This window comes from Lontra canadensis, unplaced genomic scaffold (assembly GCF_010015895.1).
Source record: "Lontra canadensis isolate GAN:19392208 unplaced genomic scaffold, GSC_riverotter_1.0 scaffold73, whole genome shotgun sequence".
In the NCBI taxonomy this organism is placed as follows: Eukaryota; Metazoa; Chordata; class Mammalia; order Carnivora; family Mustelidae; genus Lontra; species Lontra canadensis.
The window spans coordinates 7,554,925-7,627,013 of NW_022631067.1; the positions used below are offsets into that span (position 1 = coordinate 7,554,925).

At 36.4% G+C, this 72,089-nt stretch overlaps 1 long non-coding RNA gene across 1 annotated transcript; it reads left to right on the forward strand.

Annotated features, from left to right (window-relative positions):
- The first annotated feature begins 29,468 nt into the window (after positions 1–29,468).
- On the forward strand, positions 29,469–37,704 carry LOC116881326. The gene is made up of 4 exons (XR_004385387.1): positions 29,469–29,600; positions 29,828–29,874; positions 35,161–35,217; positions 37,107–37,704. It is a non-coding gene; the product is annotated as an uncharacterized LOC116881326 (long non-coding RNA).
- Positions 37,705–72,089: the final 34,385 nt, after the last annotated feature.

Below are 72,089 nucleotides of genomic sequence, written 5' to 3' on the forward strand. Positions count from 1 at the left end.
CACTTGTTTCAATATATTTTTATATATTTGTTTCAGTAATATTGATAAATCCATGGGGAAAATGCATTTCAAAGTTCACCTTCTCAAAAACAATTTTTTTTTTCAGAAGATTTTGCATGAAAAACAGAGCCAAGAAGACAGCCATGGAGAGAGTAACTGTTTAGCAAAAGTCCTGTCACTCTTCATCCTACTTATCTGTAAATCCAAAATGTCCATAATTAAAATTGTTAGTTTAGAATGATTCAGCAATCTCTCACTAGAAAAACCTAGTATAAATGATAGTATAATGATACTACCTGAAAGTAAAAAGAGATACATTTTCCCATATTTCAATCAATTATAGGATTTTGGTGTTCAGCACAGGAACCCAAACAAGTGTGAGGAACACGTCTGAATAGTAATGGGATCTGTCAAAGACCTAGGAACTCAGGCATGAGGTTAGCTGGATAGAAAGGATTCAAAAAATGGGAGCTTTGGACTGCCATGGGCTGGGTGTTTGAGATTTACTGGCTATCACTAAAATGAAAATTCTTTTATTTTTCAATACAGCCATTGGCTGGCTCTGGTAAGTACTGCGCAGTGTCCCATGGGCATGTTAACCCGGGCAGTTTAAGACTAGCTTTGTACCCTGCACTCACAGAATACTTTAATGAATTAAGATTAGTGAGCCTAGCAACCGCTTTTTCTTGGCAAACATCAGCTATTTTTTAAATGTTTGGAAATTGCAAATCCTTGATTACATACCAAGACCATTCACCCTCCTAATGTTTAAACCCATGCATATTGTAATATGGAATTAATGTTTCATTTCTGATTCATTTAATCTTATCTCATCACAATGTTATAATAACAGTGGTATTTTATAGGCCAAATTGCTGTTGAGCTTTTAAATTAGGCATTTAAAAAAATCCAAAAATAACATTTTAACCAGGTGTAAAAACAATTTGAAATCTACATGGCTTAAGCTAGCTGAAAACATGGATTTCATGATTTCACATGGGCTCCATACCATGCATTCCTCTATAACTACAGGACATAATCTTGCCAATCAACACCAGCAATCTTTCTCAGAGTCTTACATTTACAACTTGTATAATGTCTGTGTACATTACAGTCTCTTTATGATAAAAATTTCACTGTTTAAGTTGCAAATATTTACCCAAATTTTTCCCACAGATAAATTACTGTCTAGGATATAAGGCTCCTTGGGACATCCGTAAAATATTTCAGTGATTTGTGGTATACTTAGTAAAATATTTCACTCCAAGATACACAACTACTCTGGAAAATGGCATACCTTAGTTACTGTTGGGCAGTGCCGTATACATTAGCAGGCATAAGACATGAGTCTATTCTTCAAAAAGTTTGTCAATTAAGTACCCAAAATTATTAATTCTGTATCTTTCCAATCATGGTGGGGGGAATAGAGCAGGTATGAATATCATTAAAAAGTATATTAATGTGGGGTAAAATACATTGTAGAAAGAGTAATTTTGAGCTGATCCCAGATGACGTTACTATCACTGTATACAGGATAATATGTCTTTGTAGGATTTATATAAGGAAAGGAAAGGCCATTGCAAGTAGTGAGAGCTATTTCTAACGCATCTATTCATTACCTATGTGTCACTCATTCAACACTGGGCAGTCAAGAAACATTTATCGATTACCTACAGCACGTTCGTCAATGTGCTTTACAACATTACAACATTACAACTGCATTCTGTGGGAGAGGCACACATATACACAATGAATTAGAACAAATGGTGATAAAATTAGAGAAACACAAATAATAACAAGAGAATGGGTCAGAAAAGTCTTCATAGAAGTTGACATTTTTGCTGAAACTTGTGAAATCTGAGTAGGTTGCCAACAAGGATGTGTGGGGAGAGTATTCCACAATAGGATTAACACCTGCCATGGCTCTGATGGTGACACATACTGGGAGAGAAGGCAAGTGAGCTCCCTGATGAATTCACCAACGTCTATGTCCATGAAATTAACTTCCTCAGTCCTACGTCTGTGATTCTACTCAAGCCATTGCAGTATGGAGGTATTTTGTTAATGAGGAACTTCACAAAGAATGAGGAAATGTCATGTTATAGAACTAGGGTGTCACTGAGGAAGGGTGGAAGTGGGGTTCATATCACACCGGGAGAGGCACTCCTTTATGGTTTGCTCAGAAACACAAAAATTTGGGAGTAGTTCTTATGGTTGCTGTTTCTCCAGAGCACTACACTAGCCTCAGTAAATTCAACACCTCTCACTCCCAAAGATTCTGGGATATTGACCTATATTAGTAAAACTCTAATGAGCAAATATCAGATGCTTTGCATATATAAATCAATAGATGAAGATACACAGATGTAGACACATACAGACACAGACATATATATACATATATATTTTGTAATCACAGTCCAGGAAAATGAAAGCAATTATGGAAAACAAAACTGAAAAAAACCTAGAACTGAAGACATAAAATGCTATTGTATCAGTTAAAAAGTCTTTATGTATACATATACATAATGGTGGAGTATTACAAAAGCAAGTGATAATAAATTTTGCAAAATAGTGTGAGGTTTACAAATTTTACAATAGTCAAAATAATTTCAGAAGTCTATAGAGACTTCCATGAAAGCAAGAACCTAAAGAAATATTAGTGTTTCGAGCAATGCATGAATTCAGTAGTGAAACAGAATATATATGAATATATGATCTGGCGAAAAAATACTTTTCCTTTAATATTTAATAATAAGAAGGCAATCTATTCAAGAAATATGTATATAAACATATATACCTATATATATACACACATATATACACATACACACATACATATAGATATAGATTTATTTGTTTATTTGAGAGAGAGTGTGTGTATGCACAAGTAGGGGGAGGGGTAGAGGGAGAGGGAAAGAATCCCAAGCAGACCACCTGCTGAGCAGGGAGCCCAACACTGGGCTTGATCCCACAACCCGAAGATCATGACCTGAGCCGAAATCAAGAGTCGGATGCCTAAGGGACTGAGCCACACTGGTGTCCCTCAAGAAACACATTTCAATGGATGGAGACCTAAATAAGTGAAGATATTTAGAAAAAAACTTTGATATAGATATGTTTATTTTTAAATAGGAATTAAAAATAGAATATTGTATATGCATTTTAAAATTTAAATATAACTTCTATTCTACTCATTAGAATGGCTGATAGTCTAAATTTAGAGGGGATATCTAGTAACCATATACGTACATGTGCATGGATGTACAGATAGATGACAGGCAGACACATACACACATGGATAGAGATAAATGTGTATATAAATGTTAGTGTGTATATGAGTGCATACAAATATACACATATACGTGGTTTTTATAGTAGGTTTTTTGTTTGATACATGCTCTGAACAATTATCTCTCTTGACTATCCTTTACTGACATGTTATGAGCTCATCCACACCCCTCCCCAAATTCCAGACTTACTCAGATCTCTCACAGTTCCTCTGAATTCTTTTATTCTTTCTTTAGATATGCTAATATATTTAATCCTTTAGAGTTAAATCCTGCTGACCCTGGAGGCTTTCAGTCTCTCTAAATTGAATTTTCTTCTTTACATGTTGATTTTACAGTTTAATCTCCCAGGGCAATTTTATTCCCCTTTTACTGGTGCTTGGATGCTTCCTCATGTCTAACCCTTGTGCCAATTAGAGCATGGTGGCATAAAAATGCATTGTGTGTTTGAGGAATGGTGAGTAGACTCCTGGAATTACAAACCAGAAGTACTAGAGGTGGGGGTGGGGGTAGGGAGAAAGGACTGGAATAATAAATCAAGGATTTATTCAAAAGACCAAGATCAATTGTAATGAACAGTTGGCACTAGTAGATACTGAGCTTGGTCAAGGCAGGGTTTTCCTGTAGTGCACAGCATAAAGACAGTCAAATTTACTGTTTTGCCAAAACTCAAATCCAGCAAACCCAAGGCTTCCCTGCCTTCAGCCTACCAGAAATTCATTATTTCTCATAATATTCTTTTGAAGTTTAAGCTAAAAATTCTGCTTATGTTATATTATTGCAATATTTTTTAGAGCAATAATATTTTATGTACGTTCTTTCCCTCCACTCTTTCGTTTTTAAATATTAGGCACATTCAATATTTCACAATGACAGTGCCTTGAAGACAACACTTGGTGGGACAGAAATAACTTGATGATTACAAAGAATTTGCTTTGTGTTGATTTTCAACATGTAGCTCAGAGAATAACTCAATTAATAATTAATTAAAAATTTAAAATAAGTATATCAAATTAATGGTTGGGAATTCATAAGAGATAGCACTGAGAATCTAAAGTTTTCTCAAAATATACATTGATATTTTTATGGAACACAGCAAAACAAATAAAAGTTAGTATTTTTTTTTTTTAATCAGAGTCAAGATTTTGTATAGACCAAGAACAAGTATTCAAAATAGTCATGAACTTTAAAAGCTAAATATTTACATAAAAATAAAGAGACTGCTTTAGGGGATTCAAATTGACTCAATAAATCCATTGACATTTCTAGCAGATGGAAAGAAAATACAGTACCCTAATTGTTGATGCAAAAATGCTGTATTTTTTTATTGACATGATCAACCTGGTAAGGAACTCTGAAAAAAACTTCAAATATCTGAAAGAGTTTTACTAAAATTCTACTTGAAAAAGTACATGATGCTCAATGTAGAACACACAAATCTACTACCTTGAAAAATAAAGGGCTTGGGGTTGCAATACATATTACCTGCCGTTAGTGTTGAAAACTCCTTTCTGCCAATTCAAGGACTGAAAGAAAGACTCCGAGAGACATACAGAATATCAGTAGAAAGGAAGGGAAAATGGTATTCCTCCAAGTGCGGTTAGAGTCAGAAAGTACTTCAGTGAAAATATGGTGGGGGTCTGTACCTATTCTTTTCAATGACTTTTACAGTAATGTTTTATATAGAAAAATGTGATTTCAATAAGTGCCAGCATTACAGTCTGGGGCTTTAAAAATCAAACTGTTCTTTCTGCTTGTCACATGGGGTCTAATAATAAAGCTTCTTAGGAATTACTTCATTGACAATTTAGTTCATGATGGGCAGGAAGTACGGAATGCGACTCACTCTCCTGTAACTATATTGACTTTATTCTAACAGCAGCAATAACAACTTGTTCTTGTGTAGAGCAAACAGATTTATGACTGAAAATAACACCAATAACAGATATGTTGAGAACAAAAGTGTCAGTTTCATACAGTTTCTTTTCTTCATGAAACTGCACTTATAGTCCATCTGAAACATTTTATTTCTCAGTGATATAAAGAGAAATGTAAGATTCAATAGAGCATCATTGAGCCCTAGCAATAGCAGAATAAAAATAAAACCTCTGTCAAAACTACATAGTTTGGAACTTATTTTCTCTATGTCTTAGTAGCTCCCCAGATTTAAGTTTGTTGCCTCAAAAATAGAAAGAAAAGGAGAGGAGCAAAAAGAATTATTGTTTTTTGGTAGGACTTGAAAAGACATGTCTTTTTTTGATACAGAAGAATTCATCTACATTAATTTGATGTTTTTTTAATTTGAAAATTCAGAGAAAAATTTAGATCTGTTTTGATTATTAAATATGTATAACTTGGAAAAATCTTAATACTTTTCTTTTTTTAATTCAAATTTTAGGTAGTTAACATACAGTACACTGTTGGTTTCAGGAGTATATTCAGTGATTCATCACTTACATACATTGCGAGTGGTCATAATAACAAGTGCCCTCCTAATCCTCATCACCCATCTAGCCCATCCCCCACCACTTCCCTCCATGAACCCTCAGTTTGTTTTCCATCATAAAGAGTCTCTTATGGCTTGTTTCCCTATCTCTTGTTTTTATTTTCCTCCTTCCCATATGTTCATCTGTTTTCTGTCTTTAATTCCACATGAGTAAGATCATATGGTTTCTGTCTTTCTCTGACTGATTTATTTTACTTACCATAATATACTCCAGCTCCAACCACCTCATTGCAAACGGTAAGATTTCATTCCTTTTTTATGGCTGAGTAATATTCCATTGTATATATACACCACATCTTCTTTATCTATTCATCCGACAATGAACATTTGGGCTCTCTCCATAGTTTGGTTATTGTTGATGCCGCTGCTATAAATATTGGGGTCCAGATATCCCGTCAAATATGCATTTTTGTATCCTTTGCATAAATACCCTAGTAGTGCAGTCACTGGGTCATAGGGTAGCTCTATTTTTAACATTTTAAGAAACCTCCATTCTGTTCTCCAGAGTGGCTGTGCTAGTTTTCATTCCCACCAACAGTGCAAGAGGTTTCCCCTTTCTCTGCATCCTTACCAACACCTGTTGTTTCTAATGTTGTTAATTTTAGCCACCCTGACAGGTGTGAGATGGTTTTAATATCTTTCTTAATTCTAAAAAGAGTATATTGATATATATTTGTTATAAAAATAGTTGCCTTTATTTTTCAAATGCTTTATGAAAATCACTGCACTTTGACCTGATTGTTCATGTTATCCTAATTAAAATAGAAATGCATGTCAATATTTATTGGATAAGCCTCATCAAAGAACTACATATAAAGGTGAAAACATAATTTAAATGTCAAATGAATCATAAATTAAATTATGATTAATCCATACAATTCCTGGAATTTATTTTTTTTCTAAATTACAAAACTATCTTTAGAGAAATACATACATTTCTTTTCTCAAATTCCATTAATTGTGTAAATAAAACCTGTCAGTACTCATTCTAAATAGTACTCTGAACTCCAGATGACAGTGACAAAGGCTTCTTGTTTTAACCTCCTTCTCCTCCTTCCAACTTCCTTCTTCTTCTTCCTCCTCTTCCTCTTCTTCTTTGCTGAGATTTCAATCTTTTATAACAACAGTGTTCTTCAAATAAAATAACTTCAACAATTTTACTCAGTAAATACTTAACTGCTAAAATTAGGTTGCCTCTAATAATTCACTCTAACAAACAAAGCTGTAAAGAATGTTAGTCATACGGTTTCACTCATATAGGAACATACGGAATAGTGCAGAGGACCACCGGGAAAGGGAGGGAAAACTGAACGGGAAGAAATCAGAGAGGGAGACAAACTATGAGAGACTCTGGACTCTGGGAACAAACTGAGGGTTACAGAAGGGAGGGGCGTGGGGGGTATGGGGTAGCTGGGTGATGGGTATTAAGGGGGGGCACATGTGGTGATGAGCACTGGGTATTATATACACAACTAATGAACTGTTGAACACTACATCAAAAACCAATGATGTACTATATGTTGGCTAATTGAGCATGATAAAAAAAAGAAGGTCATGTATATGATATATGTGTGGTGTGTATGTATGATGTGTGCATTTGTGTGTGTATGTAGTGTGCACTATTCAACTATTTACTTGAGATAGATCCCTAAATTGGAATTGCTAGGTTAATTGTTTTAGAGATTGTTTTTTTGTTGTTGTTGTTTTAATGTATATCCCCCACTACTTTTTCAGAAAACTCGTACCAACACACTCTACTACCAGGATGTAAGTACAAATCTCTTACTGACTTGCCATTACTGATCCAAAACTTTATATTCACGCCTTCTTAATTTAATCAGAAAACGTCTCATCACTTTGCATATTGTCTTTCAGCTTTGTTTAAGGTGACTTTTGTCACAGCTTTAAACTTTTTATACTGTCAACAGTTTTCTTTCAGTATTTCCATAGTATTTAAAAGTTTTGTACTTTGAAAAATACTTTTAAGGTCTCATACTTTATCATTTCAGATTTTACATGTAAACAATTTCATGTGGAATTTATTTTGACGTAGGGTTTGCATTAGGAATCTAAATATGCTATTTCTAAATGATTAATAGTTTTCACATCATCATTTATTAAACAATCTTCCTTTATTGGCCTACCTGTCTCACTAGAATTATATTTTAAATTCTTAATTATAATTTAGAGAGCTTCTGACCTTTTTTAATGTATAAGAAATATACTTTAGTGGCATTTGATCTCACTAGACCCCAATTTTTTTCTAAGATTTTATTTATTTATTTAAGAGAAAGAAAGAGAGAATGAGCAGTGGGGAGGTACAGAAGGAGAGAGAGACTAGTTGACTCCCTACTGAGTAGGAGGTCCAATGCAGGACTCAATCCCAGGACCCGGAGATCATGAATGAACTAAGCAGAAGGCAGACACTTAACCGACCAAGCCACCCAGGCACCCCCTAATTGTTTTTTTTGTAATGTTCCCTTTACAATCCTGAAATCATCATATTTAATACAGCCAACTTCAAATCTATCATAAAATTATAAAATTATAATATAAATGAAAAAAAGTGTGATTTACATTAAAATTCTACATCTATATCTCAATAGACAGGTTTTTGTTTTGTTTTGTTTTGTTTTTTGTTTTTTGTTTTTTTCCAAGGCTGAGGCACAACTAGCCTCACAGCCAAAATGAAGTGGTTAAAATCTTACATTTACTTGCAACGAAAAACACTGGGTATGATTATGAGTATGAGAAGAGAAGGAACACGATATTTAACTTCATATTGTCAACGTGGTCTTTAAAACACAAACACACACAGTTAATTTTCATTACGTATGGTAGTAATGTTCTATAAAGTGGCTGTAAACACTAAATTAGCAAATACTAAGCTCTTGTTCCCAAGGAAAATATAGAATTAGTTTCCTGTTATTCTCTGGGCACTTTCATCGACTGAAATTCCATTTTTGTGATATAAGTTTGCCAACATCCTTGTTAAAAAAAGAAAAGAAAAGAAAAGAAAATCAGTCTCATCAGTGTAGAAAACCTGTTGTTTCACATAACCCTCTCCTGTAGGATATTTAAAAATTCTTCCACAACTTCCTGATCTGCAGGACCCACCTCTCCTGTAAGTATCATATTTTTCATGCCATACCACCTTATGAAACGTGGGAACCACTCAGCATTAGCTGAGAACAGAGCTTAACATTTTTCTGACTCTGGGTAATGTGTAAATTTCTTTGGCTTTCAGCCTCACAATGATGTTGCCTGCTGTAATTCATTTTTTGTCGGTGGATAGCTCACGAATCCACAAAGTTAGCTGCATTTTCCATCTTTTTCACAGTTTTAGCACTCACTGTAGGAGTTAACTTTAACACTTTGCAGAGCAGTGTCACATAAAGATCAGCAAATCCCCTCTTCATTTCTCGAACGTACTGTATTGTTGATTCATTAGCACTGAACTCACCCTCAAGAATATGAGAACTGCACATATGAACAAAGCTTATCTCACTCATATATTTCCTCCGTAAGTCATATCCCAGCCTTCTTATGCTTAAGAATACTAGAAAGCGCTTTAGCACTATGCTTGGGAGCCATTTTCAGCAGCAAATTCACTAACAAAAAAGCACCAAAATGGAAAAAAAATATCTTAAATGAAGCTGGAAAAGACAACTGGTCTACAATATGAAAGCTGATCTAGGAAAGTACAGTGTTGATGCTTTGCCCACCCTTAGCTTAGAGCATGCATACTCCACAATTCAAATTTTTAACCACTTTTTTTTTTACCCAGCACATGTTCCTGAAAGACCATGCAAGCAGTGGAAACACTGACTTAAGGTCACAAATAAATGCTAGTGATTAGGTAAATTCACAATAAGTGTACAAATAATGAGGACTGACTACACACCCATCCCCCCACACATAAAATCATCATGAATATGGCATCTGAAGTACAGACCAATGCAAGCGTATTCTGTTTGTAACTGGAAAACCATGAGTGGCATTGTCCTAGGTCATAGGATTATCAATAATTGTAACTATGTCTTAGCAATGTCTAAGTAGCTCACAATAGTTGCATTTTTTGAAAATTTATTCTATGCATGCAAAATATTTTCTGTTTATTTATTATCAGGCATCTATAAGGCTGCATAGAAGCCATCAAATCATTGACTTAGTAATCGGCATTTTTTTTTTAGCTCACAGTTCTAGGAATGAACGATTCAGGCTGGGCTTACTTAAATACGTCTTCGGGTCTTGGTGCAGTCACTCACTGGGTTCTGTGTCACCTGATCCAAAATGAGCTGGACCAACAACTTTGACTTTGTTCTGCATATTTATCTGGCACCAAGTTTGCGCAGGTATGTTCTCACCGGCGAGGGAAACGGGCAAGTGTAGGCAGGTCCATTTACAAAGTGCATGTGACACCTGTGTTCCTTCATAAGAAGGAATTATATCCCTGTAGCCCACAGCCAGAGCAAATCAGTGACAAGGGGCTGCAGCGTGACACTGTTAAATGGCATGGATACAAGGGTTTTGAGGACATTCTAGCTAATTTAAGGGAAATATATATATATTAATGTACTACCTGTTTGTAATAACTGAGTTTGTGTTCAGAATGAGTATAATGCCAACCTATATTTTGAAATATTTCCAACATATTTTGCGATTAATATAAGATTTATGAAAAAGAAAAATTAAGATGAGTATCTTGGGCAAGAAAAAGCATTCAAAGAAAAGCAAATTTTATCTTCATCTTAAAACAATTAAATAAAGTAATTATAATGGCTCTGAAAGGCTTGGTGGGTGAACTAGTATTTAACTCTGTTAACCTGGTTAAGCACCTTAACTGTTATGGGTCTTGTCTGAGTGTTTTTGTCATTCTCCTGAAGACATAAGCAGAAAAGGATACATTATTAAATTTTAAGTAATCATTTGGAAATCACCTGGAATAAACAAAATGTGAATGTTATACCAGGTATGTTCCTTTGTCTGTTGACTGGACCAGATTAGCAGGGGGGATGGAGAACTCAGTATCATCCTACAGAGGACATGTAATAGGATTTCTGATTTGGGATTTTGGAGAGGTCAGCATGCTGGAATCCTACCAGGGGTGACTACTGAAGCACTGGGAATAAATGACTTCCCAGTTGCACAAACTCAAAGCATTTTGGGGTGCCTGGGTGGTTCAGTTGGTTAAGTATCTGCCTTAAGCTCAGGGCTCAGGTCATGATCCTCTGGGTCCTGGGATCCAGCAGGGAGTCACTTCTCCCTCTCCCTCTGCCCCTCCCCATTGCTCGTGCTCTCCCTCCCCCCGCCTTCTCACTCTCTTTCAAATAAATAAATAAAATATTTTTCTTTTTTAAATATTTTATTTATTTATTTATTTATTTTTATTTGAGAGAGATAGCACAAGCAATGGGGAGGGGCAGAGAGAGGGGGAGAAGCAGACTCCCCACTGAGCAGGGAGCCCGACACGGGACTCGATCCCAGGACCCTGAGATCATGACCTGAGCCGAAGGCAGACACTCAACTGACTGAGCCATCCAGGCACCCCATAAAATATTTTTCTTAAAAAAAAAGCATTTTGTAGACCTGTGAACTTTGGAGATCCTTAGGTGTTTCAGGCTTAGGTTAGGTCCAGTAGCTGTACTATGCCCTAGGTAACTCAGTTGTTAAGTGTTGACATTGACATTTAAACAGACCAAATATAAGCCTGGTCTCAGAACAACACTGTATTACATCCCATGTTCTACATGTCCTCTGATTTTTGACATTTTAGGGGCTTTTATTGAGTTTTCTTTCTAATGTTAGTATCTTCAGTCACTCTGCAAATGAACATCCTTGTGCATATAAGTATTACAACACCTAAGGTCATTGACATAATTCTCAGATATGAACAATCCTGAGACTTTTCAGGTTTCATCAAATTGATTTCTAAAAACTCTGTACCCTCATTTTTGATTTCCACCAGCAGAGTCTCAGGTGTGAGGGCCATAAATATTTTATATTATGTCTAACTCTTAAGCACAAAGTAGTGAGCTAAATGCTTTGGCCATTACATTTTCTCACTATAATTTAGTATACTTGGCACTAATCTATGTATTTATTTTATTTCCTATTTGGTGAATTGTCTGTAAAGGTATAGCATGTACTAGAAACCTTCTCAATAAATATCATAATACAACATTTTTACAAATTATGACAATTCTGATATATTTCACCTGTTCATTCTATGAATGTTAAAAAGAGAATTTACCAAATTAATTTCTATAGAAAGAAAACAATTATATGATGTTAGGGACAGTCTAACAATAAGTTATTGGAACGTAGATTGAGGAAAGTTTAATCAACAGATTAAAAAAAAACAACAGGAAAGAATAGCTATCAGATAAAGCAGCAACGTGATTAAGAAGTTAATATAACTGAGTAACAGTTCATTAGAGGAAGAAGTTTATAAGCAAATACACTTGAAGTGGAATTTTGGTTTTAGACTCTCTGTAATTTAAACTATAGAGAAATCTCCTCTGAGAATAAGCAAATAAGTGTACATGTTGTTTAAATCTATTTTTACATCAAAATGCAAAAAGTAGCAATAGCTAGGTCAGTCTTTTGAAATGTGTCATACATACTTCATGGGTCATTCAACATAAAAAAAATCATATGCAGAAATGAGGGAATTGTTCAGATAATTGTTACTCAAAAGTATTCATAGTGATGTATCCACCTAACTTAATGCAAGATATGAAGGTTTGATTTTTTTGGTGGAAGAAAGGTCAAGTTGACATTTTGGACTATGGACACTTGATGTTTATGGATTTTGTAGTGGAATTAAAAGAACATTTTTGTTAATAGTTAACGAGTCTCAGAAAATCCATCAGCATTGAATGTGATAAAGCTTGCTGCAATGTATGATAAGATCTTTATGTGCAGGTGGAAACATTTCATTATAGTTCTTTGCTGTCTCAACTCACGGGGAACAAAGCCCATTGGGCATGCTCATTGAACCAACCAAATGGAATCAATCAAAAGACTCACATAGCATCTGCAAACACCAGAGAATACAAACAAAGAGAGTTCAAGAAAATGCATCTCAAGGGCTCTGTTTGTATAGGTCTGGCCTCTCTAAGATCCAGCCAAGCTCAGTGCACTAGCTGGAGAGGCTTTGCTTAATGCACTGCCTAATGGCTTGGCTCTCCACACCCGACACACTCCATTACGGTGCACATGTTAGGCTGCCGGTGTACAGACTACAGGACTGGATTGAAGCAACAATCGCATTCCCAACCCAAACAAACTAAAAAATTAATGCTGCGAAGGGGAGAACGGTATTCTGGATCTTCATGAACTATTATCTGTGCCAAATTAAAGAAATATCAAAGGGGCAATAAAGAGGTATTATAAGGAATAAAAAAGGAAAAGGGGAAAGCCCCTTTGGAGTTGAGCACTTTAATGGAGGGAAGAATACCTTCCACCCAAAGTGCACTCGAAGAAATGCATGGGAGTCACAGGTGTTTGAACATATGCCTTCAACCACTGATTCAATTCCTTGCAAATTATTGACCTTTACAAAACCGAAGGCAGTTCTCATGTCAAGGTGAAGTATAAATAGAACAATACAACACAGTCTCTGATTTCAATGAGTTTCGAAGCTTATAGGGGAATCAAGACACTCATGTTTAGAATTAATGCAAAGCAAAGATCATTAAGAAAGAATTGTTTAGAATAGAAAAAAATATGCTATTTGAGTTTATAAGTGGAAAAATAAGGAAGAAATCTCAAATTGTTTTCTCTGTTATTGTGATAAAGCCCTGATGCATTATTTGTTAGTTGGCATTTTGCCCCAAAATGGAAAAGATAAAATTATGCTTGCACTGTATTTTATGGAGTAAATGACGATATAATTAAGAGACCTGGAAATTTAAGTATCTCTAATAATTATGTGCTTGTTCTTGATGGAAACACACAGCCAGTATTTCCAGTTAAATGGTCCTGATGTGTAAGTGCTACCAGTTCCATATGGTGCTGGTCATACATGTACCATTGTTTTAGTTTTCAGTAAGAAAATGAAAACTAGGTGAGAAATGGGTTGCTCAGTGATACTGTGTTACCAGGTGGGATTTTACATAGTATTCAAAACTTTTCACTGGTTTTTAAAGGTAATTATTACTGTTTTTTCAATTCCGTGGTTCACACATGCAAAAGTACCCAACGGTCAGATGCTCTGTAACCCACGTGATTTACACAAAGTCCTAGTGTTACAAGATTCAAGTGGAAACATTCTGCCTGATGCTACTTGAACAAGCTCTGAAGGTACAAGTCTCCAAAATACCCATTTTCTTTTAAGGGCCTAGTTGAGTCATGGTCCTAGTGCATTTGAACACGTCATGACCTTAGGTTCAACTTTATTTATTTATTTATTTATTTATTTTAATCAGGCATTGTTACAGAATGGAAAGAAGTATGGAAAATATGCATTAAAAGAAACTTCATATACTTTATCCACTAATAATTAGTAAAGTTTAAATACTTGTACTTACCAGTCTTAAGTTTCCTTTTCTCTTTAACAATATAAACCTTTTTAACAATATTAGTGGAAACTTTAGTATTATGCTTTTGCATGGTGTTATCTATTATTACTTAAAATAATATATTTTTGGATTCATGTGATATTCATTCTTCACAATTTATGCTTCTATAGTTATTTTAATTTGAGAGAAAGGATGAAGTAATATCAACAGTCATTAAATTCAGCTACTATATTTTTGCTTAAATCTAGGAAACAGAAAACTCTCAGGCAATGAGCAAATTCTCAAAATTATTATGTATAATTAGGCTAAGATTAACAGGATTTTTTTTGTCTCACTGTAAAAGATTAGTGTTGCTTTAATTAACTTACTGGCATTGAGCTTATAGGAAATCATAAACTTTCAGGAAAGCAGAATCTTTGAAACGATTCCTTTAGAGTAGATTCTCAGCAACGTTAAGCAAGACACACAGTAATCAAGGATCATATGATTTTTTCCCCCTTACTCTGGTGGGTTAGATAAGGAGAGACATGAGGCTGCTCATTGAATATTATTTCTTCCCAGATGGTATTATGCAATGCATTGACTCTTAACACTATATGATAGGTGTCATCGATTCCATTTTGCAGAAGAGACTACTAGAGCTTATGAAAGCAAAGTAACAGGATCAGATTCATACAGAAAAGATGGGAATTAGATCTATGAACATTGTGATTACACCTGTCTTAACAAACCAAAAAAGACTTTGTTAGGGTAATAAAAAATAAGTGGTTATGGGGAAGTGCTTGGCAGAGAACTCATAACCAAGAGGATTACATACAAAGTTGAGGCACCTGTGAAAGAAATGTGTAATTTCTCAGAAATGCAAAGGCAAGGAGGCATCTGGGGATAGAGGAGTTTAGACTATAGCACTTGTTGCTCTCCAGAGTCCCTAAAGTCTGGTGTAGTAGATACAGAAAGCAAATTGTACTCATAAGGGAGATTTTTCTTCTAATAAACAGGAAAATTGACTCATTTCTTCTGGTACCTTCCATAAGCAGAAGAACACATTCAATAATGAGAATTAGATTTCACGTATGTGCCATCTCTGTCCACCTGGTATTAGTCGTTGGGACCATTAGTGGAATAGATTGTAAAGCAAAATACTTAGACGAGCATAAATTCTCCATATGACCTTCAAAAGTGCCAGAGAATAGACACACAGTATGAGTAAACTGATGACGATGACTCTCAAATAATTTTAATATATAAAATATGTAGTTCCATGTATGTTTTTGTCACTTTTAATACAGATATTTGTGCTACTGAGGGCGTCTGGGTGGCTCAGTGGGATAAGCCTCTGCCTTCAGCTCGGGTCATGATCTCAGGGTCCTGGGATAGAGCCCTGCATCGGGCTCTCTGCTCAGCAGGGAGCCTGCTCCCTAGCCCCCCAACCTGTCTCTCTGCCTACTTGCGATCTCTGTCTGTCAAATAAATAAATGAAATATTTAAAAAGGAATAAAAAAAAGATATTTGTGCTATTAAAAGGAGTGTTTCCTGGACTGTATTGTTCATGTGTATCTGCACAGGAGCTTGCTAAAATGATTTCTGAGACTCCATTAATTGAATAAACGTGGTACGGCTCATGAGCCTATATTTTAAAAGGGCTTAGGACATTCCATTGCAGGAGTCAATTAATAAAATAAAAATATTTAAAAACACTGTTTCAGTATTTTTTTTCTTTCTCTCAAAATAAGACAAAATGCACACTACTGCTGACAAAACTCAAGAGCCCATTGTCGACCCCATATCCTCCTGCACCTACTGTCACATTTCTTTGGCCCTCTTCACAGGAATCAAAAATATTCACTGCAGATTTTCTACCAGGCTGTCCCACTTTCTTGCATTCCATTCATTGTTAATTAAATCTGAGTTTGTTCTAATTAAATCTGAGTTGGTTCCAACTTTAGTATTCTATTGAAACTCTTTAGTCAAGACCACCAAAGCCACTTGTTGAATCTCTTGAAACCAACTGACACCATCTTCCACAACCTCTCTCAAGGCTTTTAATAGTTCTGACTACCGTCTCATTTCAGAAACACTTTCCTGTTTGTTTTGGGGAACAATGCTCTGCTTCCCTGTTATTTTCCCATCAAACTATTTATCTCTTGTCTCATTTTTCCTGTTCACTTCCTTTGTTTTATCTATGAATGATACTGTTCTTTTGCTTTCTGAAACTTACATAAATGATACGTCTTTGCAACTACAAAGCATGGGGCTCCATCTCACAACCTTGAGATCATATTCTGAGTCATGCTCAGGAGTCAGACACTTAATTGACTGAGCCACACAGGCACCCTTTGGCAAGGCAGAATTTATTCTTATATTTAATATGTAATATAGAATATAGAAATGTTTATGATAAGTGGTTGCTTGATCCATAAAGCAATGAATATTTTGCATATGTTTACAATAGTTACATAAATATCACATTTGGTTCTAAAGAATTGATTATTTATTACTGTTTTTTAAAGAATCACTAATGTCATGTGGACATGACCCAAATCTTCCACATCCTTTACATATTGCTTAGTACAACTTCATTGTTGTACTTTTGGCTCTCTGAAGGTTCTTCAGTTCATAGATGTCTATGCAATCCTTTCAAAAACAAATATATTGTGGTAAAACAAATTTAAGCTTTCTAGTCAGAGTGACCTCAGTTTTATGCATGCCTCCTCAAATTTCTTGATACATATATCTGGAAAAATAACCTGGCTTCATTGTCTGATTATCACTATTTAAAGATAGAGAACATCAGAGTAACAAGTATGGACATTGTGAAGAATCAAGATACTATGTGTATAAAAAGTATCCAGGAAGCACCTGGGTATTTCCAGTAGGTTAAGTGTTCAACACTTGGTTTTGGTTTAGGGTATGATCTCAGGATCATGAGATCGTGCCCTGGCATTGGCTTTGAATAGAGTCTGCTTAAGATTTTCTCTCCCTTTCCTTCTGCCCCTTCCACTGGTTCTCCCTCTCTCTCACAACAAATAAATAATTAATCTTAAAAAAAAAAATGTATCCAACCCATGTGGTGTCAACAAGCAATCACTGGTAATATAATTAATTATTCATCCCTGGTGTTTAAAGAGTAAAGAAAAGGTTATGTAGCAATTGGCTAGGTCACTAAGTGGCAGGAACAAGATGGTAGCCAGACGTGTGTTCATCCAGTGATCTTTCAAATATACCCCAGGTTCTAAGGCCCTCACAATCTGCCAGGACATTATTATATTATCACTGGGAGTACTATAATAATACCTTCCTTTTCAGTGCCTACTTACAACTCTTCGCTTGCTCTGTCGCCTTGGACATGGAAATAAACCTTCCTGGGTCTCCATTTCCTCATGTATAAAACCGAGCTAATATAATAGTCATATCGTGGTCATATTGTTTCATTATGTAAAGCAGTTAGTATAGTATCTGAGAAATATGTGTGCTCAATAAACTTGAGCTATTACTATCCATGCTCTTATTAGAAGTAAGTGCTGGACTCTATACCAAACACCCAATGTATACTGTCCATTAATTCTCACAGATTTTCTATGGAAAAGTAATTTTTTTCCCATTTCAAGATGAGAAAACTGAGGCATAAAGAGTCTGTTTTACTCGGGGACATATAGCAAATAAATGACAGAGCTGAGGTTTGAAGCAAAGTCTCTTCTTTTTTTCCAAATCTGTACTAATAAACTACCTGGGTAGCTTGCCACTATTATAATGGTCAATATTTGTAAATCTTTAAGCAAAATTTTTAAATGTTGAAATCATGTGTCTTTAAAAAAAAAAAAAATCCATGTGTCCACTTCTGAGGTTTAGGAAATAAAAACACAGCGTCATTATTTCTTGACATTCACACACATCCACAGCTTATGAACCTGGTGCTGTGGTTCCATTTTGTAGATGAGGAACTAAAACAGATGAATTTCATATTTTCCCAAGGGTAGATCATAGTTGTAATGAAAATATTAGTAGAAGCTGCAGTTTAATTTCTTATTGTCACTTTACTAACACTTCCCATACATTAACTCCTATCATACTTCTAAAAGTTTGTTGAAGGATTTACTTTACAGAGGAAGACCAAGGCTCTAAGATATTATGAACCTCACTCAAAATCACACACGAGTTATGTGATAGAATCAAGACTCAAATCTGTCGAATTTCAACATCTTTGATTTTACAGTTTTGTAATAGTGCTTCCTGCTTACGTCTATGAACAAGTGTTCAGTTAAGACCCAGAAAGTCACATAGCCTAGAACAAAGAAGAGCTGATTCTTGCTTGGAAAATTTTAGGGACAGGTATTAACCTTCAGCATCTGGAGTTACAAACTAACTTCAGTGTGGTCTCCATAGAAAGTCTGATTTAAACACCTCTCCTTGTTAATGGGCCTTCCAAGAAGAGTCAATTGTCTATGGCCTGCCAAGTACTTAAATGAATTAACTTGCTGTGTGAAGTTATTTTCTAATGTCAAGGTGTCCTGGAGGAGGAAATGAGGTAGAAAATGACAATGCTTAACCCTTGCATAAAAGCTGTCACAGTAACTTTAGACCCTACCTGAGACCGTGTTTGAAAGATCTGGGTTTAGAGACTAAGTAAAATAGTGCCACTTGCTGTTCTTTCCATGGAAAACTAAGGTGACAGATGTTTTTATGGTCAAGGGAGGAAAATACAAGAAGAGAGAAAAATCACCATGATATTTAAGACTCCCAGGCTGGATTTTTTTTAAAAAAGATGGAACTCCTTAAATTTGAGAACGCCAGCACCAAAAGCCTGGTTGCAATCTGAAGACATTTAGTAAGACCATTAATTTCACATTTCATATGTCCCAATTGACTTATCCATTCTCTTCAGCTAGGCACCATCAATATTTCAAAAAATACTGATGGGCTCTTATTAGTTAAAATGCTCGGGCTGTTGTGGCCTTTCTATAAGTGTTTTCTTTCCTCTTGTGCTAAAAAGAGGTAGTTGTTCAGATAAACATCCAAATGGTGAATTGCAGTCTCTTTTAGAAACCTTTTTTCTAATTTCTCTGTGCATACAGCCTCAATTTCTATTGAATCCAATCCACGTTCTCTAAAGGCAGAGTATGCTAAAAGCACTCAGGGAAGGATCAACTTGTAAAATGAAAGGAACTATTCATTACTTTCAAGTGTAAGTACATATAGCAACGACAGAATGCACTAAATTGGGGGTGAAAAATCCACATGCGCCCAGCTAAGAGCTCATCTTCACATTAGCAAAGAACTTTTCTATTCTTTATCTTTTGGGGGAGGTGGTCATATCTCTTCCCCAAGGATAATGAACCATGTGCATCCAAGTAGACTTTAAAATATGTCCAAGTAAGGCAATCAGAAAATCAACGGGACACATTTTCTTTTTGTTTTAGAACATTTTTATTACCCAACGGAAAACGCTTTATCAATTCTCATTGTTTAAGAATGTTCATCTACGATATTGAGGTAAATAAACAAACGGTAGAAATGTTGAGGAAACTGGAGTGGACGTCAAAACTCAGAGAGGTGTCTCTTTTGAAGTTAACTCATTGTATAGTATAAATACATTACAAAGAATTTGCAAATAGCAATTTTGAGAAGTTTCTTAGGGAAGTGTGAAAGTAGACTTTTTTTAGTACGTTATGAGCACATGGACCATACTCATGTGCCCAAATCCTTAAGAGGTGAAAATGAGAAAAAATCCCCTTGTCCTGCCCATTTTCAATGCTAGTCCTATTTTATGTCTCTGGGATGTACATGCATGATCTATAGTGTATCGTAGTCATTTTCCAGGCTACAGACAAGACAGATGATGTGATCTTCCTGACACTCCAATTTCTCCAGGCTCTAGTATATGCACAATACTGTGCACCAGCTATAACCACAACCCTAGCCCTTCCCTCTCAGAAAAATACAGCAGGATGAAAATGAGCTGATATTTTTGCAGGAATAATCCTAAATATATTGCAATCACTTAAAAGAATTTAATGAGTTTATTAGGAGAAACAAATTATTTATGACACACCAGGAACTAAATGGAACTCAGCCATGTGTCAGGCCACTGAAGGTGTGACGGGGAGCAAATGTAGGGGTATAACCTAATGACGGTTGTCACTGTCTCCTCAATCCCTGGCCATAAATGAAAACTTCAACTCTAGGGGCACCTGGGTGGCTCAGTGGGTTAAGCCTCCACCTTCAGCTCAAGTCATGATCTCAGGGTCCTCAGGTTGAGCCCCACATTGGGCTCTCTGCTCAGCGGGGAGCCTGCTTCCCTCTCTCCCTCTGCCTGCCTCTCTGCCTACTTGTGATCTCTCTCTCTCTCTCTCTCTCTCTATCAAATAAATAAATAAATAAAATCTTAAAAAAAAAAAAGGAAAGAAACTTTAACTCTAGACTTTAATCATGGTGAGTCTCTGAATGATAAGGGGACACTGGCCTTGAGATAGCAACAACTCAGAGATGAAGTTCAAGTTCTCCATAAAATTGGCATGAAGTACAACATGTTAATACTAATTTGAGTTAAGCTTTATAGATCTAAGCCAATGTTCATAAATTACAATAGAAAATCTGTGTGTGTGTGTGTGTGTGCGTGTGTATATATATATATATTTTTTTTTTTTCCCCTAAGCAGAAATTAACTATAGATGTCATGACACCAAAGAGGAAAATATTTCTTCTGGAATCATCTTCCTGCCCTTGTCAAGCCATGTCCCAGAAAAAGGGCCTCTTGTTTCTTTAAGTCACTCCTTACCAGAAAGATAGGTTGCGTCATGGCGTATCCTGGTCACTGGGAAGACAATGAAATGTAAGAGCAAGATGGAGCAGAACACTCCAAGCAACAGCAACATATTTTCTTTTATTCGATGTCTGATGGAAATATTAATTTTATGCACATTAAAAAAAAATCTTATTTATTTGACAGAGAGAGAGAGAGAGCACACAAGCAGCAGGAGCAGCAGCTGAGGGAGAAGCAAAGCAGAGATCCCAAGGCAGGGCTCGATACCAGGACTCTGAAATCATGACCTGAGCTGAAGCTGCTTCACCCACGGAACCACGCAGGCGCCCCTTAAGCAGATTTTTAAAAAGAAAATAATGCAAGTTCAAAGACTTAAGTAGAAAAAAAGTGACTCCTGAACTTCCCAGTACAATTTTTATAATATTCCAGAATGTTTCAAAGATGGTAACAATTTTTGAAATTACTTAAAACAAATTTAATTTTCATTCACTGCCTAAAACTTTTAAAAGTAATCATTCCCATAATATTGCTGGGAAAGAAAGCACATCCCAAATTTAAACAAAGAAAGATTTTTTTTGGGGGTGCCTGGGTGACCCAGTCAGTTAAGCATCTGACTCTTGATTTCGGTGCAGGTCATGGGCTCCATGTTGGACCTGGAGCCTGTTTCACATTCTCCCCTCCTACATCCTGTCCCTGCTCTTGCTCGCTCTCTCTCTCTCTCTCTCAAAAAAAAAAAAAAAAGGTAAAAATAAATAAATAAGTAAGTAAATAATCTTTTTTTTTTTTTTGTAAGTGAATAAGAAGCATAAGAAAATGGCAGTCATTGGCATAAGGAGTCAAGTCTTAAAAGTATTTTAGATATATATATTTTTAAAGGGTCATCATATATTTTATTTGCCTTAAAATATTTATCGTAGGATTATTTTCAGAAGCATATTTTTTACATGCTCTTTGGTAGATAGCAACAATTACAGTTTAGCCCCTAAGGTAACTATTATATGCCTGTTTGTTACATACCAGGGCTGTTATTCACAGCCTTTAAACGTTTAAAGTTTAAAGCTTTTTCTCTACCAGTCCTCAGTATTATAGTAAATAATTGGAAATTCCTTCTTTGGTCCACAGTTTCCTCCTATTTTATAACCTTGTGGCTATGAAGCATTCAAGTATAGAGAGGATTTATTTCTTTAGTAGCTAGTGCACTATTTATGGCCTTTTCATTCACTGTTCAAACCTGAAAATACTGGACTTATGGACAAATCCAGTCGTAAGGCTAGTTTTGACAAGCATGATCGGTATGCTCTGCAAAGAATTTATGTAAGATACAAAATGAGACTTTTGTTGTTATCAGGTTTTTGCTGTTGTGTGTTCGTTTCATTGTGTTTTTAATAGATATTTTTGAAGGAGGTCAGAAAACGTAAAATTTAGAAAAGAAATAAAACAGAGAGAAGTAGATTATTTATAATTTAAAGAATTCAGAATCATCTTTCATGTGGATTATATTTGTTTTAAAAATAAACTGTTTCCTAGTCCATTGTAATTGTTTTTATTTATGGAAGTACTGATTTACAGATAAATTTGGTCACCCAGCACATGTCTTCTTTATCAGAAAAAATATACACATGAGACTGAGGCTAAATATTCTATTAGCTTATCAATTAAAACTACTAGCTATTAAAATGAACATTTCTTAAAAACTTTTGAAATGAAATTTAAAATATTTCTTCCTAATTTGCAGAGGCTAACTTCTCCTGTTCTAATACTGCTTTCAAGACAAATTTTCAACCCCTCTCTTCATTTATTCTCGCTCATTAAGTCCTGGGTCCCAGGATGGTGTTTCCTTCATGCACATCCCTGTTAGAGAGAGATTTCATGCCCTTTAAAGCTGGACAGGTTATATATTTAATTCCTATCCAATGCTTTTTTTATGAATGAATAACTCAAGACACAGAACTGCACTCGTCACTGATTTGTACATAAGACTTGGAATTCTTCAACCTGCGCATTAACCTTTTTTAAAATTTCAGTGTTAACACACAGTTACAGCTCTGTAAGAAGCATGGTGCGGGGAATAAGGCGTTCTTGAGTTGGCAGTTGTGTCTGTGCATGCATGGATGTATAGACTGATGAATGAACAAATGAATGAGAGAAGGTATTCAGATTTAACCAGAAAAGGGAAATGGTATTTGCACAGAGAACAGAAATAATCTTCTAGAAGCCGTCTTTAAAAGGTCCTGACCAGGTTCACTGTGAAATCTCTTAAGCTGAAATCAGATTTCTATCTCAATGACAACTTGTCTTCTTGGCTTACTGTTCTCTGAAATGTCAGATCGAATTTCCCAGAAGGCATTTGTCTGTTTACTCGGACTCCCAGCACTTGTCCTTCGTGCTAAGTTGTCAGCCACCTCAGTTTTGGTGTGTTTCCTAAATTCCAAATATATAAACCTGTAGTCTAATCTCCACTTGTTATCTTAACTGTTAATTGTATTATTGACTTTTGATAAGTATCTTGCCTAAGAATGATTCCACTCTTCAGTGTGACAGAAATAAAGCATTTTCCTGCTAAAACAAAATGATCTGATAGATAATCTTATTTTTAGTTCAGTCTCAACCCAAAACAAAGCTTAACTTGAACTCCATGCTGCTTTCGCATAGAGGTATAAATTAAAGCATAGATTTTTTTTTTTTTAAGTAAAATGACATTCCATAAAAGTTATCCTTTTCATGCTACAATGATTGGAATAAAGTCACTCAAATGCAAATCAGACAAACAAAAAAGTTTAACACTGGTTAAATATATAAGACTTTTGAATCTGAAAAAGCCGGGTTTGAAGCTAGTTTCACTGTCTGTGTGACCTCAATCACACAGACCTTCCTTTCCAGAAGGGCTGTGAAAATCAAGGGAAATAATGGAGCACAATCCCTGTCAGGTGATAGACTGAACGAGAACTCCGAAGACCATACTTACTTATAAGAGGTTAAGGCAAAATTTACCAAAAAACATTGTTAAGACATAAATAGCATATTATGGGAGAGGATAATAAATATACCAACAGTCATGAACAAAGTAAGCTGTGCCTCTTAGCATTTTTGCAGCATAGAAAAGACCCAATGTAGACTCAGGACCATTGATTTTTGATAGTATACACATAAGTCAGGGAAAGTAGGAGAGGCAAAATGGGTTAGTGGATGGTAGGTCTGATCAGGAAACTGCTGTTAAATTAGAGTCTGTAAAGGAGACATGTGGGGACAGCTGTCAGAAACGTCACCAGGACAACAATGGAGTTTAGTGAGGCAGGCTGATCTCGACATCGCTATTCCCTAATATATTCCATTAAAAAGAATTCTAACCGAGGTAAAACTTTGCTAAATAATAAGAAGAGGGAATCTAAGATTATCACTGAGGGTAAAAAAAAAAAAAAAAAGAGGTCCAGATACCCTTGTAGAAACATGATTTTTACAAAAAGGGAACAGATGTCCTATAGAAACATATCTTACCCCATTAAAGACTGACTCTCTTGACTACTTAAGGCCAAATTAGACATTAAATTTAGTAATGGTACTAGGTAGGGCACATTTTAAATATTTTTAAGGGCTAATGTATATTTAAAAATATGATAGCATTTTTTAATCTTTAAGCCTCCTTTAAATACTCCTGTGCTTTTTGTTTTAAGTAGGTGCCCGTAAGATGTATCATGTGAATGATTTGCCGCAAGCGGTTTCAGTTCAGATTGATGCTATATATAAAATGAAGACATTCGTACTTACTAACTGATGGTACAGAAGCACAGAGGACACTTGAAGGAGCATAAGAATTGCTTTTCCTCCTTAGGACAAATTCACTATGACTGTGAAATATTTTTGCTAGGTCAATATCAAATCTGTATCTCAAATGACACTAAACAACCTACATTCCGAAAACACAGGCTTTGTATCAGGTAGGTTTTATGTGTTCGAGTCACTATTTTTTTCAAAGTTGGACCACCACAAATAAGACTTTTATGGACAAAATTCCTTCGGTGCTCCCCACAAAGCCTGTGAAATGAAATCATACCCCTCAGCTGAGAACTCAGTAGCTAACCCAGCATGGTTCTAATCTAGTTTTTCAACTATGTTTACTTCTATTTCTCTAAAGAAAAGATCTAGAATACATTAGTTTTATTCATTTTCTCTTGCAAATGACGGATGCCTTCCTTTGTGAGAACCCCTCTTAATTTTCCCGACCGCCCCAAGTTTCTTGTAATGTTCTTTCTGTCTTTCATTCTTCCCCACATTTTTCTTTCTCTGTCTCTCCCCTCTACCTTCCCATCAAGCATCATTCACTTCTTTTTGATGAAATATTCTGCACATCAAAAAAGTATAAAAAATAATATAATTGGCACATCACTCATCACAAGTTCTAAGAACTAAAACACTACAAATATCACAGTTGCTCTCTGTTTATCCCTCTGACAGTATTTTGCTCCCTCCCTCCTTCACCCAGAAGCTGCTACTATTGTGAATTTATGTCAGAGCTTGCAGAAAAGACCCAGCCCTGGGTTTGCTCTGGTGTCTTGGATGCTGGGAAATGGAGCCCATAGCCCTGCTATGAAGAACTCCTTCCAGCTGCTGTTGGAAACACAGTCAGTGGAGAACCTTCAGCTTCACTCCTTCATGACATCGCTGGACCTCACATGTCTGCCTTGTGTACGTCATAAGGGCGTGGAAGGTTTAAAGGCCTGGCAATTTCTACTTGATGGAGAATAACTTTGAAGGGTCATTCCACCTCCAGAGCTCCTTGTGGGGTTGTCCCGGTGCCTTAGTATGCCTGCCTCATAGACCAGTTTTACCCTCAACCCAATTTCTTAATGTTGGACTGAGTCTCTTTACTACAGCATTGAATAAAAGAACCAGTGAAAAACATTATGTTTCATTCCTTTTATTTCACCCTTTGGTAGGACAGTTGTCAGTTTTTGTTGGAATGCTTTAGAGCTGTGTGATCCAATAGCCACATGTGGTTACTATCGCTTGAAATATGGTCACTCCAAACTTTGATGTGCTCTAAGTGCACCAGAAGTGAAAGAGTATGAAAAAAAAAATGCAAAACAACTCATTGATAGTTTTTGAAAATTTGGAAATTTGCTGAATAATATTTTGTATTGAGTTTAATTAAATATATTAATTTCATCTGTTTCTTTGTTTTGAACATTGGCTACTAGAAAGTTTAATATTGAAGACATTTTTATTCGAATTTATTTTTATGTGAATGAGTGTGGAAATTTCCTCAAATGCTTTTTCTGCATCTGTGTGATAATATTTTGCTTTCTTGCATTAATCAGTTAATGTAGTGAGTTACATTGACAGATTTTTCTAAAGGTCAGCCAGGTCTGCTCTCAAGTGATTTCACCCAACCTTATTAGATGCATATTTTTAAAATTTATTTTTAAAGATTTATTTATTTGAGAGAGAGAAAGAGGGAGAATGAACACGAGTGGGGGGAGAGGCAGAAGAAGAGGAAAAGAATCTCCAGCAGACTGCCCACTGAGTTCAGAGCCTCAGGGTGGGGCTAATCTCATGACCCTAAGATCACAATCTGTGCCAAAATCAAGAGTCGGACACTTAACTGACTGAGCCATCCAGGCATCTTTATATATATATTTTAAAAATAATGCAGGATTTGCCTGCTAATATTTTATTTAGGACTCATGACTCTGTTAATTAATAAGGTTGATGTATAACTTTCCTTTCTGATTCTTTGTCAGGTATTGGTATGAAGGTAACATTAGCCCACTAAAAAGATGAGTGAGTCTGATGAATTTCATGGCTAAGTTTTTGTTCAAGATTAAATTGCTTTAATTTGGTCATAGAACTCTCAATATTCTTCAATTTTACTTGTATTAATTTTGGTAATCTCAACCCTTTATTATTTATTTTTCTACATTCTTTGAGTTAATCTCTTATCCTTTTGAGAACTTCTTAGTCTAAAAACAACTAATTTCTCCTTTTCTAGTGAATGCATTTTTGCTAAAAATTTTCCTCTCATTAACACCTTATATGAATACCAGTTGAATGAAATTTTTCAATTTTTTTGTTTTATTTTATTGACTTGTTTTATTTCAACTTTTTATTATTTTAGCCACACGTTTATACGTAGTATTAGAAAAATCTATTAATTTCTGAAGGTACTAATCCTGATAGTTTTTCCACTGATTTTTATTCATAGCAGTTATTTTTCCTTCATGTATTTATAATTTTGGAGGGAGGCTCTTGCTTGGTGGGTCTTTGTCTCTGGGATTCCTCTGTGCCCTCTACTGAGGTCTTATCACTGGAGAAATATCTGTGTCGGTTTATGTCTGGTGTCCCATGTTAATACATTTTTAAGAGGGATGTTTTATTTCATATCATCTTCTCTACCTAGAGCAGGACAGACAAGTTCCCTGATTTCTCTCTATCCAGTTGCCAGATTTCGTTTTTAGAAACTAGCTCATTATTTTATACCATTAAACATAGCGACCAGTTCAATTTCTGTCCTTTGTGGGCCAAAGACTGTTCCACCAGCTCTCACTCTGAGAACCTTTGAATCTTCAAACATCCTGCCAACAGCCCCACAAAGAGAGCCACTTCTATGCTCTTTTTACAGATTCCTGTCATTTTGTCCCTCGGCAATTTTCTTTATTTTTGTGTCAACTCAGTTAATCCGTTAAAGGGTTGTTACAGGTTAGCCAGCATTTTTAAGTGTTTTGTTATAGTACATAGTCTGCCTTTTGCTCAAACCTTATTTGTTGATTCTCAGTGTACCTACTTTTCTGACTAACCTTTAAAACCACAGCCATGGCACCTGTTTTCTCTACAGGTTTCTAATATGGCTCTTAATTGTATGTTCAGCTTAGCTAGGCAAGATACTTGGTCAAATATGTCTGCGTGTCACTGGAGATATTTTTAGGTGACATTCACTTTAAATCAGTTGACTTTGGGAAAACTTTATCCTCCATGATGTGGGTAGACCTCATCCAATTAGAAGAAGACCTTAAGAAAAATACTGGTATTTCCCTAGCAAGAGACTGTCTTTGGACTCAAACTGCAATATCAGTTTTTCCTGGGCTCTCCAGCTTGATGGTGTACGTACAGATCTGGACTTGCCAGCCTCCAGAAAAATCTAAGCCAATTCCTGAAAATCAATCTCTTCCTTTCCTTCCTTCTTTGTCTGTATCTCTCTCTCTCTCTCTCTCTCTCTCTCTCTATATATATATATATATATATATATACACACACACATATATGCTCTCCAGAGAACCCTAATACAGTTCCACCCTACATTCAGCTTTCCTCTCTTAAATGCATGAAAACACAGTATGAGAGTAGAAGGTACTTATACCTTTCACAACTTTGCTGTTTTAACATTTTTTTGTCTCAGCATACTTCCCCAGGTCATAAAATTCCAGAGCTGATGGTCGAATCAAATGTTTAGTCCAGTTATCTGAATTCTGTCTCCCCAATTCTGAAAAAAAGTTTGTCTATTTTTCAGTCTCCTTCCTCTCTCATTTTGCTGACTTGTTCCATTCTCAACAGTCTAAGTATTTTCAGCTAGATATTTTATTAAAAATTTTTAAAGGCATCAAAAAAGCATGGGGGTGCTCAGTTGTATTTGTTATTCCTAGTGCAGATAGAATTATTCATGTACAAAAATACAGTAAAAAATCTAATTTGGATAAATCTTAGATCAACTATTAAAAAAAATCATAGCATAGCAGTAGTATCCCTCATATAGAAAGAACAACATATTCTGTTTACAAATATGTGTCAGTAAGTGTTGGGTAGTTCCCAGCCCTGTTCTACAGCTGATTTTACTTTCCTTTCTTCAAATATGCTGTAATTTATGCTTAAGGGGAACTGTGTTACTGGTTTTGAGATTAATTGTTAATAGTTACAGATTCCAACACAAATTTACCTGTCCTTATAGTGTCTTTGATTCTTTGACGATAATGGTAACATGTAAATGTTGTAAGGTTTTACAGGTGAGATACACAGGACACCAGGTGAGATAGGCGCAAGGCAAGGTTTACTAAAGGCACCCTCAGGCGAGGTTCTGGGACTCCGGAGAGGAGAGTCAGGGAAGTTGAGCCTGGGAAGCCATTGAGTGAGCTTTTATTGGGCCAAGGCAGGGCAGGGGCTCATATCCATATTTGGTAAGGTTAGAGGTTGGGAGTTGGAAAGTCCCAAAGTGACTGGTTTCTGTTTCTTGCATAAGTTTCAGTTTACTCAAGGTGACGTGTCCTTGACAGATGTCCTTCTGGCAGGAAAGTCCTAGGTAGGGGGAAGATGGCGGCCTGGTGGCCATTTTATTGTTCCTCCTGAATTCCCAGGGCCGCCAACCTAACAAATGTTATTTTAACTTCATTTATTAAGTGCAACTCTATCTTCCATGAAAAAATAGCTATATTATAAGCCACCAAATGTTGGCTCTATTTCTATTCACTGTCTCAGGATGTGTACAGTTTGACAGTGTTTTCACTTCAACTCTCTGAGTGACATCATTAAAGAAAGTAAGTTTTGGTTACTAATTTAACTCTTTTCTTTGCTCTTCCGTGTAGAACTTAAATTCTCACCAGAGACTGTAATGCACCAAATGGTATTTTTAAGGCTTGTGTATTGGTTACCATTAGCAAGCTATACTGATTAACTTTTTTTCCCAGTCCATACTCAGGGGTTAAAATATTCAACTTAGATTAGTCATGATTTAAAGCTAATTAAAAATCTTATTCATTTCCAGCTGGTGACCCAAGGCTGTCTCATCTTCAATGCTGGTTTCTTAAAATGGTAAGTGTTAGAACAGCTTGTGGTTAAATATCTTTTATAATATCTGACAGTTGTTTAGATAAACCAGGTTCTTTCCTTGGCCAAAGTCAAAGTACATTTAGATTGTTTAGGTAACTGAAGTGTAGAGATAAATGTAGAAAAACCTCTAAACAAACCAGTTGTGTCTTTTAAATGTACAGAGAAGAAATCCCAGGCCTCACATATTTGCAAAACCTTCAAATACCGGACAAATATTTTGTTTTCCAACTTTTTTTTTTTTTTTATGTTGCATAAGAATGAATTCTGACTACTGTTCTCACAGAATCAATACATAGTGACCCCTCCAGCTGTTTGCACAAAGATTAAAGACAAAACAAACAAACAAAAATGCACCTCCCTGACTCAATTGCTTTCTTTATGCTTGAAGCACCTCAGTGCTAAAAGTCAGGGCAGTTTATATCAGTGAAACGTGGAGGTAGAATAGCATTTCTCAATCCATATGGTTTAATCCCTTTTTTTTGTGAATCTGCCAAATGTATCAGGGCTTCAGAGTGTAACCAAGAGGAGGGGAAAAGTATCTTATATTTGAAAAGCAATAACAGAACAGTGGGGAGCTCTCTTTTTTTCTCAGTTACTTTGTAACCTGATGAGCTCTAAGAATTTGTCAAGATTTCACTGACTACACAAGCCCTAAATATTCCCTGCTTCTTTTTCTTGAAGGGATTTGGTGAATACTAAATTTTTATTTTGAAATATAATTTGGAGATAGCATGTCATATCTATTTTTTTTAAGATTTTATTTATTTATTTGACAGAGAGAGACACAGCGAGGGAGGGAACACAAGCAGGGTGAATGGGAGAGGGAGAGGCAGGCTTCCTGCTGAACAGAGAGCCCAATGCAGGGCTTGATCCCAGGACCCTGGGATGATGACTAACCAGAGCCCAAGACAGACGCTCAATGACTGAGCCACCCAGGCGCCCCGATGTCATGTCTATTCATTCAAATTTCTCTGTGAGGTGTTTTCCCTGGGACCTTGCTGTGAAAGTCTGCCACATATGATATCTAATCTTGCATACACCTCTTTGGGATCGTATAGAATTGTAGGATTTCAGAGAAGAAAAGGAGCACAGTGAATTAACTCAACTCCTAAAATTACATGAGGAAACTGAGATCCTGACAGTCTGGGTTAGGGACTCAAGGCTAACCAGGGGAAGAGCTGGGGAAACAAGGGAGACCTTCAGAAACAACCACTGAATCAATGAGTAAAAAAATGCATCAGTGAAACTTAATGCACCTGAAAACCAGTGTTCTGGGTTTGTTCTGCTTTCAGGATTCCATGTTGCCTCCTATGGAAATCATGTCCATTTCAACCTTCATTCTTCAGCAGAGTAGGATTTTAAGAAATATTGAATTAAAACCCAGAAGTTAGTTAAATTCATAAATGAAGGTTCTAATGCATTTCATTTCTAATATTGGCCTTTAATATTTTCAGAATTTTATAGCTCCTTGTAAGTGTGTGTTAGAAATGCGGCTATCTTTGGTAGATATACTGGTTTTGATAATCCATATGACCATTTATTTTTAAAGCCCTTCCTTAAAATGCCTTAATTTTTACCATCCTTTCTAATACAAGATAATATAGAAGGGAAATAAGCATACTTTGTGCATTTTTGAAATTGTATATCACTTTTATACATAGTGCAAATATAACAATACCAGCTCATTGGAAGAAAAAAAAAAAACATGGAAGAAAATGCATCTTATTTTGGAAGAAGAAAGAACTAAAGAACTATATTTAGATATAACATGTAACAACAGTTACGGTTTGAGGAGTCTTCTCAAACATTGGTTCGTTAGATCTCATCATCTTCAATTTTTATTTTAAAGGGTCTTCACCTATTAAAGCTCCGATAAAATGCAGGAAAGTGCACTACTCCCATTACTACCTGGTTACACTGCCATGACTAGTACTAATACTACCTGCAGTGTTCCTATCGTCATTTATTGAAATCTTACCATAGCAGGCCCTGCTCAAAGGGCTTTCCATGTAATAACATATTTACTCATCACAGTCATGCTCTGGAGTGTTTTTATCTCGACTCTCCAGATGAAGGAACCAGCCGTCTAAGGCGTTTAGTGATTTTTCCCGGTCACCCAACTGCTAAAACAGGCGAGTTCGGTTCAAACCCTGGCACAGTCTCGTGTTAGTTTCAGCAGCAAAGCAGAACCGCTGTGAGTAACGCTGGACACAGAAGCATTGCGGTGAGTAGCCCCGGTGCCGTCCGACCGCGGGTCAAAGCGTCCACCTAAGGCTGCCGTTCCTGCAACTAGTCTTAGACTTGGAAGGACCAACACCAGGAAGGAAAGTGGAAGGGCAAACCGGCGCCCCCGCCCATCTCGCCCTGGCCTCAGCCCTGAGCACCGTCAGCCGCTGCCCTTCGCTTGAGCTGCAGACACCTGCTCACCCCGGCATGGCAAGACGGAAGGGGGCTGTCCGTCGGATCTCCCCAGAGAATCAGAGCAGGTAGGATAGAGAGAGAGAGAGACGTAAGCGGAGATTCATTAGAGGAATTGACTCGCGTGATTATGGAGGCAGAGAAGTCACCGCATCTGTTGACCTGTGGGCAAGGGGGAGCCCCAGGAATGCCTGTGGCGGGATCCAGGCTGAGTTCGAAGGCCTGAGAGCCAGGGGAGCCAGTGGCGCAGCTCCCAGTCCCAGTGCACAGGCTCAGGCGCTGGGAGGGGTGGGGTCTCGTGTCAGTGGCTGCTGAGTCCGAAGGTTCGAAGGTTCAAGAACCAGGAGCCCCTGTCCGTGCGGGGGGCTGGGAAAGATGCGAGTCCCGTTTCAAGCAAAACAAGCCAGTGCCCCTTCCCTCGGCCTTTCTGTTCGACGGGAGCCCTCGGTGGCGTGGATAAGGCCACTCGCATGGCTGAGGGCAGTCTTCCTTTCTCAGCCTGCAAGTTCAAAGCCCGTCTCTTCCAGAAACACCTGCACAAACACACCTGAAATAACGTGGGACAGGCTGTCGGGCATCCCACAGCCCAGTTCGAGTGGACGCGGAAAATGAACCAGCACAGAGGCTCTCCGGAGGGGGCCAGTGCTGGCCATGGCCAGCTGCGGTGCCATGCTAATTAAGCCACACCTGGGACAGGTAGGAAAGAGGCGGGCCTGATGCGAGGTCCCCACCTCAGAGTTTGAGGCCGGCACGAGGAATGGCGTTCTGGGAAAGACAGCTCAGATTACAATCGGACCAAGTACATGTTTGCCATGTTCCACTGGACTGTACTTCCTCTCACTAAAGTATCATTAATTATGTTTAACTTCTTGTGAATGCAAGCACCAGAAACTTTTTTGGTCTTAGTTAATTTTACAAAGGTCTTGATCAAGAGAGGTGATGCTGTTTGTGCAAGAAAACGAACTGGAAAAGAAAATTAGGTGCCAAAATCAAGAAAAATTATTGAAAAAGTAAAAAAAAAAATTAAAAGGGAAAATTTTCTTTCTATAATATTCCTGAGGCTGGTTCTACCAAGGAAAATATATTTCTCAAATTTCTTTTGTGGGAATTATGAGATCATCTCTTATTTATATACAATTGGATGCTCACCATTTTCTGAAAACAAAATGTAGATATTACATAGAATATTTTTTTTAAAGATATATTCATTTATTTATTTGAGAGAGAGAATGAGAGAGAGCATGAGAGGGGAGAGGTCAGAGGGAGAAACAGACACCCTGCTGAGCAAGGAGCCCGGTGTGGGACTTGATACCTGGGACTCCAGGATCATGAGCCAAAGGCAGTTGCTTACCCTACTGAGCCACCCAGGAGCCCCAAGGAATATTTTATTTAAGCCAATACAGTAGGTAAATACCCAACAAAACCTTCTGGCTGGACACATTAAAAATTCTGGATAAAGCACATAGAAAATTATTTTTTAGTGCAAAAATGATGTGGTATGAAATTGAGGAATATCAGATGCCAAATGATAATTGAAAAAGGAAACCAGAAAAGATGTGCAATGCCACGAAATGGGAAGAAACGAGGAATAAAGTTACCATGGGTGAAATCTAGCAGAAGCGAGTCCTCAAATATGATATGTGCTGGAATTAACAACAATAAAACATGACATTTGAGAATTTAAATGATTAAATCAATGAGAGAAAGGATTAAATATGTGAATCTTGGCCATTTGTTATTCTTTATGATAAATTTAGAAATAAGGCTGTTACACTTCTAGAAATGAAAAATGTAATACCATAATTATGTAAAAATTAGGATAACTTAAGAACATTAAATACTGCTAGATAAAAGTTTATTGAATTGGAAAAGAAAACAAATTATCAATTATAGAAAGTCAAATAGGTAGAAATGATGAAGGCTGGTGAAACTAAGATAAAATCTAAAGAATTCAAAGTATTCTAGAAGGAATGATAGAGAGAACAACCACTATAATCAGTTAGAGGGAAACCAACTAAACATTTTCTATAGCTAATGAAAGATTTCAACCAAGCAAAAGTATTATTATTTCTAGAGAACCAACTGAGGGCTTTGTTAATTTCAATTATTGTTTCTTTTCTGCATTTTGTTAGCCTGCTATTCTCTGAATTGTCTCCTTCCATCTGTATTTCAATAACATTTCAATCCATTCTTTCATCCTCTCTCCTTCATTCTCCATGGGTCACTCTAGCTTCTTGTGAGATGCAGTCTTTCTGAATTTTGTAAAGTATTTCCTTTTTACTCAGAGTAAGTGCTAACGTTCTTATCCTGATCTTCAAAGCCCTGCACAATCCAGTCTTAGCCTGTTGCTTGTTACCTTTTTGACCTGATCCTGTAACCACTATTTTTCCTGGCTTCCTTTCTTAGGCCACACTGGCCAACTCCCAGCTTCTCCACACATGCCTGCCATAGGCTTTGCTCTTACTATTTTTTCTGCCTGGAACCCACTTTTCATATATATATATATATATATATATATATATATATATATATATATAACCTTCTTCACTTCCTTCTGGTCTCCTAACTTGTTTCACTTCATAGCACATATCAACTGCTAACATTACATATTTTCATAGTTGTTAAAAACTATTCCCTCCCTATGGTAAATTATCTCTTCCCATGAATGGGACATTTCTTGTTTTATCCAATGTTGTATTCCGAATGCCTAGGCAATTCTTGGCAAATATTATTCGCTCATATGAATATTTAATTAATGAATACAAGAACAAATGAATATATGGAAATAAAAAGGTCTCAAAGGTTTTTGAACTGAAATTGTGCTGCTAACTGGATTTCTCAAAATTGAAGAGTGCCATTTTCTTCAGTTACATTATGAAATGGCCAGGCAGCAGGGGAACCATGGAGGTGAGCTAATTGCACTGAGTTTTATAATGACCTTTAAGGAAGGCAATGGTAAAAATACAGAATGATACTTTAAGATTACCTTGAAGTTACCATCTGCTTCGAACAATTTCTACATGGTAGTACTTATGCTTTTTTAATATCCCATAAATTATAATTGTGGGGAAGTCTCTCTTTCTCTCCACTGAAACTGAGATAATTGCTGTTCTTCTATTTAATAAGCAGACTGCATCCGGACATTATAGGTGAACTTCATACTTGCTTGACTGTAGGATTCAAGGATATTGATTTTGGCCTATGTAACAGTTAAATCCCTGGTTACTTCAGAGATTACTTACTTACCTTCATGATAGCCACGTTTGGAGAAGGGGGATCAATAGGGCACTCCTGCTCGAGTTGAACTTCTGCCATTTTCCCCAAAGGACACACATATCTGGAACTCATTTCCTCTTCATTACAACAAAGCCAAGGTCCTTGCCCTTTGGGGAACTACTCAATATTAATTTGTTTAGTTAAGCTTTTACCTAACTGATGAGGTGGAAAAGAGTAATTGAATTGGTAGCAAATTGTAATACATACTCATTTTGCTGTACTTCTGAACATATTCTTATATTTCTATCACAGAATTCCATTTTATTAGTTAAATTTAACAGTGATGACTACTCACTATTTCCCTAAAATCTGCTGTGCATTTATTTGCCTTTTCTAAAATTCTATTTTTGAAATATCCTGTACAGATTTAATAAGGAAGAACTACATTCAAACATACATTTGAGTATAACATGGGAATGTTTATCCACTTATTGTCGTTAAGAGTCTGACAGGACAAGATTGTTCTATAAAAAATGGCAGAGCTGCCCCCCCAAACATAGTCATATTTTAGTACTTCACTATATTTAAAAATATAGGAACCAAAGTGATATTATTTCAGTATAAAAAAAACTAAATATGTGACCAAACATGATTTTATTCAAAAATACTTTATTAGACACATAAGGAAAGCACTTTATTACTTGTCTATTACATAAATGGAATTGGAAAAATAAAATTTGTTAAACTTGTAGATTTCACAGATGTAAATGTATTTGAGTGGATTACTGGAATACACAATTTTAGAACCAATGTTAAAAAATGCTGTTTGACTCTGTTTCCATTAAGAAAAAATACTGTAAATGTTTTTTCCATATACTTTACAATAAACGCTTCAAAGTGAATCATGTGCTTTAAACATTTAAATTAATAGGGTGAAAAAATTAATAGGTTGAAGCTTTCAGTTTATCTGATGCAATGGTATTTTATGGATAATGGCGTGTCTCCATACCTTCTGTTTGTTGTAACACAAATGTCCAAAGAGCTGTGCTCCTTCCTTTGCTTTGCTTTAAGATGAATATCAAAGGAGCTGTCTTTCAATAAGGTCTTATTAAATTCAGTTGAAGTAAAAACTAATGATGTCCTGCTCAACTGTAAAACAAACAAAACAAACAAAACAATCCTTGACAGACACGCCATGGCTATAGAGTATTGTCTTCTTTTGCCAACCCTTGACAGAAAAATTATGCCCAGAATTTTGAAAATCTTGCAAGGGGCTTCCTGGGTACCTAAAGAATAATGTCCAAGAACTGGGCAAGCCCAATGGCATACATGACTGAATCATATTTACTTAAACCGGAACATTTCTGCATCCCTTTTCCCCAAGCTGAATAACTCTTACCACACAATGGGCACCAGGGACCCCGGGTCTGCAGTTTAGATGCCATCTGCGAGGCAGCTGAAAGTGGCTGAGCCTTCCTTTGTTGTGCTTATATGATGTTATGCCTTAGTTAATAACTGGGAATTCAGGTTAAAAAGAAAGATGAATCCCTCTGATGTCATTCTCTTTATTGTGTCTGCAGATCTGTGCCCCACCACCCACCAGGCTTTCCCTGACTGACCCGTGTTTACCTTCTGTCGGTGCCACTTCCCACTGGGTTATTGATGTGCTTCTCTGCCCAGGAAGCCAGCTCTCTCAATGTACTTTGTTAAGCTGACACCAGGGCACACACAGGCTTTTGTTGTACTGTGAAGGCGAAGAAGAATGTTTGTGGACGGGGATGCTGAATATCTCAGTTAAACTCTTCTTAGAGAGGCGGGAGAGACAGACAGACATCTGATTACACATTCTCCTTATTCAGATGACACCTGAAAGCCTATTCTGTTCCCAAGGAAGGCAAAGTTCAATTCTTCCCTCTGATTAGGAGCCCTTTTGTTTAATATGTGACTGGTGGCTTAAGACAGCTCCCAAAGTAAAAACAAACCTGTGTTGATTAATCAACAGCAAATGAAAACTTAGATTATGACTTGTTTGTGTTTCCTGACTTTCAGGAACAGTCATCACTGTTAAATTCCTGACTTTCCTGAGAATGTTGCTCTCGGCTTTTTCTAGATTTAGTTGGGGTTTATCCAATTTGCCTAAAATCACTCTTTGTCCCTTTTTGTTTCTTGTAGGAGCAAAAAAAAAAAAAAAAAAAAAAAAAAAAAAAAAAAAAAAAAAAAAAATCAAATATCATCATGGAAATTGGTTACATATTTTAGAAAAATTTAGAAAGTGTTACTGACTACATGAAAATGTTCTTTCCCAAAATATGAGTATTCATTTCTGTCATTTTCACTATTTTATACTCCCCACACAAAGCCTAGATTTAAAGAAAACAAAAATATCTTCATCATGGAGTTGCTCAGTTTTTTAAAAAATTCTATGTAAAAAAGTCTTTACTATAACCGGTTAACATTTGACTAGGTTTATTAATATTATGCATTATGTAGCAAATATGAACACAAAATGGAAGATGCTTACACAAAATATAGGGGAATAAACACTATGGTTTGTAAAAATCTAAACATGACACTAAGTCTTCTGACCAAATATAGATGTATTCTCTTTCATGTTCAATTTCTTTATCTATAAAATCATTGGATTTAATAATATTGACTGTAATGCATTGCTTAGCTGTAAAACATGCAACAAAATACAACAGACAGTATTTATAAATCAGAAAATAAAAGTAAAAATTATTATTCGCAGTCTAAACATGGTTCATCATTTCTCTTGTTATTGATATTCTGGTTTTCAGAAATGTTGTGCTAATCATCCATCAATCTACTTGTTTGCAGTCACAAGGTAATGTGTTTCGGACTGCAGAGTTTCTATGATTTGTGCATGTTGCTTCTGTAGTTCATTGAGAATACTTATACTTTAAGACATACAGTGTACTTATTTTGAAGTTTATGTTTTTATACCTTTGGTTAACTCAGACTCGGCCTAAAGATACAAAGTGGATAACTGAGTTGTTCCCCTCCTATATGAAACTGAATGGTGGTGTTAGACATAACACCTAATTGGGATTGTGAATTATTTGATGACTGCCTTGATTCCCTTATTTCCATGTGGAGTTGTGCTAATGAGTAGTTAAATTTTAAATCATAAAAGACTCAGGGAGTATGTATAACTTCTATGTAATGTGTAAAGTTGTAATCTCTGTCCAAGAAGACTTAGAAGTGCTTGGCTATTCATGAAAGCAATCTAAAGGTTCTCCATTTGGTTCTTTAGGATTCCATGTAGATGTTCATGGGGAGGGGGAATTGAAGTAAAGTACCATAGTACAGGTTCCTTAGAAAACAAAACATTAAATTTTTACCAAAGTCTATTCCATCTGCCTTTGTCTACTGAAGTCCTTGGCACTGAGTTATAGATGTATCCTATACAAGTATGTGTATATATATGTGTGTGTGTGTATATATATATATATATATATACATATATATATATATATTTCCTGATGTGGGAAACAAGGGCAGAAGAAAAACTATTAAATTTCCTTACTACCTACAGCCCACTGACAAGTCCTTGAAACAGGCAGAGTTACATTCCTCTAGGGACTCAACTGCCTTGATGCTAGTACTTTGCTAAGGGCAAAAGGCAACCTTAGCCTGACCCCAGGATCCTGTAAGTCTAATTTAACATATAAAAATTCCTTTAGAAATTTCCTTTATCTCTAAACCACCCAAGATATGTGTTGGCGGTCATCTCCCAAGCATATGGCCCACCGATATATATCTGAAGGGTTTCATGACTAAGGTTTTATTAGACAGTAATAAACGACCTTTTCCCAACAATAGTTAGCCTCCTCAAGGTCCTGGAAGCCTTGCTTCCCAAATTCCTTAGAGACTTACGTTATCCCTAGCCCCCTCCCAACTTGAAAGTATGTAAATGGACACTCCTCTTGATCCCAGTGGAGGTCTTTCTGCCATGGGTTCTATCCCCATCTATTAATAAAACCACCTCCCTGCACCAAAGACGTCTTAATAATTCTTTCTTAGCCAGTGGCTTTGAAACCCAATGTTCTTTCCTACATCATTTCCTATTTCTGTAAGAGACATAATCTAATAAGAACAGAGTTTTCTAAGCAAAATATTATTTTGTTACAAATAATAACTTAGTAAAGACATTTTTCTTTATGAGGACATTTTTCTTTGTAAATACATCCATATCAGAATGATTTTTTTCATTTATCTTCAGATGGAAAAGAGCAAACAGTGATAAAAGTGTTGTTAAAGAAATGGTTGAGGGTACTTTGCAAATATGTAGAATATTTCCTAATGGAATTGTTCATAGAAAGTGAAACTAAATTACATTAATGGATATGAGGATCGGGGGTAATAAACAATATGGAAATTAGCTTCTTTAGAAAATATGCTTTTTATGATTTGTCATTACAGATTAAAATTTGAATTTTTCACTTTAACTTTGTTTTGTTAATTAGGCTTCTAGCACCATATATGTAGCTTATATATGCATACATATTAAGCTATTTATATATAAACTATTTTATATATATTTGTAAACTATTTTTATATAATTACATGTAGTTTAAATCATCTGCTTGATTAGATATAATTTTTATAATTTTGAGTAACTAAATGAAAATTATCTTCACAACTCAGAGTTTTGCCATCTGGAGATTAATATTAATTATTATCCTACCATTTGCAATTTATGTGTGTTTGAGAAGTTTCACTTCCTTTTCAATAATGTGCTGAATTCTAAAGCAGAATTTTTGCAGAAAATTGAAGCCAGAAAAAGAAGGTAGAAGAGAAAACTTCAAGTTATATTCAAAACCTTTCGAGCTAGAGCCATAAGGCAACAAAATAAGGTGCCGCTTCCCCTGTCTGCATTGTTTGGATGAAATAAATTGTTTTCTTGAACTGACCTCAGACCATTCTCTTGTTTCTCCAATTTCTCTTCTTGTGCGATGATGGCCTCCCTGTTGCTTAGATGAGAATGGAAATAATTGTATCATCCAAATTTTGAAGGGTTATTATCGGTACCACCTTATAACTATTAGTTAAAATTTATTTTACCACTGATGAGATACAATGTTTACAAATCCTCTAAGGACAAATATGTTATTTGTAGTATAGTCAAAACTGCCTTATTAGTGTAGTAGCTTGAACTTAATTATGATGGATAATAAGACCTTAGAAATAACTCATTTTTGTTTGTTTAATAACTTGTGTCCTCTTAACAGATTAGATTAGATTGAACAAAAATACCCCCCAAATAATTCCTATTGGTAAAGGAGTGTTTCTAGACAAAGAGAGCATCTCTAAACTTTCAGAACATTTAATAAATGCCAATAGATAAAACATCCTCACAACCGTATTGTCCTAAAAATATACTTTCAACTAAGTATACGTTTCCAATCCTAAATAATAGAAACTTACACACAAAGAGACCAAACTTCATGGTCAATCCATGTATCTCAATACATGCATGGATTACTTTTTACAAAGATGTTGGAATGAACAGTTTTGTTCCGACATTGGTATGTACTTCCCAAAACATAGAAAAAGTCCCGTTCAGGGGAATTAAAATAGCTTGAACTTTGGAATAATAAGCCAACTGATTTCCAGATGAGTTTCTGCCCCAAAAAAGTAAATGTCCATCTCACTGTTTTCCAAGAGTACAAGATACGTCTGCAAATGACATGCTGCAGGATGTCATCCCAGTGAAGCTTCAGACTCAGAGCTGGGCCCTATCAATGTTCATCTTATTATATTTCAACGTAAATGAATATATTTTCTATGTAGAATCAAAAAGTAAGGTTCAAATATACCACAAGTTACGAAAAGAGAGATATTTTAAATGTGACCATTATGGAAAATATGACTAATCCAGTGCATTTCCATTTGAAAGAGAAATGACTAATAATTGATTGGCCTGAATCCAAAGTCACAGTGGGGTTCAAAAAGCTGGTAAGTGGCCTCATAAAAATAGAAGCTGTATCAACCAATTGAATTTAATTATATATGAAGGTGATGATGGCGCTAAACGGCCTGTAATTGGAGTCCAATTACTCAGCTGGCCTTCCATAAAATTAATTCATCTGAAAGTTTGCCATTGTCCTGTGCTCCAGGTCTGCCGCTGGTCTAATTAGTTAACACTGAGGAATCTTGAAACAGTAAATTATTTTGTCTTTATTGCCAATTACTGGTTAACGAAAATTGTATATAAAATATTAACATCTGCTACCAGTACAAAGAGGAAAGGGCAGAGTGAAGACCCTTTTTTGGTTTTGTTTTGTTTTCCACGTAGAAGTTGCTGGAACAGAGGAGGGTAAGCCTTCCCATGCACTTAGACTTCTGTAAGAGAAATTTGAACTTATCAGCTATTAAATATGCTGCCACGGCTTATACTATTCCATGGGCACTGATTTTATAAATCTGATGCTTGAGGACCCTCATGGTGTACACATGTAAAAATTAAGTTTAACATCAATGGGGGAAAAAATCATAGGTAGAGAACATTCCTGAAGCAATTCCCTTTCAGGGCTTTAAATTACTTTGAGCAATATTTGATAATGCGTTAGCATAATTTAAAAATGATATTGGCTGACTCATGAGGTTTGATAAAATACTCTATATTAGATTTTTCACAATTACCTGATTGCACATTAGGTTAATCGTTGAGCAGTTGAAACTATTGAAAAAATTGATCAAATGGCTTAAAAACCCATGCCTCATTATTGTTCTTAATGTGACAAAATGAAATACATCATCAATTGTGCTGAAAAATATGGACACCCTTCCAAAGCTGTTATGTATTGATAATACATAGATACAGCTCATTTCCACTTAATAGACTGCATCACATTGTACCTTCACTTAGGAAGAATCACAGTTCACAATACTGTTTAATTCCATGAGCAGTAACTAATTCAAAATGAAATGTAAGTGGAAATATGTAATAATTAAAAAAAAGTATATTATAAAATGTTGACCTAAGAGGTATCACAAGAGAATTGGTCTGATTAGGCCAAAAATAAAATAATCTCTTTAAAAGTTGTAGTGGAGCAAACATTACAGTTCTCTGTACATAAACCCCTCCTTATGTAGGAAAATGAAAAATTCGATTGCATAAAGGTGAAAAACATATTTTATATATCTTCTTTCTGAGAATATAGAAGTATTTAGGGCAAGATAAGGTTGTGATTAATTATAACACTGCCAATTGTAAGACATAATTTTAAGTGTGGAAACAGACCTCCAATAACTTTTGCGTAGTCTCACTCAGTAGATGTGTCTCTTCAGAGTTATAACATTTACAATAAATAATTCTCTTACTACGTTGTGCAATTAATGTAAGAATTGTCGTTACATTTTTTCTATATTTCTTCCAAAAATAACACTGCAAGAACCAATTACCTTTTAAAACCCTTGCGTTTGATCCAAAACGTCAAGATGAAACTAAACTTTTGCGGGAAAACTGAAGTCAATCATTTTTAAAAAAAGAAATGCGCCTTAGTTCAGGAGAAGCATGATACAAAATGATCCTGAAAATATTGTTACTCTTTGTAAGATTCCTCTAAAGCTCTAAAAGGAAAAACTTTATTTAACAGAGGAGTAATTAAAAGCCAAGTTAGCTAGATTTTATCAACTTGATAGAATGTTGGCAATTTCTTTATATAGTTCGGTTGTTCTATTTTATCCTATGCTATTTCAATTTACATCTATATATTTTGAGAGAATCCAGGTTTGCCAAATACTATTACCATGGTTAACATATGCATTTAACCACATCTATAATGGTCGTTTTAAAATAATTTAACAAATATGCCTCCAAAACCAAAGACGGCAGAAATTCCTTCATTTCAATTTTAAAATAGAGATATTTGCCAAAATATTTGTTTTAAAGACATCCATAGATAAGAAAAGGCTGGAAAGAGTCTTAAGTTTTTCTTCGTTGTACTGTTTTTAGGAAGCTTTGCACACCATGTGGTTGCTAAGTATTACTGGAGAGAAAGCAATATTGAAGGGCTCCCCATTGAGCACAGTGGCAGGATATGGGCTCCGAAATGCCACTGAGCACCACTGGGAGGAAATGTGAGTGCTAATGCACGCTCTTTTGTTAAGGCTTTGAGTGCTCTCTATTAAAAGAAGTAAACACACTCTATGCAAAAAGTGGAGATTTTCTCACTTTACACAAATAACACATTTAAGAGGAAATAACCCGTAATGAGAAAGAGGTGCCACTAGTCTCCTGTTTTGTCAGTAGCTTTTCTCAACGCGATAGCTCGCTGATTACAATATGCATCCAGCTAAAAAATAACTGTATAAGGTTCTCATTTTTTTCTAACTTGCTGAAATAAATTATGAAAAAGAGAAGGCTCCTGTATATTTGAAGGTATGTTATGTACGCCTCTAAGTTTATTTAAATAATTGTCTGCCTTATACCTTATTTCACTGAGACTCAGTCCCCCAAAAGGGAACTGCATTTTCTTTCTGCCATATGCCTCAGATCTATTGGATTCCTCCACCCCTAGGCATGCACACGCACATACACATGCATACGTGTGCACACACGAACAGTCTGACGACCAAGAAAACGACATTTGTCCTAGAGACAGGACGGACTTCCTCCTTCTTTCCCAAAGTTCCCAAGAGTCCTATACATTTACTAGAGGATGGGCGAAATATTCTCAAGGAAGTCATAAATGCACAAATAAATGTGCCTTTATGATGGAGATATAAGCTGTTCACTATTTATAAGTGTTAGATAGAATCTTCTTTTCCTCTCTGTTGAATTTTCAGGCAGTGGCACCCCGGCTCTGCAGAGGATATTAAGAAATGCAACCTTGATCAGGAAAAGTAATAGTAGCCGTGGGGAATGAACTAAACACTGCTGGAGAGCCAAAAATCACTAGAGAATTTCAAGAGCTTTGATTTTTTTTTTTTTTCTCGTGAAGAAAAAATAGCATCTTTTTTTCTCCCTAGTCTTACGTTATATTACTACACAGAAGAGGGGAACAAAATGTTGGTTCTGTCCTGACAAGCCTCTGCTTCTGAACAGTGGGATTTTTTTTCACATCAAATCCAAAGTAGCCTAAGACTTGCGTGTCCTGGGGTACCCAATCTACAGAACCTCGACTTGAGAAAGTCAGAACTAGAAACAGACTTGTTGGAATGGCGGTGACTGGCTGCTCAGCTCCTGAAATAAATTTTCAAGGTTCTGCAGGAACATAACTGCAAATTGATTTCCTTTCTTCATCGGCTTGCAGTCATTGCACAGAGGGCTCCTTACCCATGGCCCAGGGACATCACCTTCATGCCTCACTTCTGAAATTTGCATGGATGTTTTACCTTTACCAAAATAAATATAGATCGAGTCTACAACAGATATACATTCATAATGAAAGTTTATTAAATGAAAAGGTAAGTAAGAAGTTTCAGCAAGAAAATGTGTTTAATTTTTTCTGCCATGTTTCTGACATTTGGAGGTGACTTTCATTTTATTCAGCTGGACGTGCATAACCAGTAAAGACAGTTTATTATTTCCAGTTAACTAGTGCTTGTGATAGGAGTAACTGACACTAGGTAGTCTTGGGCAATTAGGCTAAATATCTAGGTGATGAATTTATCATCAGGTGGGAATCAGATTATTTCCAAAAACAATTCATTCACTTGTAGATTCATTTCTTCATTCAACAAAGGTTTTGGACACCCGTTATCACCCATCTGGCAGTGAACCTGACATTTTGCCCTTTAATTACAGAGTACTATGAATTGATTGTAGGTCACGTACCAGCATTTAAATTCATACATGTGTCCCATATATATTGATTGATCACCTATCATGCAGGTACAAATCTAGTGTCTTATGTTAGTTAACAACCCCAAACAAACCTTGGCAGAATTTCTATTCTATTCTATTCTATTCTATTCTATTCTATTCTATTCTATTCTTTACAGAATGGTTACTGATAGGGCTCAGAGTGTTAAGCCTCTGCCTTCAGCTCAGGTCATGGTCTTAGGATCCTGGGATCAAGACCCGCATCGGGCTCTCTGCTCAGTGGGGAGCCTGCTTTCCCCCCTCTCTGCCTGCCTCTCTACCTACTTGTGATCTCTCTCTGTCAAATAAATAAATAAAACATTAAAAAAAAAGAATGGTTACTGATAAACATAATAAATAAAGACATAATGATAATCTTCTATAAGGTGATGATGACCAGGAAAAACATGTAGCAATTCAGTGGACGGGGTAGGGAGGAAATATAGTGTGAGGAGCACAAGCCACCTAATAACTAGAAAAGAAAATGTCATCTTTTGTATCGTCTGACCAGAAGTACTGATGCTCTCTCTCCCCCAACCCCCATCCTTGTGAAGATGGAGGAATGACAGAAACTCACAAGGAACTATCAGTGAGTTAGAATCCAGGAAGAAATGCCAACCACTACAAAGCCTAACAGAGCTGGATTAAAATATAAATTTAGGCCTTTATCTATAAAATATAAATTTTATGCCCGTGTGCTACGGAAAGCAGAGCAAATTCCTGGTGAGCATGGAGCCCGATGCAGGATTCAATCTCACAACCTGGAGGTTCAACTTTTTTGAATGATAATGCTGGTGGAATGACAATAGGAAGGTGTATCTTGCATTTTGTGGGCATAAGTGCATTTCATATTTTTGGAAAGTAACTTAGGAACATTGGACAAGACCTCGAAGCAGCTATTTCATATTCCACAGTGAATTTTTAGAGTCCACAGAAAGAGTTAGAATCATTACAGCACAAAGACTTTTACAACTTGATTTGTCAGATGTAAAACAACCTTAAACAACTGCAAACAACTGCAACCTTAAATGTGCAGTAATAGGAAAATGCTTAAGTAAATTAGGATGAAGTCAAACACAGACTATTGAAGAACTCAAACGGCACTATTTAGTTCTATGAGAATATTTATTAGGCCCTAAGTCAAAAAATAATGCAGTAGCAGTTGCACTGTGAACTCAAAATATATGAAGATTATTAAGAATAAAGAACCCTAACACTAATCAATAAAATGTTGAATTTTTTTTGAATGAAAGATTTATGACCAACTAATTTGTTTATTTATTTATTTATTTTTCTCTACTTTGTAAATACTCACTAGTGAATAGATAATACACTTATGGCTAAATGTAAAAGGAAACTTTGTATTCTGAAAATTGCCACTCAGGGTAAGGTTTAGTTAAAAACGTTATTCTTTTGCTGTGCAAAAGCTTTTGATCTTGATGAAATCCCAGTAGTTCATTTTTGCCCTTGCTTCCCTTGCCTTTGGTGATGTTCCTAGGAAGATGTTGCTGGGAAACAGTTAACAAAACCAAAAGACAAGTGACAGAATGGGAGAAGATATTTGCAAATAACATATCAGATAAAGGGCTAGTGTCCAAAATCTATAAAGAAATTAGCAAACTCAACACCCAAAGAACAATAATCCAATCAAGAAATGGACAGAAGACATGAACAGATATTTGTGCAAAGAAGGCATCCAGATGGCCAACAGACACATGAAAAAGTGCTCCATATCACTCGGTATCAGGGAAATACAAATCAAAACCACAATGAGATATCACCTCACACCAGTCAGAATGGCTAAAATTAATAAGTCAGGAAATGACAGATGCTGGCGAGGATGCGGAGAAAGGGGAACCCTCCTACACTGTAGGTGGGAATGCAAGCTGGTGCAACCACTCTGGAAAACAGCATGGAGGTTCCTCAAAATGTTGAAAAGAGAGCTACCCTATGACCCAGCAATTGCACTACTGGGTATTTACCCTAAAGATACAAATGTAGTGATCCAAAGGGGCACATGCACCCGAATGTTTATAGCAGCAATGTCTACAATAGCCAAACTATGGAAAGAACCTAGATGTCCATCAACAGATGAATGGATAAAGAAGATGTGGTATATATACACAATGGAATACTATGCAGCCATCAAAAGAAATGAAATCTTGCCATTTGCGACGACGTGGATGGAACTAGAGGGTATCATGCTTAGTGAAATAAGTCAATTGGAGAAAGACAATTACCATATGATCTCCCTGATATGAGGAAGTGGAGATGCAACATGGGGGGTTAAGGAGGTAAGAGAAAAATAAATGAAACAAGATGGGATTGGGAGGGAGACAAACCATAAGTGACTCTTAATCTCACAAAACAAACTGAGGGTTGCTGGGGGGAGGGGGATTGGGAGGGGTGGGTGGGGTTATGGACATTGGGGAGGGTATGTGCTAAGGTGAGTGCTGTGAAGTGTGTAAACGTGGCAATTCACAGACCTGTACCCCTGGGGATAAAAATATATTATATGTTTATAAAAATAAATAAATAAATTATAAAAAACAAACAAAAAAAACCCCCGTTATTCCTCACTTCATGATTGCTAACATAATTAAGGATCAAAATATGGTGTCTTAGAGAAGAAGGTTATTTTCTTTAATTTCTTTAAAGAAGATCCCACGACTCTGTTATTAGAGGCTGATGGAGTCCTTGTATTTTTTTGTTTCATTTTAGGTTTTTACATACTTTGCTGAAAAGAAAGTCTCTTATCTTCAATCTCCCCTCCCTTTCCCTGGGCTGTGTAGTTCCTCATTTCATGTTTTTTTAGCGATGTCCAAGGAAAGAAAAGAGGCAAACTCAAACAAAGCTGAGCACCTTGAACTTAAGGTATTTTTTGTAACATAGGCACTAGAACAATTTGATACTTGCTGAAGAATTATGGTGCTTCAGTACTGTGGGTCCCATTAAGTTATAACTACAAAAAGAAAGATTGTTTTCTTTACTCTTCCCAAATACTCCATGTGGCAGACAGACCCTAGGGTGGTCAATAATTCACCCCAGTGTCCAGACTTCTGTGAAACCCTCTGTTCTAGAGTGTGGGTGGGACTGTGATTTGCTTCTAATAGAACATGGAAAAGGTGATGGGACATCCCCCGTTGACATTCTGTAGCAATAGTGAAGAGAGTTGCCTTTCATGATACGCTCTCTTAGACTCTAGATTTAGGACTAGAATGAGAGACTCCCATGTTGACCTAGAGAGCAAGCTGCCATTGTGGGATTACCTGTGGGCCACCCACATGGTCAAGAAGTGTGTGGTCAGGCAGCCTCTGGGAGCTGAGGGCCTCAGTCCTCCAGCCGCTGCCAAGAACTGAATTCTGCCAAAAGCCCCTGAGCTTGGAAGAGGACATGAGTGGGAGAAGAAAATACTTTGACTGCAGTCTTGGGAGACCCTGCACAGAGCATGTAGCTAAGCCATGCCCAGAGTCCCTATCCACTGGAACTAGGGAATAATAACTGTGAGATGTTTTAGTTCTTGACTTTCTGATAAATTATTTTATACCAATTGAAAACAGTAGACCGCATCATAACTACTTCCACAATTTTTTTCAAAAGACACTTTGGAAACTACTTCTGTTACCATGGAGCCTAAGGTCGGTGGGTTTTTGGGTCAGCTCACTCCTGCCTTTCTTAAGTCAGGGGATCAAACACATTTTGATCCTCTTTTCTATTGGAGACTTGGCAGTGAGAATATGCATTTTCAAATGAAAAGCTCAAACTTATTGAAATACCGGACTGATTATTATATACCACCAAAACATATTTTAAACATACAAGAAAATTTTGTCATAATTATGCAGAATAAATCCCTCATGCTGCTATAAATGCTTTTCTTTGTAACATTGATTACTGCCTGAAATGATATATTCTACTTGTTCATTATCACTCATCAGAATTTCAGGCCCATCAGGACAGGATTTCATCTGACACGTTCACTGCTGTTTCTTGGTTTCTCAGTGACTGGCACACAATAAACATTGAATATGTAATTATCAAATAATCATAAACATAGTCATTTTGTATAGAAACTACCTGAAGCTTCTAAGGCCACAGAAGAAATCAAGTTAGAAAGTAAGGGATCCACTCAACAAATTTGCTGTTTTGAGACAAAGATGTGTCAGTTGATTTTCATCCTTGCCTAGACATCATGAAGGAATGAGAAGAGTGAGATCAGGTTGGCAAAGACAGAGAAACCTGGAGGTCAGAGGCAACGTGCATAGAGCCTGTTAGGAGCTTCCCTCCTACTCCACTTCTAACTGACCTTCCTGCCCATAGCATCCTCAGTACATGTCCAGTAATAAAAGGAGCCCTGCCAGCAACACCAGCATGAACAAGGACATTGTAGGAAGAGGCAGTATTTTTGTCAGTGATGCTGGCATAGATATCATGAGAAGCAAATCAAAGAGCAAGTTTCTTAACAGCCAGATAATAGGCGAGGCTGTCTCGTTATACCAAATCCCCCAACCACGTTTTCCTTAGAACAAGTTGAGTGTGCCTTTCTTCTTTCTATCCAAAAACCTCTGAAGCACTAGGCTTCCTGTGAATAGCTTGCCTTCTCTGCCATTCATGTTTCTGTGGAGATGGAAGCCAGACAATTTCTAGAGATTCAGAAATGTCTAGAAATTTAAGATAAAGAAGGGGAGACACTATAATAGGAAGATGATTCAGAAATGTCTAGAAATTTAAGATAAAGAAGGAGAGACATTAAAATAGGAAGATGATCGTGGTTTCTGTGTTCTTGGCACTGTGCCTTCCTGACAGTTAAATCTACAGTGTAGATTTAAACATGTGTAGTCAGCAAAAGGCTGACATATTCCTACTGGGGTAGTGGGAAGCTTGCCCTTTCTCTACCCATGACCCTCAGAAAACTATCAAGGATGTCTGTCCCAGGCTTTCTAGGAGTAAATTGAAGTTAAATGTGAATCTCTCTGGAGACAAGATGGTGATGGTCATAATTTTTCTCACACTGCATATGATTGCATACCATTTGTGCTCCTTAAAATTACATATAATGGAAAACCTTTTAGTTATACAGTCCTCTGTAGGGTGCTCAGAGGAAAATGCAGACAAGACAGATGATAAATGCATAGATAATCAAATAGTGGGAAACTGTTTCTTGTCCTTTCTTTCCTACACAGCCATGATGTTTAGAGCTTTGTAAAGCTACCAATTTTCACTTTCCATGAATTCACTTGCAAACTTGGGTTTTGCAATGATTTGAAGATTTAATCCAACACATAATGTTTCTGTCAGTGAAGAGATCAAACAGTGACTACAAGTCGGTGCTTTCATGAGCTCTCACTAACATTGCTAACAGAATACAGTAGATACACTCCTGAATATTTTTTTTTAAACTAAGAAACAAATTCTTTTTTTTTTTTTTTTTAATTTATTTGACAGACAGAAATCACAAGTAGGCAGAGAAGCAGGCAAAGAGAGAGAGGAGGAAGCAGGCTCCCTGCTGAGCAGAGAGCCTGATGCGGGGCTCGATCCCAGGACCCTGGGATCATGACCTGAGCTGAAGGCAGAGGCTTAACCCACTGAGCCACCCAGATGCCCCCACTCCTGAATATTTAAATCAATCAATTATTTGAGATGAAGTCACCCTTCAAATGTTTTTGGGATCAAGCTACTAAAGGATTTTTATTGTCAATCGAGTCATCAAATCTCGATTTTCTATATATTCACTAACCTTGCATAGGTATCCATGCATATCTTGTTACATGTATCACCTTACACATACATATATGGAGTTTCCTAACTCTGTACGTAATTCTCCTTTCTCCTTTTATTTTCTCTATGGTTGCAAAGAGAAGAACGAGTCTCTATTCTTGGTGTTCTCTGGTATGATTAAAATTAGATCCATGTGCCCATTTCCCTGTGAGAGGCAATAAGAAGTCTCGGTGTGGGGTCTAGGGAGGATGGAAAGATGCATTATCCTGAACCATTCCCTGGACACTGCTTTTCAGTGGTGTGCTTCCTCACACACCCTTGTCTTGAATGATGGGACGTTGTGTACCTTTTTGGGAATCATGTATTGTGTGGTATTAGAGCAAAGAAAAGGGAATGAGTTGCTCAGAGTAAAACTCTGGATTTATCTATGACAATTTCAGTCACCTATCTGTATTAGAATGTATTCTAATAAAATATTAGATAGATAGGTAGATACATAGATAGGCAGATAGACACATAGATGGATATTTCAGGCACCACCTACATTAAAACGTTCTAATAGCTAAAGAAACTTATTTAAGATAAAAAATCTTATTAGCAGTCTTCTCTGCTAACCCTACTTGCCACCATCATATTTAATCCATGCTACCAAAGTTTCTAATAAGACTTCCATTTCCCCTTTGTCTCCATTCAATTTGCACTGATTTTCAATAATATTTATTATCTTAAAATCTAAATCAAACCATTGAATCACTCCCCTCATAACCCAGTTGTAAAAATGAGATGGGAAGTTACGAGACAGTGCTTTGTAAACCACTATATATATACATACATACATATATATATACACATACATATACATACATATGTATGTATATATATATATATATTTTGTAAACCACAATATTATGCAAATATTTTAGTACTTTGTTTTCAGAAGAAACCAACTTTATGTCACAGAAGCTTCAGGAAGATTTTTTTCCATACCACATTTTGAAATGTGTTTACACTTGCTTGTTAAAATCGTCGATTTTATCCAAATCATTTTCATCATGTAAAATAAGAACAACAACAACAACAACAAAAATATTTAGTTACTTTGCTTACAAAAAAAAAAACTGTCAAAGAGTAAGGATTGTACTCTATGGACAATATCATGTGGTTTTGCAGATTTTATATATATATATATATATATATATATATATTTAAATATTTGGGGTAGTATTAATGTTATAATAAAGAAAAAGCAAACCAACATCATTAAATTTGATTTTTTAAAAAGATTTTATTTATTTGACAGAGATCACAAGTAGGCAGAGAGGCAGGCAGAGAGAGAGAGGGAGGGGGAAGCAGGCTCCCCTCTGAGCAGAGAGCCCGATGCAGGGCTTTTTCCCAGGACGCTGGGATCATGACCTGAGCTGAAGGCATAGGCTTTAACCCACTGAGCCACCCAGGTGTCCCTTAAATTTGATTTTTTAAGAAAGAATGATTAATTCTTGTGAGAACACAGTGTCATCGCTGGATTTCTGAAGGATCAAAGTCCTCTTGCATCTGAAGGTTTCTGAATTCTGTGCTTCCTTCAATCTGTGAGACATTGCGGTTTTGTATGGGAAGTTTAGGTTTGTAATTCAGTCCCCTCTCTTTGTGTTTATGAAAAGCCTTAACAATCTACTATTTTGATAATATACGAAATAATGTCTGAAAAATTCTGTATCTCACAGTGTCAAGCACCATGTAACACAAAATGTAGTCCCTCAAATTCCGTTGTTGTTGTTCTTTTTTCCCAAAGATTTAATTAATTTATTTAATTAAATAATTAATTTGTAGCTCCGCACAGAGCGTGGAGGCTGTCATGGGGGTCGAACCCACGACCCTGGGATTATGAACCGAGCTAAAGTCCAGTTGGAGTCTTACTTGACCGAGCAGCTCAGGTGCCCCCTCAAATTTTGTTTTAGGATGAGATGATGATATTTCTTTCTTTCCTAAACACAGAGAGGTTTTTTATTACTTTCTTTTACCTCTTTAACAATCTTGAATTTATTTCTGCTATATTCTCCTTGTTTTTATTTTATTACATCCATTGAAGAGAATAAAAAATACATTCTGTTACGTCTTCTAATTCAACTTCTTGATTTTCTTTTCCTTTTGTAATTTTATTTTCATTTAAGGTTGCTTTTCACCCATGGACTATTGTGAACCAATTACCCCATATTGTCAAAGTATCGAAACAGAAGACCATTGTTTTTGGTTTTGTTTGTGTTTTTGCCAGTGCTCACAAAGGTTTTCTCTGCTCCTGGGAAAGGTTTCATTTTGGTTTCTTGGCTTAGGGTCACAGAGGGTTGGAAAGTGGGACCTTTGAGCATGGCTGTGATGAGGGAGCAGGAGGCTGGCTGAAGACAAAGCAAAAGCTGGCACCTTGCACCCCTTCTCCACCCGCTCCCCTCGGTAATGTGTGTGACATTCCTCAGGCACCCCTGACTGCCATAAGCGAGAAACAAAGAGTTAACTTGCAGAGATCACAATCCTGCAAGACAGAGTCTCCCTTGGTTTACAAATGTCCTAGAGATCTACAAACAAAGAAGTTACCTTATCAATAGCATAATTTCCGAGGCAAATAACTCAGTTCCTTAAGCCCTAAATAAAGTTAAATTTCTTTTAAACCCAAATCTCACTAACAAAGACGCTTGATAGCAGAAATGTGAATGGCTTGCCAAAAGACAACATTGATCAAGCCGCAAGGCCTCCGGTATCCCTGCACCTTGTAGTCCCTCTTTAGCATATGAAAGTTCCGTTGAAACCTCCCTTCCCCTCACCTTCCCCCAACCGCAGGGTACAGAGCCTGCCATCTCTCACAACCCGGGGCATCCGCTCTTCCTGCCCATGGGTCTTGTCCCCATGCTTTAATAAACCACCATTTTGCACCAAAGATGTCTCAAGAATTCTTTCTTGGTCATCGGCTCCGGACCTCAGCCCACCGAACCTCACCTAGGTTCTAGAACTACATCAGCTGGAACAGGTCTTGGGGTTTAATGGTTTCTGATGATTTTTTTTCTTTTCTCTAACCTTCACACTGGGGAGAAAGTGAGCATCTTTGCATCTTCCTTATCCCAACGGACAGAACATTGTTTTGTTGTTGTTGTTATTGTTTTGTTTTGTTTTGTTTTGTTTAATTTTCTTTATTTTGACAGAGAGAGATCACAAATAGGCAGAGAGGCAGGCAGAGAGAGAGAAGGGAAAGCAGGCTCCCCACTGAGCAGAGAGCCCAATATGGGGCCCAATCCCAGGACCCTGAAACCATGACCTGAGCTGAAGGCAGAGGCTTTAACCCACTGAGCCACCCAGGCGCCCCGGACAGAATTTTTCTAAACACAGAAATTCTTGCAAGTTTTAGGCTGTGAAAAAAAAGATCTTTGTTTCGGATTCCTACCATGAAGCATCTGAGGCCACATTTTCCAGATCTTGTCACCTACTGCACCTACTGTTACTAATGCAATGGTTGCATTAATTCTAGCTTACTAATCTTTGAGTTTCATATTTATTTCCAAGTGTGGTTTTATTTTTTTCTATTAATTTTATAAATACAGTTTAATCTATTATCTCTATTACTTTTTAGTTGGGCAGAAGCAAAAGCAGTTAATGCTAGTTTACATGACCATATAGAGATGCTTCTTTTCAGATTTTATAATAATTTTTATTTTTATTTTAAGGTAAAGGAATACATTTTCCAAGTTATTAGTAGGAATAGGATATATGGAGGTAGAAAACATTGTTTTAATAAGCACCAATATTTTTTTAAAGAATTTCAATAATTATAAGATTAACAAACAATGTAGGATTATAAAAGTTATCTGATATCACATGATTTTTGTAAAGAAGTTTTTACTTTGGATCTATGTGATGTTGTTGTACTATCGTATGTCTTGTTATGATCTAAGCTTTTACACTCTGCAATGGAGTACTGATGAAGTAATATGGATTCTGACATTAAGCTTTTTTATGTTTCCTAGCTTACAAGTGACTTGTGAAATATATACTATTAACAATATTTAAGATATTTTTAAAATTCTCAATTTCTTTTTTAGAAGATTAGATACTAGTAGAAATGCCATCAGAAAGAACGTATATTTATATACCTCAAATGAATTTATATATGTACATATATATGAATTTAGGACTTGGATATCAAAATAATACATCACTTTATCCACATCTATAAAGAGTTTAAAAGAGAAATTTTATCTGTACATTGGTACAATATTGCTATAAATTAATGCCTTGAAAAAATCTACTTTTCCATAAAAGAAATATTAGCAAGATTTTTTTTTCTTTAAAAAGTCATATTGTCTCTGGACATAACTGATATGGTATCAGCTTATTAAAAAAAGGTGAATGTACCCTCTAGGCTAATAAAGTGGTATGTCATTAAATGCTCTGAATTGCCCTGAAGTTTTCCACTCACATGTTCATCCCGACTGGACCCATGTATACAGCAGGAGCTTCTGAGATGGAGATATCTGCTGTGCTCATATGATCGATGGCAGGGGAGACTCCCAAGAGGAATTTCAGTTGCTTAGCCATATTAAAAACATTTGTAGAATATAATTTATTAAGTAATGTCTTAAAGAAAAATGGCATAAAAATAACAGATGTCATGCAAGACAGTCTCTTTAAAAATGAATGCAATCACAGCTTTTATTTTTGAGAAATTATTTTTTTTTGTTTTTTTTTTTAATTTATTTATTTGACAGATGGAGATCACAAGTAGGCAGTGAGGTAGGCAGAGAGAGAAGGAGAAGCAGGCTCCCCGCTAAGCAGAGAGACTGGTGCGGGGCTCGATCACAGGACCCTGGGATTATGACCTGAGCTGAAGGCAGAGGCTTTAACCCACTGAGCCACCCAGGCACCCCAACAAATTATTTTTGAGAAATTATCAGGCTAATTGTGATTTTGGAAAAAACCCAATGAAAGCAGGTTGATAGATTATTAACAAAAGACCTAAACAATATCACAAATATACACTAATATATGATGTGAATAATTTATTAGGTAAATATGTATGCTCTACAGTGTTGGTGATTTGACATGTTTTATATTGTTCTTGACATTGGAAATTTCATGATTAACATGATCAACACGGGGCAACACTACTGAATGGAAACCAACTTTCTAAGTAGAACTATTGGCTATGGGATTTTGCTGCCATAATAGTTATGATATGTTTATGTATATAATACCACTTTTATAAACCTGCAAAATACTATGTTCCTAATGGGGGCTGAAAAAAACTAGCTGTTGAAACATTCTGAGGTTGAACACTATAAAGTCTGAAATTTCTCTTAGTTTATCAAATGGTTTGGTGACAAGACCCAGGACCTATTCCAGCCACATTAGTAAGGAGTATGGAGTAGTGGAAATTTTATTTAACCAAGATTGTTAGTACCAAGCGAGTCTGAGAAAGTGAAAGCAGGGTAAATGCTAGTGTAACTGAGTTCTTGTAATGACTGACCACTGAATTAAGATGAAGAGGAAAGAGGTAGAAGAAGGAAGTTAGGGTATGACGAAAATGGGAAGCTTTAGAACAACGGTAGATGCTATTGTGCTTGAAATATAGGAAGCGTCATTGTACAATTGCAAGTGAGCTTTCAGAGTGGAATGCTTCCCATTAAGATTATGGAGGTTTATACAAGTAGTAGTAACAATAATATCTGAGGTATGACAATTTAAGTTTTTTTTAAAAAACAAAGATTACAGTATCTTGTGGCCCGCCCTCCCATACAGAAATATTATTTGCTCTAGTGAAATTAAAATTTTGGCTTTCACCTCTCACAAATAAGGAGGTGATCACACCCTCCTTCCTCTCCTTACTCTGTACTTTTTGTTTTCTCCAGGTTGCAGAATTCTACTGGTTTTTCATTTTTTCCATGATTCTTTGTGACACTGGTCTTACAGTACTTCCCATTTTTTAAATCAACTACATTACTAATGTTAATATTAATTTTCATAAGCTTCAAAATGACTTTGCCCAGAAGATAACAGGAGCTTTATTTATAATTATATGTTTATTTAAGATATAGGTATCAAGTATTAATCAACAAGTTCATGTCGAATGTATTAAGCATTTGAAGAGCAAATGAAATAATAAAATCATGAATGCATAAGTGAATAAAAGAACCAGTGAAAGCTTTGTTTTCTTCTAAATTTTTTTTCTTCTATAATTTTCTAGCTATCACTAAGATACCAGACACTGGATTGACCAGAGTATTGATCTGATGAGGTTTGACAGGTAAATATTATTACTTTTTCCACCCTCACTTGGGTTGATGTCATAGATAGACTGAAACAGAATATAAAAGACCTGAGTATAACCTCGACATCTATTATTTAATTGATGATGAACTTCAAAAATGTCACATAATTCACATAAGCATAATCTCTACATTTTTAACAAAGTGCATTGTTAATCCATGGAGATAGTAGTACTGAATCAAAAATATTTGTATTCTGTGGCAGTTATCAAATACAAGATCTTGTTCAATCCACCCAAATCTACTTTTCTTACCCATTCATGTTAATGGTATTAGTCACAGAGCTATTAAGAAGTTAACATAATGCAACATCTTTTATATCACAATACCCTAAGAAAATATTAAGTACTTTCATAAGCTCATCTTCTTAATTTTGGTGAATTAGTATTTTTATTTATATTCTCTAGTGCTTATATTAAATATTCTCATTTAAACTTAGAAAAACCTAAATATCACATATCAGCTTAAGTTAGGTTGGATAAATATTGGAAATTAATATACAAAGCTCTAGTATACCTAAAATATAAATATTTTTATGATCCTAATCGTATCTCAATATATTGCTGGTTAATATTTGCTAAGTTTTGGGTTTTGTATATTTTGTATTGTGTAAAAAGAAATTTGGCTTTAAGCTTCATGACTTTCTGCAAACATTGTATATTCTTTTTTTTTTTTTGTATTTGTTAATGGGTTACTTCATCTCAATGACATAAAAGTATATGTCTCACAGAATTATTTATTATTCAATTATATTCTCTACTGTATTACATTAAGTTGTTACTTTTTTCATGGAGAAGGTTTATTACTAAAGACTCTATACGAATAATCTCACTATACCTATATCATAAACAGAGTGAATTCATTATTTGCAAGAGAAAAAGTTAATACAGTTCACCTTCAGTGCTGGTGGTCCAGAGCTAGAGGTCAAAGTACAGATCCCACACTTAAAATCACTCTGAAGGCCATAGAAAATACAGCATCTATAGACCCAAATGAGATTGAATGAGACTCAATATGAGATGATTGTGAAATCATTTGAACTTCCAAGTATGTTATCCTGGACGGATGGTATCAAGATACTCCCCTCTCCAAGGCCATTCACTTTTCATTCATTGGTTTGATAATCTTAAACAATGATTATGTGTTAGATATTTAGATTTTAGTTAATAAATTAGTTTAATCCAGAAGTTCTATGCCTAGCTGGGAAAATATATGTGAAAACAAATAATCCCATGTAAAATGATTGGATCTGTAACACACGAATAAAGAAAATTCTAGAAAATTCTAATGTGAACATGAACCTAGAAGAGTTCAGAAACATCTCACATTCGATAGGAAAATTACCTTTTAAATTATGCCTCTCAGTAGAAGAATGTTAGATTTCCCTCTGCAAGTAACAATGGCATAAAAATTTGGGAGAGACACCTTGGTATTTGTAAGATTCTAAATGACAGGCTCTGAAAATGACCATTCATCTGGCTGGAATCACCTCAGCACTGTGGCCATGTGGAAAGGACTGTCAGGAAGTCGTTGACATTTGTCACAACACGATCCTGATGTATTGGGTAGAAATCATTTCCTAGATGTACAAACAAATACTAAGACTTTAAAGCCTCACATTAAATTTAATTAGTTAATGTGTGTCTTACTTTACTGCACTGGAAATTAGTACTTTTCTTTAAGCAGATGTTCATTGCTCTTGGGAAAATTTATATTATTTCTGCCTCTTTTTAGAATCTGTGTCAGAAGATAACCATATTCTGTGGAATGAACAGCAGAATCTGTAAAGTAGAGAGAATTGGAATAAGGTCCCAGCTGCACCCCATGACAACTGTGATTGCTAAACTTCTCTGGGCCAAAGGTGTCCGGCTAATAAAATAAAGCATGACAGAATTAAGATGACATCTATCCTTCACCTGTGCAGAGATGTTATAAGACAAAATGAGGCAATCAGGGAATCATAAAAAAATAGGCCTGATAGAAACTGCAAAAGGCTAACTAAGCCTTTTTTCTCCCTTTCTTTCACAAGGAAAATATTTATTTTAAAAAGTAAAAGGAAGAAATAACCTCAACTAGAAAGAAGAATAACAAGCTCATATGGAAGTCTGCTCAATTATCAAACAAGGATCATTAAAATCATGTTTTATGTAAGTTTCATATTAGTCATGTAAGTTTAATCTTTAAAGTGTCATGGATTCCTTCTACAAATGCCTTTGTATACTCTAATGTGAAAATAAGTTATTGGTATTCCATAAATACTCAATTAGATATAATTTATTTCTATATATTTTGCCATGTAAGCATATTACATTTTGTTTCTGCTATTTCTTTCATATGACTCCTTGGACGTTGCTGGATAAAGGATATCTGATTTCCTTTTTTTTCACTCTTTTCCCAAGTCTAATTTGCAAATATTATTTCCTTCTTGTATTCCAGCAACTGGACAGAAAACTATCTGTGTTGACTGCATTTATTAAAAGAGCCTCTTTCTAGGTACTCATAAAAACAGATGGAGTACAAATATCTATTAAAAGATCAGAAAGTTTAAGATGGCATCCTGTGTCATGCTTATGTTAACATTAGATGTACTCAAATAGTTTTGTGCTTCTAGTTGATATATAATTGGGAATAGAACTTTTATTGGGCACCTGTGCGGTTCAGTTGGTTAAGCGACTGCCTCTGGCTCAGGTCATGATCATGGGGTCCTGGGATCGAGCCCCACATTGGGCTCCCCCTGCTCTGCGGGGATCCTGCTTCTCCTTCTCCCTCTGCCTGCTGCTCCTCCTGCTTGTGCTCTCTTTCTGTGTCAAATACATAAATTAAATCTTAAAAAAAAGAATAGATGTATTATTGTTGTTGCATACTTTAGAGGTTCATGTATAATTAGATCAAGTTTCTGGATTTGCTTGCCCTTAGACTTTTATTTCCAATTTTGTATTTTACTTTAAAAATGATGGGATGCCTGTGTGGCTCAGTGGGTTAAGCAGCTGCCTTGGGCTCCGGGCATGATCCCAGGGACCTGGGATGAATATCTCATTGAGCTCCTTGCTCAGCAGGGAGCCTGCCACTCGCCCTGCTTGTGCTCTCATGCACTCTCTCTTTGTCAAATAAATAAATTAAATCTTTTAAAGAATAAAATAAATAAAATAAAAATGAAATGGATGTAGGAAAAGAAGGGAAAATATATGTGCAATCAATTATATTTCTAAGTTTAGAAGACTACAAAATCATTCATTTGAAGGTTATCTTTTACAGTGAAGATAGACTTTGTCCATTCAGCATCCATGATTTTTTTTCTTCCTATGGAACATGAAATGGAAAATTGCATTTATTAAACTTTTATTTTCTGTACTCAGTTGGGTTCTCTATTAAACTTTAGCCATATGGTATAGCATCTGTTGAAGATGATTCTTGTCTTTGTTAGATTCTGGTTTTAGTTATAATTAATTTGTCCTTCAAGATGCAATTTTACCTGGTACAGATAAATATCACTTTCTGTAGCCCAAAGTACAAAACCAAGCGCCGGGAATTCTTTGAAAAGTCAGGCACAATGGCCTACACTTATAGTTAGGATGTAGAAATCACAAGCCCTGCTGTTCCTATCCTTATTCCAAGAACAGACAAGTTAGGTAGGCCTAACAAAATGATAGGTTTGTTTCTGTTTGTTTAATCCACCAAATAGCTGCTGATGCTGTAAATCTCAATAAACTATAAGAGTGTGGAGACTTTCTTAGATAGAAGTGGCCTATGGCTGTTTTTACTGCTGCTGGTCAGTCCTGGAACATGGATTAGAGGAAGGGAACTACATAATTGGGAATACACATTCAGCAGCTTTGTAAAGGCTGACTTGGGAGCTGTTAACCCAGAGGAGCTCTAGTTCCAGGCAACCTGCAATCACATCCAGATATTTCCACTGACCTTCATCTAATGCATTCAGGCACTTTTCTAAAAAAGAAAAATTCCAGGAGAATAGTATTGCATAGGGATAGCCTCTGTCAAGCCTTTCGACATGTAGCACAGCACCCCCTGATGCTGGACATAGGGCAAGGGAGCCAAGGGAGATCTTGACTTCACTGAGGCAGAGCAGCTCTGCTAAGATGGAGGCAGGCCAGGAAAACAGCTTTCTCAAGGCACAGAAAGCTAAGGATAGCACTAGGGAGCAAAAACTCTCCAGTGATGCAAAAAGCTGACAGGCACATTTTGAGGAAACATCTCAAATGGTTTGGAAAGCTGGTGGCTGTACATCTTAATGTTATCTCCAGTCTTGATGAAGCTTTGATTTCAGGCAATGTTGAAGGGAATGCCTGATTCTGCCTTCAGAATCTTTGGAGCAGTTAATGAATTAAATCTAAGAATGCTGCAGCAAATTTCCAAACTAGCTAACTTAGACAATAAAGTCATTCATCTACACTCTAGGATATCAACAAAAGGAACGATGTGATTTTTTCTTGTGTAAGTATTAAGTAGTTCATATTTTATGTACTTTTTTGTTTTGTTTTGTTTTCTTCCCCAAGGAGATTGGTATGCACACACACACACACACACACACACGTACAAGACATGTGAAATAGGCAATGTGACAAATGACCAAGAGGAGAAATAGTCTGTAGAAGATCACAGTCAAAGATCACTGAGATGGTAAAAAAGTCAGACAAAAAATTTTTAAGTAAAAATTATAAATATATTAAAAGATCTGGTATAAAATATAGACAATGTGTTTGAACACCTGAGGAGTTTAAACAGAGAGACAATAACTATATAAAAAAGTGACGACAATAAAGCTATCTTTATTCACAAATGACATAATTACTTAGGCAAGAATTCTAAGGAATCTACATACCAAAAAAAAAAAAATTCTAGAGCTAATAAATGCATTTATTAGAGTTGCTCAATCCAAGATCTGTAGAGAAAACCTAATACCATTTATAAATACTAAAAGCAGATAATAGGACATTAAATATTCACAGTAGCATAAAAACATAAATTTCTTAGGAAAAAATAACAAATGACATGTGAGAACTTTACAGTAATAATTACAAAATATCCCTGAGAATAAACGCACAAACATTTCACCAATTACTTTTGAAAAGGTGCCAAAGTCATTCACCAGGCAAAGAGTTATCTTTTCATTAAATGCAGTTGGAATAACTGGACAACCATATGAAAAAAAAAATCCTTCTTACTCACGCATTTATCTGAGCTAGATCATAGATTTAAGTGTAAAAGACAAAACTCAAAATTCTAGGAGAAAACATAGGATATTTTTAAGACCTTGAGGTCAGCAAAGATTGCTTAGAATTTGTAAAGAGCACAAACCACATACAAATTGATTAAACTTCATCAAAATTAGTATTATAGGCAAACCATCATCAACTGGGGAAAATATCTGCAAATTTTGCATCCAGAATATCCAAAGGAAATATATATTTAAAAAGAATCAATTAGGGGCACCTGGGTGGCTCAGTGGGTTAAAGCCTCTGCCATCGGCTCAGGTCATGATCCCAGGGTCCTGGGATGGAGCCCCGCATCGGATTCTCTGCTAAGTGGGGAGCCTGCTTCCTCCTCTCTCTCTTTCTCTGCCTGCCTCTCTGCCTACCTGTGATCTCTATCTGTCAAATAAATAAATAAAAATCTTAAAAAAAAAAAAGAATCAATTAAAAATGGGCAAAGACTTGAATAAACACCTTGAAAAAGAATACTTATAAATGACCAACAAGCACATAAGGAGATAAATGCTCAATATCTGTATCAAATGGGAGATGCATAGTCAAGCATACTTTTATTTTAATTTGAATATGCATTTCTTAGATAATTACTAAAGTTAAAACGATTGGAAATAATAAATGTTGACAAGAACACAGACATTGCTGGTGTGTTTGAGGAAAAAAAAATATAACTTTGGAAAACCATGTGTAGTTTTACAGTGAGTTAAACATACATCTACTCAAGGTAGGTATTTATCCAAGAAAACTAAAAATATATATCCTAAAGAAAATGTTGTACAAAATAATCATGGTAGTCTAGTGCATATCAGCCTTAGACTAGAAAGAATCCAAAAGTCCATCAATATATGGGTAATCAAGTTGTCATATATGTTATACAATGAGGTACTGCCAAGCAATTGTAAAAGAGACTACTAATACAACCAAAACCATAGATCATCTCACAAATGTTGTATTAAGCAGAAAAAGCCACACATACACACTGATTCTATTTTTATGATGCTCAGAAAAAGCAAAGCCTGTATTGGGTGATAAAAATCAAAATAGATGTTGGGGAATGGGATATTGATGGAAAAGGGGCCCAACCAAACTTTTCTGGGTGATAAAAGTGTTCTATATTTTGATTGAGGTGGGGGTTACACAGGAATATCCAATTACCAAAATTCATTGAACATTATGATTTTTATATATATATTATACCTTAATACAGAAAATACAACATTTTATTTTTTAAACATTTTATTTAATTATTTGACACAGAGAGAGACAGTGAGAGAGGGAACAAGCAAAGGGAGTGGGAGAGGGAGAGGGAGAAGTAGGCTTTCCGCCAAGCAGGGAGCCCCATCTGGGTCTCAATTCCAGGACCCTGGGATCATGACCTGAGCCAAAGGCAGATGCTTAACAACTGAGCCACCCAAGTACCCTGGAAATATAGCATTTTAAAGACTTTTTAAACAAAATTTTATTTATTTATTTGACAGTTAGGGATCACAAGTAGGCAGAGGCAGGCAGAGGGAGAGGAGGAAGCAGGCTCCCCGCTGAGCAGAGAGCCTGATGCGGGCTTGATCCCAGGGAGCCCCATCTGAGTCTCAATCCCAGGACCCTGGGATCATGACCTGAGCCGAAGGTAGAGGATTAACCCACTGAGCCACCCAGGTGCCTCTAAAGACTCTTTTTTTAATATGTGTAGGTTGGTACCACAAACTTATACATTGTTAATGAACATATATAACTGATTTTTTAAAATTTATCACTGAAAAATCCAAAACAATGAGAAATATTTGTATTGTGCAGTATAGAGCTTTAATTTTTTTAGGATGAATATAGTTCTTTTCAATGATTTTTTTTTTTTTTTCCTGTAGATACCATTGCCTAATTTTTCATGTTTAAGCTGTGGTAAGTGTTTTGTAGGAAATGAGCCAAACCAGTATATAGCATATCAATTTTAATAGCAATTAATTGAAAGGTAAACTTATACTTCAATATTTTAGGCTTCCAAGCTACAGAGTAGAATTTAAGAAGTGAAAGCTTTATAGGAATTAAAAAAGACTTTATTCATAAACTGTAAATGTGATGTTCTAGCTAGAGTCATTTTATCTTCTGAATATTTTTCCTCTACCTTGCTCTACCAAACTAGTTAGCTTGGGAGGGAGTAAAGCAATGAAAACACAAATTTACCACATTAGCTAATATAATAAATACATCCACCATATTCAAAAGAAGACTTTTAGGAAAGTTTGAAACTTGTCACCCTGCTATTTCTCTGCTCACCAATTGTTTTTTTTTTTTTAATTAATTATTTATTTGAGAAAAAGTGAGAAAGCAAGAGAGAGAACATGAGTGAGGGGAGGAGCAGAGGGAGGGGGAGAAGCAGGTTCCCCTCTGAGCAGGGAGCCCTACATGGGGCACAATCCCAGGACCAGGAGATCATGACCTGAGCTGAAGAGAGCTGGTTAACCAACTGAGCCACCCAGGCACCCCTCACCAACTGCTTATTATATCTGCACATCTCCCTCACCTCTTGTTTCAGTCTCCCTTAAAACCGCTCACTACAAACATACTAAACAGTTTACATTTTTTTTTTTTTTTTAAATTCTAGGATTATTTGTTTGGACACAACTATGTCACTGGATGCTGCAATATCCTACTTTCCCTACAATAATTTCGTGCATCAGATCCCACAGAGAAGCCTGGGTGGCAGTGTTGCCACACATTTATGTGATTCCAAGCAGGTACACTTAGCTCAGTGCTATCCCCAAAAGGACAAACCAATTGCAATGTCTTATAGAAGAAATAAAAGCAATATTTTTAAAGAGCAGATAAGACCCAACACCAGGGGTAACTGTATGCTTCAACCCAGCAAAGTAATGGCCACTGCCCAATTTCATCGTCATTATTGACTGCTCTCAGCTATTTAAAAAAATAATCATATCTCTCCCTTTTAAAAAAATGTTGGGATTACTTTATCCGAATGGGATAGCTCAAAACAATGTTGATAGGGACCTGGGCGCAGCTGGGAGAAAGTTCAAACACAGGTCAGCACGCAGCCTAACTGAGCTAAGATTTCTGCATCTTTAGCCTAAATTAGAAGAGCATTACAAATCAATGTACTGTGATGTGAGGTGGCAGTTCTGAGTTTGTACACAAACAATGTGCAGAAATGTGGACAGGGTGTTGCCTTATAGATATGATGCATTTTGAAAGCCCTGACAACAGCGAACAAAAATGAAACATAAAGATCTCAAGGCTCTCATCCCCCTCCCTCCAAGCCCCAGATGAGTTAAGTGGGTAGTAAAATGCCCTTCTACTGAACTCAATAGAGCCTATAAAATTTATATGGTTTGTAAAGAGGTACTTTATAAGTCCTCTGATAAGGATGGGGGAGAGAGAGAATGAAACCCAGAGCACCCAGGGATACCCAGGGAGAGAGAGCCAGAATAAGGCAACGAGGAGTGAATTGGACACATCAAGGAACGGATGAGAGGTATCGTCTCTTCCGATGCTTTATTTTGTGCATCCCGTCATGTCACCTTGTTTATCTGTGACTTCTCAAATGTTAACATTTTTATATTGTATTGCATTAAAGTGAACCATTAACGAATAAAATCAATTCAACTGACTTCAATCTCATTAATTTTGCCATGTGTGTCTGAATAGTGTCTGTATGTCTACTATCATCTGACTCTATTTACCTAGCTGCTTAGCCAAGAAAAGGACTCTAAACAGAAATTAGGATTTCTTGGGTTTTCTATTTGCATAAAAGAGGGAACCTAAAAATGTACATTAAAGGCGATGGTAAAATACCATTCACCTATGTCATTATTTTTTTTTAAGATTTTTGTTTATTTATTTGACAGACAGAGATCACAAGTAGGCAGAGAGGCAGGCTGAGAGAGAGAGAAAGGAGGAAGCAGGTTCCCCGCAGAGCAGAGAGACCGATGTGGGGCTCGGTCCCAGGACCCCGAGACCACGACCTGAGCCGAAGCCAGAGGCTTCAACCCACTGAGCCACCCAGGAGCCCCACACCTATGTCATTATTATTACACAGAATATTAAATTTACCCCAGACTTTTCTGTTATCCAAGGAAAAAAAGATAAGGCAAAAATACTACAGTGTATGGTGCATCATTGCTTAATACCAAAGATGTCATTTATATCAAGAGAGAGAGTACGGGGCGCCTGGGTGGTTCAGTGGGTTAAGGCCTCTGCCTTCAGCTCAGGTCATGGTCTCAGGGTCCTGGGATCGAGCCCCACATGGGGCTCTTTGCTCAGCGGGGAGCCTGTTTCCTCCTTTCTCTCTCTGCCTGCCTCTCTGCCTACTTGTGATCTCTATCTGTCAAATAAATAAATAAAATCTTTAAAAAAAAAAAAAGAGAGAGAGAGTACTTTCCTGGGTCTAAATTATGAAAGGAATTTGTCACTATAGGTCGTATATATTAAGTATTGATAAACTAGTGGGGAATAGTGGTTTACACAGCAGTCAGAAGTAGTTTACAGAAAAGCACAGCTTTTTCCCAAACTGGCTCCTCCTTGGATCAATCCTGTATAATACTCCAAGCTTCCTGGTTTAATGGAGGTCCTTCTCTGCAGGCTTACACTAATTTTAGGTGTGTCTAAGTTCTGTTATACTCTATACTGCAGATACCAAAAGATCCAGGGTTCTATAAAGAGAAGATATGCAAAATGCAAGTTCAGGCATGGCCTGTTGGTCTCTGCTCTCTCATATTACATCCTTCTCACTTTTTTTTAAAATCCACCAAATGATGATTTGGTTATAATGACAATGGGCTATTACAGATGGCAAGTATGTAATAAAAATAGTTCTAAAATTCTGGGAGGAAATGGTTTCAATTCAGAAGCTTCAGGAAATTTTGAGAATAATAAATTTACCTTTGGCATTTCTCAAGTTCAATAACCATTTAAAAGATGGGCACATTGTGGAGGGAGACAAACACATGGGCCTCATTTGTTTATATCAATCAGTACAATGTGTGTATCCATTCTACTGTTATCTATAGTTTCGCTAGACTGAAATATTTCTGATAGTAAAAAATCAGCACATAAGTTGGATGTAGTAGACATCTTGTTAGGGCACCTGGGTGGCTCAGTCTGTTAAGCAGTTAAACATCTTCCTGGGACCCCTCAAATCAGAGCTCCCTCATCAATGGGAAGTCTCCTTCTCCCTCTGCCCTTCCCATGCTCATGCTTTCTCTCTCTCTCTCAAATAAATAAATAAAATGTTAAGAAATCTTGTTTCTAATATTCAAAATGATAGTGTCTTTCTCTGAAGAAAATGCACCTATATTTGAAATTCACATACAATATACTATCAACAAATTGTAATATTTCTAATTAAACTTTCCTTAAAGGTAATATTGAATTCTTGCCCTACATAGACAGTCACAATAATTGAACAATTTTGATTAAAAATGTAGAATATTGAATAGGGAATGTAGACTTAACATGCTTACAGTGCAGGTTTCCCTCACTGTCTGAAAGTAGAGTATTCCTTATGAAACCTTTTGAAACCAGAAATGGCATAAATTGAAAAAGCAGTTACCATTAATTTGTATGGAAAAATTTTGAGCCTTCCCAAACCCCAAAATTCACCTCTCCCTGGGTTTGTCTGATATCTTAGCACACATCTTATTAATGGATGCACAAAGTCAATCGAGGGAAAGACCAGATGCTCACAGACATAATTCAAAGCTCTAGCAACTGATACTGAGATGTTGAGTGTGGTTTCTTGGGAAGGAGCTTGGTGGCACTCGTCTTGCTACTCAGAATGTGTGCTGCAAAATTAACGCTGAACAGTTTTTTTGCTTTTTGTGGGGTTTTTTTGTTTGTTTTGCCTTTTTTTTTTTTTTTTCCCCTCCCACATGTCAGTGAAAATCCTCTTTGGATTACTTTTAGTTAGTGAAAACTTCTAGGAGGCCATACTCTGGACTGCTTTGAGGAACTGAAGCTGATGTGAACTTTTCCAGTACAAAATATGTGAAAGGCCCTCAGAGTAGTTTTGACAAGGCCAGATAGACTTTAGGTACAACATCTCTTACTTGTGGTGACTCAGAAAAAGAAATATGTTGAGTTAAGGACACCTAGTGTATTTCTAAAAAGGTGGGTTGGGAGTCATAGGATGGATTTTAAGAGAGAAACATTTTCTCAGAGAGCTAGGGAGCAGAGGGCAGGAAGTCAGGTCAGAAACTGGAGATTTCCACGAAAGACTCCATGGGTATAAATGCTCCTGGCTCTATGAGAAAAGTCTACACAGTATATATATAAAATCTTTCCTTTTTCCTGCATAATCCTTTTACATTCTAAGGTAAATTATGATAAAACCACATTGTTTTGTGGAATGACACTGCAGGAATGAAGAAAGAAGAAAAGGAAGGCAGCCCCCCCCACACCAGCGCCCCACCCCCTCTGGCCAGGAAGCAGTATCCTATTAAAGGTCTGTGTCAAGGACAGCGGCATGGTCCACAGGGCAGCAGGATGAACACGGAAACCCTGGGGAAAGTATCAGACACGACGGGGAAGTTACTAGGACGACAACTCAGGAGCCAGTTCAAAATAACTCCATATTAATTTTCTCACATGCAGTGGGAGGCATTCCTTAAAAAAAGGGAAACGTCAATTTTTGGAGTATATGTGTGAAACATAGAACCTGTAATAACACTGTTACTTTCCAAATGTAAATATTTCTTACTTGGTTTTGAACACCATGTTATTCTTATTTTTATTTTATTGTTTTGTCCTGTGGTAGTATTTTGAGGCTAATGGTTTAAGCTGATATTTGCACCCCGGCTCCAGCAGCCTATTTGAAATTTAAATTTTGTGAAACGAAAAATGTTTTCATCAGGCCTTTTATTAACACGAATTCAAAAACTGCCTCAGAGATGAATGAATTGGTTCTACCTCAGGCTGGCACCCGTGGGCCCTCTGCGGGCTGGGGAGCAATGGGGACCCAGCTGCCAAAGCCACCACACCTGCTGGAGCCTCAGAAGGAGGGCTGGGAGACGGCTTTTTAACTTGCCGGCTTCCCAGTGGAAACAAAGACAATAATTTGCTCTATTAGATTATGGCTTGTCTTGGAAATCATCCAGCTTGGGAACTGCTTTAATTTTTGCTAGCGTTCTGAAGAGACCATCAGTGAAAGACCGTGCCGTATGCATGAGCAATTCAGGAATTAAAAGAATGATTACAAATAACACACAAGTTTTGAACTGCAAAGCATGTGAAATATTCCAAAAGGCTATGTCTCAGAAGTATAAGCCTACCTCTCAAACTAAAACATCGCTAAACGATCTTATCAACCAAGAATTAGGAAGCTACCCAGAGGTATCAGCATTGTTTTAGGAGGGGATTGAATCATATATTTATCTAGGAAAGGAAACTTTATGCCTCATTTTCACTGTCCTTTTGTTCTTATTGATTTTTGTCATAATTTAGAAACCGAGCAAAACATTCCCAAACACAAAACCTGAATAAACCTCGCTTTCTTATTACACCAGAGAGCTTCTAAGTAGCAAAGGATTTTGATTTAGACTCAGGCATTAAAATTAAATCACACATCCTAAGGAAAAATGATCTGTAATAATGAAAGCCACACACATGGGATATGAAAGTGCTATTGAATAATGAAACAAACTACAGTTACAGTGTGTGGGGCCAGTATGATTTAATGAAGAGTGCTTTTGAAAGCAAATTTCTTCTTCGTGATCGTCTATCGATTGCTGGCATATTAGCAAACAAATTACTGGAAGAGATGAATATCATAAACTAGAAAGGAATTATTTCTCCTCAATTAAAGTTGCTTCATTTTATAGATGCGTCAGGGACCGTGCCTGGAGGCACCTTGGCGGGGCACGACAGACTCACCAGCCGTAACAGGTGATCACTGCTGCCATTCCCGAACCGCTACCTGGTGACAGTGGCCACCAGGTAGGGAGAAGCCACGTACTTCTGATACTGGCATCTCTCTTATTACCGCGGCTCCTTGGTTCACATCTCTTAACACCACCCAAGGCAGTGACCGAGGTCAACATTTTTCTGCATTCATTCCACGCTCCTTTGAAAGCTCTGAGTTCGGGCCTTTTGCTTTTCTCTTCTCTTAAATCAACATCTTTATCATGTTGGGTCCCTCTAAGATTTTCTGATTATACTGTTTATTAGTGAGCGTTTAACCAGGTTACAGAGTTTTATAACATTTTCTTAAAAGACACTTTTTTTTCCCCCTGCTGGGTGATAAAGATCATTATAGTAAATACCTTTTTATTAGCAGATTAAACAGATGACGATCAGAATTCAATGAACTCATGAAAGAACTTTATCCACCCATCTCATTTTTTTTTTTTTTTAATTTTCCTGCCGCTAATGTTTTGGGAAAACATTGAGCTAGTTTCAATCGCTTTGATTTCAATCACAAAAGAATGCATTTTCCAGTTAGTCTTCATCAACCCGAGGCATTCCTCTTTGGTAGTGGGAAGAAAGAGTGCCCGTCCAAGCGATTATCAAATCTCTGCCTGACCTCTGCTATGTGACTCTGCATTGATTTTTTCCTCAACATTTGACTTCTAAGGAATTCAAAGTATGTAACGCATCAAATGATGTTTAACAATATGTTAAGAAGGAATTAGTTATTTTTATTCATATTTATAGGGAATAGAAAACAAAAAAAAGCCAAAGGAATTAAAAAAAAAAAAAAAACGAAAACACCGCAGTTTTCATAGTTGTAACACTGTGAAAGAAATCACTGCCTTAGAGGTTTAAAATAATATGTGGACATGATCAAAAGGGTTTTGCAGCTGCCATGCACTCTCTCCGTAAGAGGAATCAGTTTTATGGAAATTGCAGAGCATTGATGTCCAGTGGTAACAAACTTGTCACAGGAGTTTCCGCAGATCAGCTGGGGCTTGAGATTTTGGAAGAGCAGCGGGAAGGGTCTTGTAAGACAACATCCAAATCATGGCTTCCTCCCCCAGAATGTAGAATGAAAGGCTAATGTTAAAATGTCATAAAATATTATGGATTGACTCTCACCTGCTGTTCTTAGAAAGCATGAAGGGACAAGTTTAAAATGTGCCTGTTGGTGTTACTACAACACAAAGCCCAGAAGCTCCAGGAAGTATTTGCTTCTTTCCCATTTGCTGCTGTAAAAAAGAACTGTCTTCTCTTTTCACGCTATGGATGCTTTTTATGTGGAAACCTCCCTGCCCTCCTCCGAGAAAAGAAAACAACATTGCCAGGTTAAACGAGGTTTCTGTATCATTTTAGGACACTTTCTAGAAAAGTTAAGATGTAACTATAAGGTAGAAAAATACATGAAAAATCAGACTTTTGAAAAGCCTGGAGGCCATAGATAGACTTATTCCATGTACATTCACATACACCTGAAAAAACGGCACGGTTTTAAAATTCAAATACTTTTACTCTGGTGACATAATTAAATACAACAAAATTCTAATTTTTAAATTATTTTTAAATTTT